At 44.6% G+C, this 60,948-nt stretch overlaps 2 protein-coding genes across 3 annotated transcripts in view; one reads left to right on the top strand and one right to left on the bottom strand.

Annotated features, from left to right (window-relative positions):
- The window catches only part of NEURL3 (neuralized E3 ubiquitin protein ligase 3), a gene marked incomplete at both ends in the record, with an annotated part of 5,401 nt that extends 3,751 nt beyond the window's left edge, over window positions 1-1,650 (top strand). Inside the window, 2 exons of the mRNA XM_084234804.1 lie at window positions 732-803; window positions 1,430-1,650. Coding sequence (XP_084090930.1) covers window positions 732-803; window positions 1,430-1,650 — 293 coding nt within the window. The remainder of the gene's footprint in view (window positions 1-731; window positions 804-1,429) is intronic.
- Window positions 1,651-28,055: 26,405 nt separating this feature from the next.
- On the bottom strand, window positions 28,056-60,687 carry NCAPH (non-SMC condensin I complex subunit H; the record flags this gene model as incomplete). Of its 2 annotated transcripts, XM_084234539.1 has the most annotated exons (18): window positions 28,056-28,115; window positions 30,512-30,587; window positions 30,943-31,025; window positions 32,703-32,816; window positions 33,499-33,681; window positions 34,521-34,631; window positions 37,156-37,278; window positions 37,624-37,727; window positions 38,296-38,444; window positions 42,063-42,280; window positions 43,079-43,170; window positions 44,110-44,299; window positions 51,012-51,136; window positions 51,600-51,738; window positions 53,118-53,210; window positions 54,351-54,441; window positions 54,594-54,774; window positions 60,669-60,687. In XM_084234539.1, the coding sequence occupies 18 exons, from the start codon at window positions 60,685-60,687 to the stop codon at window positions 28,056-28,058; spliced, it is 2,151 nt and encodes a 716-aa protein (XP_084090665.1). The 2 variants fall into 2 exon arrangements, with proteins under 2 accessions (XP_084090665.1, XP_084090666.1); XM_084234540.1 differs by lacking the exon at window positions 60,669-60,687 and having other exon boundaries at window positions 54,594-54,832.
- Window positions 60,688-60,948: the final 261 nt, after the last annotated feature.

Here is a 60,948-nt window from a genome sequence, read left to right on the forward strand (position 1 = left end):
TTGTCCCTAAAAAATGATAAGACATATGTCCAGCACCCTAGACATCCGTTAAATAGCAAATCACCTGTCACAAAGGGCCAGACTTTGCAATCTAGGTAATATTCACTGGAGACAGCAATAAGCCGAGGCTCAGAGGTGAGCGGGAAGACCACTGGTGGGGCAAAGTCCAGACATTCACTCAGTGACAGGGCAACAAGAGCCATCTAGCTGCCTGAAAGAGGAGGGATGTCAGGGGCTCACGTAGATAACGAGGCACCCACAAAAGTACTGGCACTGCCGTGCTGGTGATCAGTGACCTGCACAGGCAGCCCATTCGCCTCAAGCTCCTTTGTTTTTCAACTATCTTGTCACCACTGCTGGAGCCTCACCTCTGGCGCACCTAATTTGGTAGGTTTGGGGTGGGGCGCAAACAACTGTTTTCTCTGCCTCTGCAGGGAATTTAAGGCCTTGGGCTTGAGGTCCTGGGTGAGGCTGAGGTCCTGCTCTCAGGTGGCAGCAGGGCAAAAAGGAGCTGTCTGAAGAAGATCAGGAAAAAGAATCTGCAGTTCTATAAATTCTCTGCTGGCTTAAACTGGGAAAAGGAATGGCCATGACAGGGCCTTAAGATTAGTGGGGAGCACCATCATTGTACCCCAGAAAAGAAAGGAGATGGATCTTGTCTGAGGGGGCTAAGGGGATGGGAGCACCCTGGTTTTGCTTTCCCTGGGCCTGAGTTTCCCTCTCTGCCTTAGATCCCACAGCCGGTGCCCTCCCCACAGCCACGCCTAAGGCTTTCTGTGATGACTTTCTGCTAGAGCTTAAAGGTGAGTGGTTTCCCTGATGCCAGCACTGGGGAATCTGGGGGAGGCTGGGGACCCGGCAATTCAGTCAGTTCTTTCCAAGTCTTATCAAGTTTCCACAGGCTTTAGGCCAAAAGATTTGGCTCTGCCTACAGGAAACCTAAAAACCACTTAACAGCTCTGCCTTCTAGAACATCGGCTGACTTTACAATTACAAAAGCACATTCATATGCAGATAAGTTATTTTGCCCCTGCTTTAAAAAATGCAGTCCACATTCATAGTAAACGTTTTGCTCAATAGAAATAAAATAAACATTAAAGGATGAAGAAGGAAGTAAAAAGATTAAAAAAAAAACACCCATTGCCTGTTAAGTGGATTTCCTCCTGGTACTTTGTAGTCATATATGTATATGGGGAGTCGTTTGTGCTTTGTTTTCCTAAATTAGAATTTTATGGAATTCTGTATATGCCCAATTGTGGTTTTCTTCCTCATTTTTTCACTTGATTACATGGGGAGCATTTTCTCATGACATCATATTCTTCAGCGTACGACCGTATCGTCCTCTTCCCTGTGGTTACATCATGAATAGGTTGCCCACCTCTTTCCCTCATGTGCCTCTCGCCTGTATTGTCCCTTTTCACCACCACAGCAGGAGAGAAGTGTGCCATCTGCTACGACCAGACTGCCAACACTTGCCTCGTCCCCTGCGGCCACTCACGCTTCTGCCACTGTTGTGCCTGGCAAGTCCTCAGGGACACAGCCACGTGCCCACTGTGTCGCCATGAGATCAAGGCCATGGCCCAGGCGTGGGGCCCTCCTGCTCCGGGGACTACAGAGAACCTTGCAGCCTGGCTGGCAGATTGGACCTAGTTCTGAGTCAGCCCCTGCGAAGAGAGGAGGTACTACCCCACTCTGGAGAAGAATGGGAAAGACCAGTCAGTCACAGGTGTAGCAGAAAGAAGACAGCAAGAGGATACTGGTTTTTCCTCCCTCCCCAACGATGAGGGGCCTGCGGGGCGAGGAAGAGCCCTCCTTTCTGCCTTCTCCAGAACTACATCTCCGCAGGGTGCCTGGTCGCAGAAAGTGGTTCTGCAGCGGGCCAGCTAACAGTGGATCCATGGTCAGCTCCAGGTTCATGAGTGCCCAGAGCTTGCCAAGGCTTTTGTCTGACTGCCTGACACAGCTACCGTGGACTTTGCGAGATCTGGGACACAGAAATCCCAAGAACCCATGTGTGTTGGTGAGAAGACCCTTTGCTCAGAAAGGGGATGACCTCTGTTTTATAGCTAAGGAAGTTGAGGTATCTGCCCCAGGGTATTGAGGAGCCTGGGCTGATGCAGGGAGGCTTCTGTGCACAATATTGAGAGCCCTGTGTGGAAGCCGGGACACCTCTCACAAAGTCCTCTGCAACATGAATCTGCAGTTACTCACCCTGCCTGCCCGGGAGGGTGGTTGTACAGTCCCATTGAGATTGTGCATCAAAAGACGATTCAGTACATGAGAGAGCACTGTTGTCGTTGTGCTAATTTTCGTGCCAGTTTCTGAGATCAACATAAAGTGTGTCTTTTATGAATGATGTTGAAATGAGTTGAGTCAGTGGGAGTGTGTGGTGCTGTGGCCTGGCCAGGATCCTGTGGCATTTGGGGACCCTCCTTCCTGTCCTCACAGACATTCTGGGCATGCAGTGGGCTGGGTGGATTCGAGCTGTCAATTCTGTTCTGCTGAGCACATAAAGGGGAATAGTCATACACTCCCCACCCAGAAGTCACAACCAGGCTTCATTCTTGCCTCCCTTGATTTAGGGGGACCACCTGGAGACTCTGTCTCCTGATGAAAGGAAGGACTGGGAGCCCACCTCAGCAGGTGTTTGTTGAGGGGAATGGGGGCAAGCTGTTAGAGAAACAGTGAGGAGCAAACAACAAGCCAGTGGGGGACACTCATAGTGAAGGTAGACCTTTCCAGATTCCACCCCATCTCTAAACCAGAGATCTCAGGCTCTAAGCATTACAACTCCCGACATAAGCCTTCCTGAAAGTGGGGGGGTGCGGTGTGGGGGGGTGGGCTGCAAAGAACCAGAGGCAGAGCAGAATGGCCATGCTGCAGTTAAGGAAACTGAGTGTGTTTTGCTTTTCTGGCTTTTGCTTGCACCCTGATCTCCTCAGGCGGTGCTACCTGTGGGCCTCCCTTGTGCTCTCCTCCCTTTCTCACTCCCCTAGTAAATAAACCTTTTGAAAGTTTTTTCTGGTGTCTGATTTTGGGTCTTAAGATGCGGTCTGTGGGGCCTCCCCGGTGGCGCAGCGGTTGAGCGCTGGGTTGCGAAGCTGCCTGCGCCCGCGCCCGAGGCGCCGGTTCGATCCCCGGCTGCTCCCTGGCCACCGGAGGAGGGTCCCACATGGCGCGCAGACCTCTCCTGCCGCCCGCTGCTCCCCTCAGCAGTGTACTTCGGTCCTTCTGCCTGCTCTGCTCCCTGCTCTGGCTCTGGTGAATTCTCTCACCCTCCCATGCTTCTGACTGTACCCAGTGCTTGTATAAACAAACGAACAAATAAATAAATAAAGCATGCCTCTATACCTGCCCTTTAAAAAAAAAAAAAAAAAAAAGATGCGGTCTGTGGGTGAGGACTCACAACCTGGGTCACCCCGTTTTTCCCACCCCAGTTGCTCTGTCACAAGTCACACCTGTGCTTTGCTGTTGCTCTCTGCTTCATGACTAGTGGGGAGGTGTCTTCTGGAGGAGAGGATGAAAAAGGAGGTTCCAACCTATGGTGCTCCTCCACAGTGTACTGCCCACACTGTAGTCTGCAGAGGGTTGGGATGTTGGCTTTGAGGACACCAGAGCAACTCTCATTCAAGTGGAATCCCCTCGCCACTACCCAGAGGGTGCTTTGCTGAGGTAACTTTGCTGAGAAACTGTTTCTCTATCTGTAAATGGGAAATGAGATTTTTTTGTTATGCCGGCAAGTTGTGAGGTTGAGGAGGACTCTTGTAACTTAGGGGAAGTGCTCAAACTCAGCAGCTACCTTCCCCTGGAAAAGGATTGGGGGTGGGGCACGCAGCCAAGAGAGGCCTGGGTGAGGTGTCAGGGGCATGGGTGTGTGAGCTCTGGCAGCCCACTGACTTTTAACAGGGGTCCCCAGACCACCCCAATATTTTGGAATGATTCCTATGGATCCTAAAACAAAATTTTCATCTTTAAAATGCCTTAAGACACCCAAGCAAGCTGATCTTAGAAATGATCTCTCACCAGAGGTTGGACTTCTGAAATAGTGGAACAAGACTTGTGCAACTCCGTTCCTCCACAATGGCCACAAATATTGGCAAAATTATCTATGATAATTTATATAATAATAAATTTATAATTTACTGGCAAAATGATAACAATCAACTTTCCAGAACTCTGGAAACTAACCAAAGGCTACCAATAATCTGAAGAGAGTTTATCCAAGAGATATTACTCAACTTTGGAAAGAACACTGGGGTTTGTGGGGCTTGAATTTGGCCTAGTCCCCCCTCTTTGGTCCATGCTCCATAGTAACCTTGAAAACCAGCAGCCTTGCAGCCACCAAAGGGGACAGACTAGCTCAGAGACTCCTCAGAGAGCTCTGTCACATCTGGAAAAATTTCATTTAGAGTGTTGTTATTCTTTAATTTGGATTCTCTTTGTGGGAAAACCCCTACCCTCAAGGGATTATCTAATTCTATTCAGGCCTCAATGATAAACTCTTTATCCCCAAGCTGTAATTTTGACTAAGGGGGGGTGGGGGGCTGGGCAGCAAACAAGAGCCCAGCTAAAAGTTTTAAAGGAGCAGTTGAGAAATGAGATAATCATAGAGGACTTGGAAAAACTCTGAATGTGCATGGTCAGGAAAGACCTGAGAGGGCTCAAATGTCTCACTTCTGGCTGACCTTGTGGTCTTGTGCAAGAAGGAAGTGAAGGCTGAAACAATTATAAACTTTGTGAACATTAAAGACATACCTAAGCCGGCTGCACATAGCTCCTTGGCAAAGGGTGGAAGGGCTCAAGGCGTTTAAAGAAATCTCTGTCCACTCATTACCTAACCATTAAGCTAACTGAGAGAGACATTGGTGACTGCACAAGGAATATAGACTTTATGGAATCATTCCAGGCAAATCATTAAACAAACACAAGGCAGCAACACAAGCCCTGGCGGTGGTGGTGGGGTGAGGGAGGGGTTTCCATAGCATCTATCTAAAAGACCCAGTTAAAAAAAAAAATTATGACACCGGCAAAGAAACAGGAGAGGATGACCCAAGTGCAGGAAGAAATGAGTCACTAGAAACTGTCCTTGAGGCTGGCCAAATGTTGGACTTACTAGGTAGGCTTTAAATCACCTATTCTATAAATATGTTCAAAGTACTAAAGAAACCATGTATGTCATCAGTGTCTCACTAAATAGAGACTATCAGTAGAGAGAAATTATACAAATAACCAAAAAAAAAAAAATTCTGGAGTTGAAAAGCACCAAACTCAAATAGAAGATTTGAGCTTCAAGAGGAAAAATTAATAAACTTGAAGATAAATTAATAGTGATTAACTTGAAGATTAAGTGCTACTAAGATAGTAGGAGTACCTACTCTAGAAATCACTTCAGTGGATGGAATGGGAAATAAACTAATATTAACAAAATGAAGGGAGTGTATGACAGTGTGTGCAACGGTGCATAGAACTTGTGACAGAAGAAAACTTGGGAACATATCTTATACATCACCAGTAGGTAAATGGTTATATCAACCAAGGCTTGTTCTTGTGTGGAACACCACGCCATGGGTACAAAAAATAAAGTTATCACTGTATTTCTGACATGCAGAATGCAAAATATAATAAAACTTGTGTATGTAAAAAAATATAAAATATCCTGTGTGTGTGTGTGTGTGTGTTAGTGTTAGAGACACATCTCCATAAAGGGGAGCCATCATTTCCCCCACCCCCACTTATACACAGCTGCCTTGGATTACAAGTCCCAGCATGCTATGAAACAGATTTCTTGAGCAGGAGAGCTACTGGGACCTAGGGGCAGAGCAGAGCAGCATTTATAGAACAATAAAGGCAGGCGGGCCTGTCTCTCTCTGGCTTCTCTGACCCAACTTGCACCCTGGTACTGCTGGGAAGATGACTTTGAGGAGACACATGGAGAACAGACATGTAGGGACTTGGAAGAGATGTGGGTGAGAGACACACAGGGAGCTGTCCGTGGCAGAGATGATGGCAGCTGTGATGTTTATTTGTAATTTTGTGCCTCTCCTTCCATCCCAGACCTGCCTAGCCCCTTTCTTGTGGTTCCCCATCAGAAGGTGCCTTACTCTGTGGCAAGCTTTTAGGCCTCAGTGATCCTGCTTTGGGCCAACCCTGTTAGGCCAGGTATTTGCCTATGAGGGGATGGGTAATTTGGGGGGTTTTATTGGTAAACTATTATTAGGAAGATCCTCTATGCACATGAATTTTACTAAAGATCTTTCATATTAAGAGTCAGCTTCCTTTGCCTTTGTGCACATGGGTGACCAAATCTCTTTCTGAGTGTACACCCCTTAATAATTTGGGATCCCTGGGTACTTCTTGGTTGCCTGCTGACTTTGGTAAATGCGTAATAGAAGCTGGGAGAATAACAGGTCACACGGGGAAAAAGACCAGGATACAGTAAATGTGATTGAGCAAATTTAAACTTAACTGAAATGTTCGAGCTTTTGTTTTACAATGAGAGTGGGTTTCTACATTGGCAAAAAAGCCAAAAATATTTGATTTGGATAACAGTCTGATGGTTCCTCAGAAAGCGAAACATAGAGTTACCATATAACCCAGCAACTCCACTCCTAGGAATATACGCAAGAGAACTGAAAAAATCTCTATAAACACAAAAATCTATACATGAATGTTCATAGCAGAATTATTCATACTTGCCCCAAAGTGGAAAACAACCCAAACGTCCATTCACTGATGAATGGATAAACAAAATGTGGTATGTCCATATAATGAGGTGTTATTTTGCCATAAAAAAGCAATGAAGTACTGATTCATGCTACAACATGGATGAACTTTGAAAACATGTTAAGAGAAGAAAGTTAGTCATAAAAGAGCACATTCTGTGTGATTCCAGTCATATGAAATAACAGGAGCAGGGCCTCCCGTAGTGGCGCAGCAGTTGAGCGCTGGGCTGCGAACCTGCCCGCAGCCTCTGCAGCACCAGATTGATCCCCTGCTGCCGGCGAGGGTCCCACATGGTGCACAGACCTCTCCTGCCGCCCGCTGCTCCCCTCAGCAGTGTACTTGGGTCCTTCTGCCTGCTCTGCTCCCCGCTCTGGCTCTGGTGAATTCACTTACCCTCCCGCGCTTCTGACTGTACCCAGTGCTTGTATAAATAAATAAATATTTAAAAAAAGAAAGAAAGAACAGGAGCAGGAAAATCTGTCGAGATAAGAAGTGTATTCGTGGGTGCCAGGAGATGTGAGAGGGAGGAATGGAGAATGACAATCAAGGGGCATAGGGTGAGGAAAATGCTCTACAATTGATTGTGCTGATGGTTGCACAACTTTGTGAATATACTAAAGCCTATTAAACTGCACGCTTTAAGGGAATGGACTTTATGGGATATATAGTATTTCTCAACTTGAAAGTTATGCAAAAAAACCCCATCCCAAAATAGACAAAGACATGCCAGTAGGAGCAAAACAGAAAGGCAACATTAGGCCTGGGAGCAGGGAATGTGGGTCTTGTGAGGAGGGGAAAATCAGCCTTCCACATGGTGTGCAGGGCACACAAAAAGATAGAGCAGCGCAAGATGTGCTGGGGAGGGCGCGCGGGCTGAAATACAGGAGCCATGAAGGCGCCCAAATGGCAGGCTGGCCGTGGGGTGGCCACGGAAACCCTCACTGTCAAATTGGCCACTACCAGCTGACTTCTCCCCCACCCCCAGCCCTGCATGTAAGACAGATTAGTAGAGGAACAAGCTTTTATTAAGTTTCAGTTTCCTGGGCCTCCCCGGTGGCGCAGCGGTTGAGCGCTGGGTTGCGAAGCTGCCCGCAGCCTCTGCAGCGCCGGTTCGATCCCCGGCTGCTCCCCGGCCACCCGGAGGAGGGTCCCACATGGCGCGCAGACCTCTCCTGCCGCCCGCTGCTCCCCTCAGCAGTGTACTTCGGTCCTTCTGCCTGCTCTGCTCCCCGCTCTGGCTCTGGTGAATTCTCTCACCCTCCCGCACTTCTGACTGTACCCAGTGCATGTATAAAAACGAAACAAACAAACAGACCAGCAAACAAATAAATAAAGCATGCCTCTATACAAAAAAAAAAAAAAAAAAAAAATGTTCTAAGTTTCAGTTTCCTAGAAGTCCAAGATTTATAGGTTGCGGTGATGAAAGTTCACTGCATCAAAGCCAACAGGACGTGTATAATGAATCATTGTCACTAGAATAACATACAGAGTAAAAGGAAAGTAAAAGTGCAACCAGAAATGGTCAGTGATTACTGTGAGCAGGAAGCCAGCCTGCACTAAGTCCGGGGATTGATCTGGGGTTTTCCTGAAGACTAGAGAAATTCCCTTGTGCAGGTGACTTTCACATGAGACTTCCTGTCACACTGAGTATATAGTTCCACAGCTCAGTCTGGGGAATAACAAGCATTCCTCCTTCCCAGGGGCCAGGTACACTCACACACACACACACACACACACACACACACACACAGAGTTCAGCTGCTGTCTTCAGTGGGACCTCTACCATCATTATGGCTGAATAAAGCCCCCTATTCCCCCTGACTCCCACCCCCTGCTAGGCCCTGCATGCAGAGCCTGATGCCTCCTGACAAGCTGTTGAGGAAACTCCACTTGCAAGGAGTCTATAAGCAAAGGCTGGGGAAGGTGGTGGACTGTACAGTTCCTGAGCCTGATGACAGGGTGAAGAGAAGTATCCTCCAGGGACTTGTACTCCACATCAGTTCCACCTGCCAAATGTCCTGTTCCCCTCACTTCTTCCTTTGAAGGAGGAGGAGATGAGGTCCCCTCATGAGCCTGGACGTAGTGACTCTGATATTCTGATATCACCAGCCTATTCCCTGCGTATAGGTCTGCACGAAGTCAGTGGGCCACAGCAGATGGTAACATTCCCTTTTTATAGCAGTAATAGTGGGGCCCGGAGACTGTGTCTGACTTGCCCAGACCACTCAGTCATCATGATGTTGTCAGAACCAGACCCAGAATCCCTGTATCCCAGTCAAGGAACTCTTCTGCCTCCTGCTGCGTCATTTATGGTCAGAAATGGGTGGGGTCACCTATTTGATGTCACCTCTTCCCTCCTCCTGCCCCCAAAGTACCCAACAAAAAAAGGAGTCAGTTCGGCCATCAACCGTGATTAGGTGGAAGGAGAGCTCTTTCCAGTCTCCCACCCAGATCCCAGCCATCTTGTGGGGTTCCCTCCAGGGCCCTGCCCCACACCCACTGCTGCTGTTGAATCTTGGTGGCTAAAGAGAGTATCAAATGCCAAATACATTTTCATTCCTTGTCTGTTCCCTCAAAGTGTGTGTGGACCTGGAGTTGACACCCCCAAGGGCTTCTCCTAAAAGGAAGAACCTAAGTGTTAGAGTATAGAGAATAAAATGTTCCTTTCCTTCCTCCAACGGAGACTGAAAAGGACACTATCCTTTGCTAAAACAGGGAAATCATACCTTTGGGTGACTTGAGAGTGCAATCCTTTTTTAATACTTTCAAGGAAGAGGATCTTCATGCTTAGAGCCCCACCCTGGATTAGTGTAGGGCCTAAACCTAATGACTGTTATCCTCATAGCACAGAAGAGGACCATGTGAAGATGGTGTTCAAACCCATTAGTAACAGAAGAAGGCAAATTAAAAGAGCAGGGAGGCAATCACACTGACAGACTAGCAGACACTGGCTGGACAATGCTATCTTTGTTGGGCTTGTGGGGCTATAGGAACTCTCAGGCATTGCTGGGGTGGGCAGGGGGTATAGACAGTGCCATTCTGGAGACCACTTGGTAGCCCTTAGTCAATGTAAGTATATCCATACCATAAGGTCCAGCAATTCTTCTCTTAGTAACTATTGCAAAGATATTTTCAATCAGGTCCAGAGAAGACATGTAAGGATGCTCACTGCAGCCAGGGCAGGCTCTGGGAGCACAACCTCGACACAAGCACAAGGCCCTGGATTTGGCTGTGTCGGCTTGTGCTGCCATTTTGCATTTTGTTTTGCTCTGGGCCCTGCAAATTATGACGCTGGTGCTGACTATAGCATAATTGATGGCGGTTGGAAGTTGATAGAAAGCTGGGATCACACCCTGGAAGACTAATGGATAAAATGTGGTGGGGCAAACCAGGCAGTCCATTAGATCTGTCGCATACAGCAGGTTAGCTACACATAGAGCAACATAAATGGATCTTAAAAACATACTACTGCAGGCAAAAAATAAGAAGCAGCGTCAAATATTTAATGCAGCATTTTTTATATAAATTAAAAATCATGCACACAAAACACCTTGGCAAAAACAAATGCAAATGGATATACATTAAACACACTGGAGATGGGCCTCCCTGGTGGCGCAAGGGGTTAAGCACCACACTTCGAAGCAAACCGCAGCCTCTGCAGCACGTTTCAATCCCCAGCCAGCCAGGAAGCAACCCACATGGCGAAGCAGACCTCTCCTGTCTCGCCCACTGCTCCCCTTAGCAGTGTATTTTGGTCAGTCTGCCTGTTCTGTTCCCCACTCTGTCTCTGGTGAATCCTCTCACCCCCTGCATCTCTGGCCTGTACCCCAGCTCTTGTATGCATAAATAAATAAATCTTTTTAAAAAAATAAAGTAAAAAAAATAAAAACACTGGAGAGAATGGAAATGAGAGCTGAACAAATATTTTAATAAAATGGGATATAGTTTTCATGGAACCCACAGTGGTAAATCTAGCACTACATTTCTTTTTTTAATATTTTTATTGAAGTTGTACTGGCTTCTAACAATATGTATGTTTCCTGCATACGGCATTATAATTCAATCCCTATGTACTGTACATTGTGCTCACCACCAGAGGTCTAGTTTCTGTCCATCCCCATACAGTTTACCCACTTCACCCACCAGCCCCACTGTTCCCCAATCTGTTCTCTGTATCTGTTTCTGTTTTGTTTTGTTCATTTCCTTTGTTTTTATTGTGAGGGTTTTTTTTTTGTTTGTTTGCTTTGTTTCTTTATATTCTGCATGTGAGTAATATCATACATCCAACAAAGATGTTAATATCCAAAATACATAAAGAGCTCCTACAACTCAACCACAAGAAGAACAAACGATAATGATTTTAAACATGGGCAGAGAGATTCTGTGGTGGCTGCTGCACAGACCGGACGATACTTGCTCTCAAGACTTGCGTTGCTTCCTCTCAGCGGTGGCAGACAGATCTGATATGGCTGAGATTGCAAAATGCAATCAGCCAAACAGAGGAAGACAGAAAAACACAAGAGAAAAATTCACTGTGTCCAAGGAAACCACTTAGCAAGAAAAGCAAGCAGGCGAAACTTGCTGGGGCCATGTGCTGAGGCCTGGGCCTTCTTACATCACTTCTAGCTTTTTAAGTTTACAAGATGCAAAGAAGTTGGGACAAGCTCAATATGACTCCGCTGTCCCTTTTCACCTCAGAGTCGAGAACTACTGACAAAGGAGGCCACGCCTACCTCTCCTATCTGTCTGCCTGGCTGGCAGGAAAGAAAAAGAACTTCCAGGTCAGTAAAGAAGTGCAAGGGGTTAAGGCACTATCTGCAGCCACTGCAGCATGAGTTCGATCCCCAGACAGGGAGCTACTCACATGGCACAGCAGACCTCTCCTGACTTGCCCGCTCCTCCCCTTAGCAGTGTATTTCAGTCAATCTGCCTTTTCTGTTCCCCACTCTGTCTCTGGTGAATCCTCTCACCTCCCACACCTCTGGCCTGTACCCCAGTGCTTGTATGCATAAATAAATAAATCTTTAAAAAAAGAACAACAACAACAAAGAAGCTGGGATGACACGGAAACCTAGAGTAAAAACTAAGTTGATCCAAGGCTGCAAGTCTATAAAATGAAATTAATCAGAGTCCCATTTTTGTTGTTGTTGTTCAAACAATTCTAATTATTGGAATGCACCTTATTTGAGCTATGCAAATGAAGTTTTTAAACCTGAGGGGCGGAGGGGGGAATGGGCAGAGAAACAGAATAGACACTTCTCCAGACAAGAAGTAGAGGTGGTTAACAGGCACATGAAATGATGTTCACCATCACTGTTACTCAGGAAGTGCAAAGCAATAGGTTTCTTATATCTGTTATTAAATATAACCCTTATTTATAACCCAAAACTATCAATGTGTTTTACAATGTAGGTTTATTACAGGAATGCCACTGGCTAATATGTAATAATAGTTTAAATGTTTGTTATAGCTTGTAATGTTTATATCCCACTCATGACATGATCCAACCAATATAAAGACTGGGTACTATCTCCAGGAATAAGTAAAGTATTACTTCCTTGCAGATGTTCATGCAAATTTAAAAGATAAATCCTTCGTCCTAAAACAGTGCTAACACATTTCCAAGGACAGTGCCAAAGGTGGAGGACAGGTCACTGTCTGTGGGTTCTCATCCATGTGCTAACAATTGCAAGGCCACTCAGGCTCAGGGTGGAACTACAAGGTTTATTTAACAGGATATTGGGGAAACAAAAGTGTTTCTAAGGCCACAGGAGATGGCAGGCAGGGGCCAGGGAGGCTTGGCCTGGAGGCTCTGGTGTACCCTCTTGCCCTCCTTGCAGTCTGTAACTGCGAGGTTGCCTGGGACTGGGAGGCCACTGGGAGACTGTCCTCTGTACTGACCCCTACTGGTGAGTCACCCCCTTTCTCCTGTTGACCCAGAGGCTATTGAGAAGGTGCATCAATCAATAAAGAACATCTTTTGGCCTCCCCTGGTGGCACAGCGGGTTGAGTGCAGCACTGTGAAGCTGTCCGCAGCCTCTGCAGTGCTGGATCGATCCCCGCTGGCCAGCGAGGATCCCACATGGCACGGCAGACCTCTCCTGTCTTGCTCACTGCTCCCCTCAGCAGTGTATTTCAGTCAGTCTGCCTGTTCTGCTCCCTACTCTGTCTCTGGTGAATCCTCTCACCCTCCGCGTATCTGGTCTGTACCCCGGTTCTTGTATAAATAAATAAATAAATAAATAAATAAATAAATAAATAAATAAATAAATAAACGAACGATTGAATGAATTAATAGGTAAATAAATAAATACATAAATCTTTTAAAACTAAAGAGGTAATGGGGAATGCAGCTAGGGAACAGTTTCCTTCTCTTCAGGCAGTTGTAGCCAAGTAGCAGCCCAATTCAGTGTGACGAAGCTGAATTTTTTTCAGGAAGATGGTGCAAAATCACAGAAGGAAGCCCCTGAATGTCCCAAAGCCTCACCTAAAACTTTGAAAGCCAAAAAAGCAATGCCAAAAGGCATCCACCGCTACACACCAAATAGAAAATCCCCATGTCACTCACCTTCTGAAGATCCAGTGTTCTGGACTCCAAGGTCCCCTCTGCAGGTTCTGACACCATGTGAAAGACTTTAACAAGAAAGTAAGACAGTTGGCAAACAGACAAGCTTTATTAAACTTATGTTCCACCCAATGAGAACAGCATTGGAAAGGGAAAAAGAAGTTTCCATGCTGAATCTCAGGGGGAGTCCTAAGAGGCGGGGCTGTGGGGGTTGGGGTGAGAGGATTCACCAGAGACAGAGCGGGGAACAGAACAGGCAGACTGACTGAAACATTGTAGGGTAAGGAAAAATGTCAGGCTTTTCTGCCCTCCTGCCATCAGGATAGATGATGGATCCTGCGGTCCTGAATGCCTGCCTGATGGTGGCACCTGGAATAGAGTGTGGGCAGATGTAGATAAGGATTCACTTAGGCTAAGACTGTGCTTTTTCAAGGGCGGCGTCACAGGGACGCCAGTAGAAGCCAAAGCAGAAGCCAAAAGAGAAGCCAAGAAAGAAGCAGTAGAAGCCAAGAGAGAAGCAGAGAGCCCAGATAGAGTGAAGACCTGCTGGGGGCTGGGAGGCTGGGAGGCCCCCCAGCACCCCTGCCTGCCATATGCCTGGTGAACCCCAATAAAAGACCTGCAGAAAGCCACTGAGGACTCTGACTCCTCCTTCACCCGGTCTGCATGGGATCAGAAAACCTGCCCTGTGTCGTTCCTGCCTTTACAAACACACTGCTGAGGGGAGCAGCAGGGGAGACAGGAGAGGTCTGCTGGGCTATGTAGGTTGCTCCCTGGCTGGCCAGGGATTGAACTCATGCCGCAGAGGCTGCGGATTGCTTCATAGTGCGGTGCTTAACCCCTTGTGCCACCAGGGAGGCCCCTAAGAGGCTTTTTAAAAAGGGATCTTCCTAACAGATCGGGTCAGAGGGGAGTAATGTCCAACATGTCTTGGGTCAGGCTATACTAACGCATATGTGGAAGAGTTACATGCTTCTTCATATTTCTCCTGTTTCCTCATCATCTTAGGTCTCCACTGGGCTATGTATCCTAGATGCTATTAAGACCCCTGTCATTTCTGAGTCAGGGCCTTTGCTAACTGTGCATGTGGGCCTATAGCCACTCCCTCTTTCCAGGGCATGACAGACAATTAGTGCTAAAGCCCTGACTTTTGCAAGATATATGGTCAAAATCTTGCACCTGGATGGGGCATCATACGTCAAAATGTCTCAATTTGTTAATCTGGTGGGGCATGTCAGGGTTGTTAAAACAAAATGTTATATAGCCCATTTGTTTGAAGCTGGGTCCAAGAAAACTTCCCCTTCTTCTGCCAGCTGTGGCTTCAAAGCAAAAGGTCTGGTAACTCCTCTGGGTGTTAGAACAAATGCAGCTTCCTTAGGAGGGTTGTTAAAACAAAGGTGAGGCAGCTTCCTCCCAGTCCCACAATTTAATTAACCAGAGTATCTTTACTAAGACTATGCAGCTGGTTTCAAAAGCAGTCCAAATATTCTCGAAAGAGCACCCCCAGGAGAAATAAGCTTGACCACCATGCCCCCTCTGACCACTGAGTTAGCCATGAAGAAGACAGGAGACAACAACACACTCATGTTCATTGTGGATGTCAAGCCAACAGGCTCTAGCCCAAACAGTTGTGAAGAAGCTCTGTGACACTGGTGTGGCCAAGGTCAAGCCCCTGATCGGACCTGATAGAAAAAAGGCAAACATTTGACTCCTAACCAGGATGCTCTGGATGTTGCCAACAAAATTGGGATCTAAATTGAGTCAAGCTGACTAACCTAAATATAAAAATTTCACCATTAAAAAAACCAAAATCAAACAAACAAATAGAAGAAAAACATGGTGGAGACTCTATAGCCAGAACTGATCTGTGGGCCAAGAGGAGGCTCAGAGAGGCTCTCTGCCGTTGGTCCTTGGCCACAAAACCTTTACACAACAGATCTGGGACTTGAACCCAAATCTTCTCCCTCTCCACCCAAAATGGGATTCAACCAAGAGCAGGAGAAAATGCTCTTATTTGACACCTTTCCCCTTGAATGGTGTCCTTTGTCGTAAGTATGTAGGAAAGTTCTGATCCAATTCTCAATGAACAATTTCAGTAGAAATTTTAATAGAGGGCCTCCTCGGTGGCGCAGCGGTTGAGCGCTGGGTTACAAAGCTGCCCGCAGCCTCTACAGCGCCGGTTCGATCCCCAGCCGCCAAGCGAGGGTCCCACATGGCGCGCAGACCTCTCCTGCCGCCCGCTGCTCCCCTCAGCAGTGTACTTCGGTCCTTCTGCCTGCTCTGCTCCCCGCTCTGGCTCTGGTGAATTCTCTCACCCTCCCGCGCTTCTGACTATACCCAGTGCTTGTATAAATAAATAAATAAATAAATATTTAAAAAAAAAGAAATTTTAATAGAAACACTTTCCTTTGTTTAAGTTATCTAAGTGATATACAATCATAGTAAAAAAAAAAATAATCAAAAAGAATAGACAGACATAGAGTGAAAAGTACTATCCCCTGCTAGGCTTCTTCTTTCACTTAGGAAGAAAGAAATGCTGTGGAACTTGCCCTTGCCATAAGCAAACAGAAAATTGGACAAAACATATGAAATGACTGTTTTTTGGATGACAGACAGTGCAGTGGAGAAAGGATGCAAGTAAGGCGACTCTATGTGCCTAATTTTCTGCCTGAGAGAGAGCTGAAGGCCCCCTCCTGGCAGCCCTCCCAGCAGCTGAGGAACAAGTCCTTTGAAGGGGAGTCTGGGCAGTGTGTGGGAGTATCCACCACAGAGCCCGCCCTTGAGAGAGATGACTAAAACATGAAAATGAGTCTTTTATCTTGTACTTAATCAACTGAAATTACATTTTAACAGAGTGCCAGTTCTTTAGAAACACAGAATAAGTCAAGGAACTGTATGTATGTTAGCAATATCCTCTCAACGAAACTGTACACCAGCATGGCATGGTATTCGTGTTTTACTTGGGCAATGTTTTATCAATCTTCACCACAATCCCTTGATATTCAAAGAACTCTCTTTTAAAGCATCCATGCCACCTCCATCTCTTCCTCACTGCTTAATTTTCCTGACTCTAACAGATCTCATTTGTTGATTGCTTTGTGCTGGTTCAGACAGTCCTCTCACATCACTCTCCACGAGTTTCCAGCATCTTTTGCAGGATTTCCAATTTCATTTTGCAATTATTTGCATTATTTTTAATAGCATTCCAACATCCAATTACCAAGTCTGGCCATTAAAACATCAGGAACAAAGACTGCACAGAGACTTCTTTTGGGGTTCTCAGGAGAGGAGGATAGAGGAGTAGTTCCTCAGTGATTGGCTTGGGCCTGATGGCTGTTGCTGCCCACACATACTCATGACAGGAAGAACTGACCACCAGCACTGGGTTGGGGCACTGCTCACCCCTTTCACTGGGGAAACCAGTGTTTACCACATCCCATTATAGCACTGTTCTCAGCCTTGGCTGCACATTAAAAGGAACTTGGGAAACTTTCAAACCCTCCCTATGCCAGGGCCCCACCTGAGACATCTACTAACAATTGGTCTAGAGTTGAGCTCAGAGCATTCCAGATAATTCTAATGTACCACCAGTGTTGAGAATCACGGATGTTTCTGTATGTGCCTGTCCCTCTCACTGATAGGAGACCTTCAAGTAGGAAGCATCGCACCTCATCTTTGCTGTGCCCCCATTGCACCAGTATGTATCTCACTGAATACAATTGAATTGTGTGTCTTGCAAGCCAGAAGAAGGAGGGACGAGTCCTGGGTGCCAACAAGGTAACTATCTGAATAGTGTCACATGGAGATCAACATTTGGGCAAGCAGTGACCATCTTCATATCATCCACCTGTTGGCTGTCCAACAACTGGGAGACTGTATTTCTTTGCTTTGGCTTCCCCAGCTGGACATGTGACTTGACATAAGGGGTGGTATACATTTTGGAGAAAGAACAAAGCTGATGGCACTACACACTTCTTATTTCAAACTATATCATAAAGTGATGGTAATCAAAACAGTATGATGCTGCCATAAAGTACACTGGATAATATGTGAAATAGATAGATGATAGATAAATAGATAGGTAGATAGATACACAGACAGACAATTTATACACACAATGAAATATTCAATTATGAGAAAGAATGACAACACGATGGAACTTAAGGGCATTATGCTAAGTGAAATTTGTCAGAGAATGACAAATACAGTAAGATCTCTTGTATGTGAAATCTCAAAAAGCTAAACTTACAGAAACAGAGAGTAGAATGGCGGTTACCAGGGATGGAGAGGTGGAAGAAATGAGTTGTTGGTCAAAGAGCACAAACTTCCAGTTATAAGATGAATAATATATAGCATGGGGTTATGATTAGTAATACTGTATTGTACATTTGAAAGTCACTTAGAGAAGAAAAGAAATGGTAATTGTCACCACAAAAAAAGAAATGGTCATTATGTGGTGTGATACAGTAAGCTAATTCTAGAGTGGTAATCATTTTGCAATAAAAATGTATATCAAATCAACAATATACCTTAAAATTCCATAATGTTATACGTCATTTATCTCAATAAAGCTGGAGAAGGAAGACTGAAACCTCCAAAGGGGAAAACAAAAGAACTAATGAAAGCCTAGATGCAGTGGCAGATCAAGACTATTGTTTCTCATCACTCTCCATTAAATTGCCCATAAATTTATTGTTTTCTTATCCTTGGGTGAAACCTTATATTTTAACTTTAGCTATTTTGATCACTTTTTTTTTTTTAAATTGCAGGATTTTGGAACTCCCCAGTAGAACATAGAAGAACTGGGGTGTAGGCCAGAGGTGGGGGGGCTGGCGAGAGGATTCACCAGGACAGAATGGGGAGCAGAGCAGGTAGATTTACTGAAAGACACTGCTAAGGGGAGCAGCAGGCAATACAGGACAGGTCTGATGCACCATATGTAGGTTAGCTCCCTGGCTAGGGATCAAACTCAGGCCTTAGCAATAATAGTGCTGGAACTTAATCCCAGGAAGGCCCTATTTTGATCTTCTAGAAAATAAACAAATACAGTATTTCTGCAGAAAAGGAGCTCAATGATATTACCATCTATCATTGATATAAAAATAGTACAACTTCCACTTCTTGGAAATATGGATTATCTGGTGGCCAGGGAACTTGGACTTGGCCTCAATGACATGCTTCTTGTTCTGCAGCTTGGTGGGGATAGATGTGATGATGTGGCCAATGTGGATTCCACCTGGGAGCATAGGCCATTTGATATGTGAAGAAATTGAAACTCAGAGAGGAGAGGTACTTGCCTAATGACTGAAATATGTTCTCTTCTCTACATTGACAAATATCTTTCATCCAACCTGGAAGGTCAGGTCAATTCTAAACTTCTTGGATTCCTTGGATTTCTGGATGGAATCTGGTGGGGCTGACTTCTCAGTGTGGAGGAGCAAGCTGGCCCCAGCCCTTGACCATGGCCCACCCCCTGCTCCATCCTGCACCACCAACACCACGTGACCACCCAGCTGGCTCGTTAAGCAGCAGCCACCCTGCAGACAGTGGCCTTTGGCACAGAGACATGTCCTTTGGCAGTGCTGTCCGCTAGAGGATGGATGCTGAGCAGAGGTCCTCAAGGACATGGAAGAAGGCACGGGGCTCTGGAACATGAGCATTCAGGGCAGTGGGGCCAGGACCAGAGGAACATATCCCCTGTCCCTCAGAGAGGCTGGCAGAGGCAGAGCTCTGAGACTAAGGTTCTTGGTTTGGGGTGGTGCTACAGCTGCAAAGTGGACTGGGTGCCCACCTACATCATCTAGCGTCCAGGCATGTTCTGTGCATCTGCCCCTGGTATCCAGTCATGGTGACTGAGGGGCCCTAACTCGTCTAATGTGAAATTATCTTTGAATTTCTGGGATAAATCAAACTTGATATATGTCTTTGTCTGCTCAGGCTGCTATAACAAAATACCACAGGGCCTTCCTGGTGGCTCAGGGGTTAAAGTCACAGCGCTATCACGTTATAGCAGCCACTGCAGCGTGAGTTCGATTCCCCTGGCCAGCCAGCGAGCTAACTCACATGGCACAGCAGAACTCTCCTCTCTCGCCCGCTGCTCCCCTCAGCAGTCAGTCTGCCTGTTCTGCTCCCCACTCCATCTCTAGCGAATGCTTTCTCTCTCTCTCTCTCTCTCTCACACACACACACACACACACACACACACACACACACAAGCGCGCATGCACACAACCCACCATACACCTCTGGCCTACACTGCACACCTCTTGCATGCATACATAAATAAATCTTTTAAAAAAATACCATAGAGGGCCTCCCCGGTGGCGCAGCGGTTGAGTGCTGGGTTGCGAAGCTGCCCGCGGCCTCTGCAGTGCCGGTTCGATCCCCGGCTGCTCCCCGGCCACCAGAGGAGGGTCCCACATGGCGCGCAGACCTCTCCTGCCGCCCGCTGCTCCCCTCGGCAGTGTATTTCGGTCCTTCTGCCTGCTCTGCTCCCCGCTCTGGCTCTGGTGAATTCTCTCACCCTCCCTTGCCTCTGACTGTACCCAGTGCATGTATAAACAAAAACAAAAACAAAACAAATAAATAAATAAATAAATAAAAACATGCCTCTATAAAAAAAAAAAAATACCATAGACTGGATGACTTAAACCACAGCCTTTTTTTTTTTTTTCTACAGTTCTAGAGGCTGGAAGTCTGACTTTGGGGTGCCCATATGATCAGTGTCTGGTGTAGACCACTTCCTGGCCTGCAGGCTCAGCACTTGCAGATGTACAGTGTCCTCACATGACAAAGGGAGAGAGAGAGAGACAGAGAGAGATTTTTCTCTTTCTTCTCTTATAAAGCATAGTACTATAAGATTAGGATCCAACCCTTATGGTCTTATTTCACCTTTATTGCCTCTTAACAACCCTGCTTCCAAATACAGTCACATTGGGGTTTAGGGCTTCAACAGATTAATTTGGGAGAGATTCAATTCAGTCTATAGCTATAAATGTATATCTGAAAACTTATTTTAGAATTTGGAATATTTTGGATCTTAGAAAAGAAAAATAGTGAATATACCAAATATTTCTTAATACCCAAGTCTAGGAAAGGGAAGAGGCCCATAATCAAACAACATGAAATTTCAGCCACGAATTTGAATATCACACCAAGTGTGATAAATAAGGACTAGAAGTAGCCTCTCCTAATTCAGGTTCTGCCTCCAATGACTTGGTTCTCAAATTTTTTAATTTTAATTTATTATTTATTACTTATGAAGATTTTTTCTGCATTATTTCTTTTTCTTACATTTTTCTTAATATTTGGACAGTATTTGATTTCTCCCCTCAGGTATTCTGAACATACCTTTTAGATTTCAGAATCTTGGATAACAGATTGTGAATCTGTGTTTTATTTAGAACTTAATACCTAAAGATTATTATTTTATTATGTTCAACAGTGAGATAGGCCTGTCATTTTCTATTCTCATAATGTCCTTATCTGCTTTTAGGATCTAGGTAATAATCATCTTCTAAGATGTATACAAAAGTGTTACTTCCTTTTCTGCTGTGACCGCAGTTTTAAATTCACCAACAGCTAAAGATGTGCAGTGTTATGGGGAACCTCTTGGTCTTACCCTGTACTACAAACTGTATGTTAGAAACCTGTCCAGAGTAGAGATGAGATGAATAGAAAAGAAACAGTAGGGAGGTAGATTTACACCCGACCACAAAAGTCACATTAAATGCCTTAGTCTTAAAATCCCAATTAAAAGCCAGAGATTCCCATATTGAATAAAAAAGCAAGACTCAACTATATGCTGCCTATGAGAAATTCACCTTAATATAAAGGTCCAAATAGGTGAAGAGCAAAAGCATGGGAAAATATGCCATATTAAAACAAATCAAGGCCATCCATGGTGGCGCAAAGGGTTAAGTCTCAACACCAGCCCCCTCACACCAGCCCAGTCTCAACACTCACCCCCAGGAGTTAACCCACAAGACACCGCAGACCTTTCCTGTCTCGCCCTCTGCTCCCTTCAACAGTGTATTTCAGTAGATAAGCCTGTTCTGCTCCCCACTGTGTCTCTGGTGAATCTTCTCACACACATACACCCTCCCCCACACCTCTGGCCTAGACCCCAGTTCTTATATGCATAGATAAATAAAAAGAAAATCTTTTTTAAATTAATTAATTAATTAAAACTAATCAAAAGAAAGCTGGAATGGATATATTAATATCACATAAAATAGATTACAGAGCAAATAATATTACCAGGAGCAGTTATTTTGTAACTTTTTGAACAGTTATTTTAAAAACATAATAATTCTAGACATTTAGGCACCGAACCACAATGCTTTCAAAATACATAAAGCAAAAACTACTAGAATTGAAAGGAGAAATAGGCAAACCTATAATTATAGTGGGCATTTTCATACCCCTCTCTTGATAACTGATAGAAGTAGGCAGAAAATAGGATGTAAAAGACTTGAATAAAACTATCAAACCAACTTTACCTGTTTGACATTTATAGAGTACTCACATTTTTGTCAAACATATATAGGTGCAAATTAAACTTTATCAACATTACGAACTTCTGCTCTTTAAAAGACTTTATGAAAAAACAAGCTACAGACCAGAAGAAATTGTCTACATATCACATTACTGATAAAGACCCATGTCCAGAAGATATAAAGGACTCCCAAGGCTCAATAAGAAAACCAACAACTCAATTTTTTTAAATGAGCAAAAGACTGAACATTACCAAAGAGACATGTAGATATCAGAAGATACACATGAAAAGCTGCTCAACGCTAGTCATTTTTGAGAATGACAGATTAAAACCACAATATACCGCTGTGGATTAGAATGCCTAAAGTTCAAAACACTTAACACGCCAAGTATTGGTGAGTATGTGGGAGAGCTGGTGGTGAGAATGCATCCACTTAGTAAAACACGTTGGCAGTTTCTCAAAAAGTTAGACATAGGGCCTCCTTGGTGGCACAAGGGGTTAAAGCACGGCACTATGAAGCAATCCGCAGCCCTGGCAGCACAAGTTCGATCCCCAGCCGGCCAGGGAGCAACCCACATGGCGCAGCAGACCTCTCCTGACTCGCCCGCTGCTCCCCTCAGCAGTGTACTTCAGTCAATCTGCCTGTTCTGTTTCCCACTCTGTCTCTGGCGGATCCTCTCACCCCCCACATCTCTGGCCTGTACCCCAGCTCTTGTATGCATAAATAAATAAATCTTTAAAAAAAAAAAAGTTAGAGATACACCTACCCGCCACTCCACCCTGTTACTTACTCAAAGGCAGGAAAGTAGATGCCCACAAGAAGATTTGCACACAAACGTTCACAGCAGCTTTATTTGGAACTGCCCCCAACTGGAAATAACCCAAATGTTCATCACAGGGGTGGACAAATTGTGGTACCTCCAGAAGTGGACCTGTACTGGGCAATGAAAAGGAAAAAACTATTATAAAAACAACATGGATGAATCTTGAAATAGTTGTGGTAAGTGAAAGAAGACGAAAGACAAAAATGTCCAGAAAATGCAACAAATCTGCTGGGAGTGGAAGTGGCAGGAGGAGCCTGGGAATGATTACTCTGTTCATAATCTTGATTGTGGTAATAATTTCACAGGTGTATACATATATCAAAATTTGTCAAATTGTACAATTTAAACATGCATATTTAATTGTACGTTAATTATACCTCAAAGCTATTTTAAAAAATCAGCGAGTGGGTTTCCTCATCTGTCCCCGCCAGGCACAGAAGTAGAGTACCGGGTAGGTTGTGGAGCCTCCCAGGAGGCCATTGCCTGCGCTGCACTGCCACCCTCTGGCCGAGGCCGCCTCTCTGAGCTGGGCAGGCAGAGGCAGGCCCTGCCCCAGAGTTGCCTTCCCAAGGATTTTAGCTGTTGCTACTCCCACTGCGGCCCAGGAGCAGCAGCTCTCGGACACCACAAAGGCTGATGGGCTGTGCAGCTGAGTGAGGGTGTCAGGAGAGCAACTGAGATGTGGGGCAGGAGGATGATGGGGGCTATGGGAAGGGTCACAGCCACTGCTCAGCTGCCCAGAGGGAGGGGCCGTCTGGGTTAGCTGGAGAGCAGTGCTCCTGCTTTGGAAGGCCTGTGGGCAGGGCCCCAAGGGCAGGGCCTGCTTGGTAGGGCCCAGACAAAGATGGCTGCATTGTATGCAGGAAAGCAGACAAGGGACCGTCATTGCAGACTTATGTGTCCCGTGATAACTAGTGACAGCTTGAGTCTGTTCAGCCAACGTGTGGGTGCTGATGGTAGAGCTGTGACATGCGTGTCCCTGGACTGCTCTGGGGAGCTGGTCCCTTAGCTGAATGTCTGAGGCAGTAAAGCCATATTGTTGCCTGGCTGGAACAGAGGGGCCATTGTTTTCAACAAATGAAAAACTTGCCAGCTGGAAGAGGCCCATTCAACCCAATGTTTACACATGAGGAACCAAGGGCTAGAGGGATAGGAAGTGACTTGCCCATGTCCTAGAAGGAACTGGTGGCAGAGCCACGGCGTTCAGTGGATCTCAGCTCAGAGTCCCAAGCAGTTCCCTCCACTCTGGGTCAAAGTAATTTTCAGCGTGGTTGACCAAATGGGACTCTGGGATTGCTTCCACCTCTGGCTACTGTGGATGATGCTGCAGTGAACAGATGTACAAACACATCTTCAAGACCCTGCTTTCAATTTCTGGGTAGATACCCAGAAGTGGAATTGCTGGATCATATAGTAATTCTGCCTTTAGTTCTTTAAAGATCTGCCATATTGTCTTCATAGCCACCACACCATTTTACATTCCTGCCAGTAGTGCAGAGTTCCCGTTTCTCTACAGCCTCCCCAACACTGTTATTTTCTGGGTTTGTTGGATTTTTTTGCTTTTTTTTTTTTATTAAGATTTACTTATTTATGCATACAAGAGCTGGGGTACAGGCCAGAGGTGTGGGGGGTGATTCACCAGAGACAGAGTGGGGGAACAGGCAGACCCACGAAATACACTGCTGAGGGGAGCAGCGGGTGAGACAGGAGAGGTCTGCTGCGCCATGTATGTTGCTCCCTGGCGGGGGATTGAACTCATGCTGCAGAGGCTGTGGATAGCTTCATAGGTTGCGTCTTAACCCCCTGCACCACCAGGGAGGCCCTTCTGGGGCTTTTTTGTTTTGTTTTTGATAGTAGCCATCCTAATAGGTATGTACTAGGTCCCTTTTTATAAAGACACCAATCATTTTGGATTTGTACCCACCCCTGAAACCAAACCTAACTGGCTAAATTACTTCGACCCTAAGAACAAAAAAGGCCTCCCCGGTGGCGCAGCGGTTGAGCGCTGGGTTGCGAAGCTGCCCGCAGCCTCTGCAGCACCGGTTCGATCCCCGGCTGCTCCCCGGCCACGGAGGAGGGTCCCACATGGCATGCAGACCTCTCCTGCCGCCCGCTGCTCCCCTCAGCAGTGTACTTAGTCAGTCTGCCTGTTCTGCTCCCCGCTCTGGCTCTGGTGAATTCTCTCACCCTCCCACGCTTCTGACTGTACCCAGTGCTTCTATAAATAAATAAAAATAAATATTTAAAAAATAATAATAGTTATAAAAAAAAGAGGAAAGCGTTATATAAACTTTTCTGAGTCATGTTTTTACAGACACAGCAAAGGCTGAAGACTTGTCAACTACCCTTGAGCTGAGGTCCAAGGCCAGCTGGAGGCCTAGGTCACACAGAGGAGGGGTTACCCAGAGGTGGGGCGCTCCAACAGAAACTCAAAACTCCAGATACCTGAAGAAAAGCTTCCTCTATGAAGAGTCCTGCGACTAGTCAGTGAGCTTCAACCACATCCACATTTCTTTGTCCCTAACCTGCTTTTAAGCCAATAAAATTTAGCTCCTTTGTTCTCAATCTTGGGCCCCAAAACCTATGTAACCCCATTTTCTTTCCTAATTGGGGAGGCATATTTGAGATTTTTTTCCCTCCCGTTTCCTTGCTTGTTGACTGGCGGTAAGCCTATCTGCTTGAAACACTGATGTCTTAGGGATTTTCATCCTAACTGGGCATCAGGGACACGGCTCTGACTTTGTAGAGGTCAGGATCACCCTAATGACCTCATCTTAACATGGTCATCTGCAAAGATGCTATTTTCACATAAGGTCACAATAACAGGATAGGACTTCAACATTTTTTTAAGAGACACAATTGAACCCATAACATTTACACATTCATATGCATTATGTGTACACATGTGTGTGTGTGTGTGTAAACATAGTTTATATTTGGGTTTTTACATATAGCCTACTTTTTAAAACTTGGGGTTCTTTTGTTGTTTTCTTCCACGTAATTGTTTGTAGACCATTATCAAGTTGATGGTGTTTTCCCTCCAGGGATGTCTGCATCCAAATTTCCCTGTTTTTTATAAGGGCACCACTCATACTGACTGGATTAGGGCCCTCATTAAGAATTCCATTTTAACTTTAAAAATCTTCAAAGATCCTATTTCTTTTTTTTTTTTTTAAGATTTATTTATTCATGCATACAAGAGCTGGGGTGTAAGCCCGAAGCAGGAGGTGAGAGGATTCACCGGAGACAGAATGGGGAACAGAACAGGAAGATGGACTGAAACATACTGCTGAGGGGAGCAGTGGGCAAGACAGCAGAAGTCCGCTGCACCCACCATGTGGGTTGCTCCCTGGCTGGCTGGGGACTGAACTCGTGGTGTAGAGGCTGGCAGTAGCTTGATAGTGCTGTCTTTAACCCCTGCGCCACCAGGGAGGCCCCAAAGATCCTGTTTCTAAATACAGTCATATTCTGGGATTCTGGGGGTTAGACCTGGAAATAATCAAATCAGGGAAGCATAATTCAGTCCATAACACCCTTCATCCAATACCTGCTCTTTAATCCGTCTACCTCTATGTTTAACCATCTGTACTGAGTTTAATAGTGTCCTCCAGATTTCGTGTCTACCTAGGAACTTTGAATGTGACTTTATTTAGAAATGGGCCTTTGCAGATGTAATTAAGGGTCAAGATAAGATCATACTAGGTAAGGATGCTCCCTAAATGCACATGCGAGAGGAAGGTCCTAGGACAAGGACAGGATGGGACTCAAGGAAAATACTTTGCTGTCCCCACAGACTGGTAAGCAAGAGGTTAAGCAAACCTGATGACTCTAGGCCTAGACACCTACTATCATAAATTTCCTTGACCTGTTGTTTTTTATTACTAATTTTTCCCCAGCATGGGCATTCCTGCGTTATCTCTTTGCAGCTTATCAAGTTGGCTGCTATGAAAGAAAAAAAGAGACCTTGAGATCAGACTGGTTTACCCTGGAGCTGTGGGCATGCAGCCTCAAACTTCACTTGAGCATGGTCATAAGCCTGCATGACCACCGAGCTGCAGCTGATCGGTGCCCACAATGAGCAACAATAAATGCTCTGTAGCCTAGTCCCCCCTCCTTGCCTTCTCAGCCAAGAGTTTAATTCTTTTTAGAAAACCCTAAATAAGGGACCAGGAAAAAGACTAATTATAGTAAAGTAAAAATCAAAATCAACAAGCAACTATAAACCAGAGACACACTAGAGGGAGGAGGGAGTAGGATCAAAACCAGGGTGGTGGGAATTGTATGGGGACTATAACCAAGATGAAAATGGACACATTGTGCAAAAATAAAAAATGATGTAAAAAATATATAAAATTTAAAAAATAAATATAATTTAAAAAAGTTTAATTCTTTTGTTCTCAAATCCATCCCAGTCCTAAAGCCTTTATAGATCCCTATAGGCATGGAGAGTCTCTCATATCCAAAGAGGTTTCCTCAGAGCTTTCTTGCTCTTTCCATAAACAAGACACTGATGCCTTGCCAGCCTTCACTGGTATTGTGGAACCCTCTTTTCATTCTTGATCAGAGGGTCTCAAGAGCCCTTTCCCTGTCTAGGCAGCAGGACATGCTACCCTCTGGTGTCTCCAGCCCCTTGCATCACTGCTCCTCCTCCCCTCTTCCACCTGCCCACTTCCCTGCTTCCACAAAGAGCTCATCTACAAAATGGGCATGGCCACCGAATGCTGCACAGAGATGCGGAGAAGGCTAAATGAAGTAATCCACAGGCTAAATGAAGTAATCCACAGAAGTACTCAGCCACTTAAATGTTAGCAATTTTTACTACCATCATCCTCCAGCAGAATTCATAGGCCCAATGGACCCAGTCTCAAAAGCTGATTCTCTAGTCAGTGATTTCTCTCTCCTCCATTCTGCTAAAAGCAAATCACCTTAGCACTAAAGCATTTCCTACCTTACACTGACAGGTGGGTATCATGTCTAGCTAATAAGGCTGCATCCCCTTTGAAGGTAAGGACCAGATTAATACTTATATAGAGGGTACTCAAATATTTTGCCAGCAGATTATTCAGAATGATTTTATTTTTAAGCATTATATATACATTTATAAACGCACATATACGTATGTACATAGATTTGGTAGCTGCTTAAGGACAAAATGTCTACTAGGAAATGGTTTTCTACAAGAGTCAAATATGGAAAATAACACAGATCAACTTAGGAGGCCAAACTATACATGAACACAAAGAAAGGCTATTGGTTTTCATATCAAGAACAGCCCCTCACCCTGACCTCCATTTCTAGATGGTCACCACAGGCCAAACACTTGAATCAAGAACAGCATTTCACGGTGCTGCTTCCCAGCTGTGAGGGACTGCATCAAAGCACCCAAAGTGGAACCATGTTGGTCACCAATGAAGTGATGAGCTCCCAGCTGCCCACCTCAGGGAATTTAATCCCCTTGCCTCACAAGGACATCAGAAAGATCCTCAGTTCCTTCCAGCTTGAGATTCTGAAAAAGATTAAACACGTGAACTTGAGAATACGAGGGTCATAAAACAAATCCTAATGCAGGTAACAAGGTAGTGATTACAAATAAAGGCTAAACCATGATGGTAAGTAAAGTTATGTCACAGCAGACATAATTTGTATGATAAAGCTGGTTCCAAATCATAAGGACAAAGGATGCCAATCACAAGGCCAAAATGCCAAAGGCAGCCATCTCTGGCTCTGATTCCTGCAGCAATCATCCTCTGCAGAGGGTCCAACAGGAAAGCTATTTGCCCTGGAAGGAGCTGAGCAAGGGGATGGAGAGGCCACCAGGAGCTGCAACACACACTTATTAATTCCTTCCGCCAAGGCCGTCTCCCTCCCATCTCTACCCAGAACTTTCCCCTACCTCTCAACTCTTCCCACACCTAGCACTGCTGCCCCATGAATTCTCCACCAATCTCAGGCAATTGCTCTCTCAAGACTAACAATAGTCAGAAGCCTTTCTGCCCCTCCCCTCACCTGGCCCTGGAAGTGGGTGTGTTTACCAACCCCATCCATTGACTCTGGGGTTGCACTGCCACTTGGGCAACTGAGTGAGATCAGTAGTAATAGTTTAACTTTGGATTCAAGAGACTGATTGTTGGGTGTACCCTACCCTTTAGGAGAACACACCCAGCGGAAGAACCCACAGTACCTACGCCCATAAAGATTCCCCATAACAGCTCAACAGTGAGATTTCCACGTGTCAAATGGGTGGCTTTCATGATGCCCCCCTCCCTTGCCCCCAGTGAGGTATCCTCTTCAGAGCCAAATTTGTAGATATTTTGTCAGGATGATTGTACATGTCCTTTTATCAATTATTTTCTCTTCCACAAACACGGGCAGGGGCTGCATGCCCCAGCCTCGCCTCATGACTCCTGAAAAGCACACATCTTCTCTCCAGTCTGCCTTCCAGCCAGCAGCCACGGAAGTTCAGTGTTCTTGGGCCGGAAACCATTCACAATGGCTCTGACACACAGACACTCAGTCTTGGGAGCAAAGCTGGGTATTCTGTTCGGGCCTCAGGTGTGACCTCCCAGACTCGTGGCTAAAGACGACTGTGGCACCACAGTCGGAAACACGCAGCACTTGCCTGGGCTCAGTGGTTCGTCTGTATCTGTTCCCCACCCAAAATCAAAACCAGCTTCAGCCAGATGGACAGTTTCCTCTTCACTGAGGTCACGAGCCTAGAAACTGGCAAGAGAAAAGGTGGTCCCTGCTCCCAGCAGCAGGCCCACTGGACAGGCCGGCAACTGTGTACCCAGGCCATTCTGTCAGGGAGCCTCTTCTCCTTTGAGCCTGACGGCCATTCAAAGCCAAGCCAAGCCTGGGACACGAAGCCAGTCGCCTCTGCTGCTGGCTGCGTTATGAGGCCAGAGGTCAGGAAATAACATGTAGGAAACACTGGGCACTTCTACCAGCACCCATTTTTTCTACCATTTCATTCCAATCTTATCTAATCTTATCTCTAATCAATCTTATCTTATCTCTCAAGCCATACTTCAGGGTTCAGGAAGTATCAGTTATCACTCTCACACCCACCTCTCCCCTCTGGGGCAGCACACCTGCCCTGGAGGAGGTGTAACTCTAAGTGGTGGTGTACAGTGGCAGCTAGGCGGCCTGAGGCATATGGAAGCTCGAGGTCTAAACTAAAGCCTAGGCACAGTCCTCAACTTCAAGTGCCAAAGTCTGCAGCAGGGACCAGCTGCCTGGAGACACTAAAGGACATCAGGTCCCTGGCAGTGCAAACATACGGGCTTGTGGCTGGCTGCCCCGGGGTGCCTCCCAGGTAGCACCAATAGGCTCCTGAGAAGGTGGGTCTCCAATGGCTCTTTCAATATCTGCCCCACACTCCCTTGGCTCTGCTGATAGGCACAGTACAAGGAGCCTGGCATACCTTCACCATAGGCAACTCCACTGTCTCCCTCCTGTGATACATCTCTCTACTCCCAAGGCTCTCTTCACTGCTCTTGGTGGCCACTGCCTCCATATTTTACTAGCTATTCTCTCCCCCCACACCTTCCTCCCTTTCATCCTTATCTCTTTTCTCTGCTGTAGCCACATGTCGTGACTTCTGCAGTAGCAGAATTTGCCCTTTAGAGCACTGACATCCAAGGATATCAAAATGACTTTCTCAAGTTGGGAACTGCCATCACAATTTCAACATCTAAAATCTTCCCATTTGGGCCCGCATTATTTTCATTGCTAATCACAACTGACAGCCTTTTACTAAGTTGCTTCTCAAGGCCTGCTTAATCCTCTGGGCTGAGGGCAGTGCATTGTCACTATATTTAAGAGGTTTCCCATGACAGGTCTAACAAAATGTTCAAAGAGGCTGACACAGAGAACACTCCTTTGCTTACCAGCTTTACCTACCTTTTCATTGGCTAAGTGTAGGAGACAGGCGAAGGCCAGAGGAATAGAAAGGTTTTCAGCCATGAGGGGAGGCAGGCTGTGAAACAAAGAGGCAAGCACTTAGCTGGGATACTGTGCTTCTAGGGAAAAATGCTCTTTCAAGTATAAGTATACATATCCAGTGAACAACCTAATAAGAAACTGAGAAATATTTCAGATGCATCTTATAAGCTGGCTTCTCATCTGGAGATAAAGTATCTCGTGTTCCATTTCAGGTACTGGAGCAGAACAATGCCTTTTTAAAGTTGGTCTATAGTAACTCATTTATCGATGCCAAAAAGAAACAAAAAACTGCAATTATCTGTGCAGTGATCTGTCCCACTAAGGGCTGGGGCCACAGCATGCTCCACTGGGCTCCGGGGGAACATGAGCAGGCGCTGACGGGCACGCACCTCTTCCGCAGGTCCTTCGTGAGCCCGCTGAACATCTTCTCATCAGCCACCTCTTCTGGGGCCCCTTCTTTTCGGTGATTTGCCTAACAGAAGACATTTGCAGAGTAGACAATTAAGGCCAGTTCAATTTTGAGAGAGCAACATAAACTTACAAAATTATATCTCCAAAAAGAAACATCTACATCCGAATGAATCAAACAATTTACAATATTTGGGGGGTAAGGATCAATAAGGGGACCCAGTGCCTTGGCCTTGGGTGATGACACGGACATTTACTGAGTTACAGTAATCACAGGTATCAATGCTGGTATCATTACAGGCAGCACAGACTCCATAACTCTAAGTAACACACTTTCCACTTAAAATACAGACACTCATAGGGACTGCCTTGTTGCTAAACAATTATGAGACTCAAAATGCACTTATGGGGAGTGGGGAGAAGGACAGGACTGGGTGACAGTACAGCCAAAACACTGGTAAAATGGGTACTCATTATACTATTCTTTTTCCTCTTTAATTTTATGTTTGAATATTTTTGTTTTATAAGTTTAGAAGAAAAAAAAAGGATACCTTTAATTAACCAGAATCCCTAGAGGACAGGCTATCATTAAAAGCCATTTAAATTTGGGCCTCCCCAGGGGCGCAGCGGTTGAGCGCTGGGTTGCGAAGCTGCCCGCAGCCTCTGCAGCGCCGGTTCAATCCCCAGCTGCTCCCCGGCCACCGGAGGAAGGTCCCGCATGGCGCGCAGACCTCTCCTGCCACCCGCTGCTCCCCTCAGCAGTGTACTTCGGTCCTTCTGCCTGCTCTGCTCCCCGCTCTGGCTCTGGTGAATCCTCTCACCTTCCCGCGCTTCTGATGTACCCAGTGCTTGTATAAATAAATAAATCTTAAAAAAAAAAACAACTTAGAAAATTAAAAAAAAAAGCCATTTAAATTCTAAGACAATCAGAAACCTCTTCCTACTTCTAGATGCACATTTTCCTTACATTTGTATCCCATTCTGTTTTAGTTGATAAAGTCTTATGAATGGACTGAAGCTTTATCTGATATCCAAAACAACACAGCCTAGGGTTCTCAATCAAATCATGAATTTTCCCTTCTCAGTGAGCAGGTGAGATAATGGGGTGAGCTTGGAGAGTTCAGAACACTCCCTGAACCTAAGAGGTTCAGAAGACGAACGAGATGGAAGGATTCTATTTAGCTAAGAGCTCCATTTACTTGGCACGAGTGAAACAAGGTCTTACCTTGCTCTGATGAAGAAAGAGACAATGTGACAGCATAATTTCTTTTTTACTATTTCTGACTTAGAATACATTTCCCAAATCAGAATTATTAAATCAAAATTCTTAAACATTTTATGGTACCTGAGATGTTAGAACTTGCTTTCTGAAGGAAAATTATCAACTTAAATTGCATCAGCAGTGAATAAGTACTCCAATTTTTCTTCAACTCCATACAGGAAAACATTGTCTGATAGTTAAAAATTGTTATTTTAAAGCAGCATAAAAAGCATTCTTTGTATTTTTTCGTTATCGGAAAGGCTGAATAATGTCCCATGCACTAGAGTTACTGTCTGTATCACCTTTTGTATGTCACCTCTTGTGTGACTGGTCTGTTCATACACTTGAATCATTTCTCTTTCAGAGATGTGACAACACTCTTCCTTTTATTTCTGAATGAATGCGTTCTGCATTAGTGCAGATGACTATGGAGCTGTAGACATCAGCCACTTTCTTCTCACTGTAAGTGGAACACATTACCTCTGTGTCTGTTTGCTTGGAAAATTCTGTCAGCAAACTCCACATGTTCTGCTTCAACTTCTTCATGTCCATCTTTTTGGCAGTCTTAGCATAATGAATTTCAATTTTATTTACCTGTAATAGGTACATGACAAAATAAAACTAAGCAGAAGAAAGAACATTTGCTCTCAACTCACTGGAAAATCAAAAGCCAGAATCAAGTTAAAACCAAGGCATTATAGAACTTTCTTTGGATACACGATAATAGAGTCCCTCATTTCAATCTAATTCCTAGTGCAATCTACATTAAGGCTAACCTGGACTTCCAGTGTAAAAGAGGTAAGTGTTTCAAGTATGTATGAAAGCACCAGGTCTGTTACCTGATATGGAATAAACAGATGTTTAAGGCATAACAATTTAACTGGAAGTTAATCTGGACAGATTTTTGAGGGCGAAAATGCCAGCGTCATCCAATCAGCATCAAACCTGCATTCTCTGCCTGCAGCCCTCATCACGTACTTGACTAGTGTAACTGATATGCCCCAGTCATATGGTTTATGACTAGTTCCTTTGGAGAGATGGTTAGTAACATACAAACCTAATTCACGTCAGCTCATTTCCTATACACCTATATACCTATTTGAGAATCAGCCATTTGGAGACCAATGGATTAAAATCAAAATGAAAAAAAACAAAAAAAAAAACAAACAAAAAAAAAAAAACACAAGCATTCAGACCAACTTGACGGTCATATGGAGGTAAATCAATTTGATCTCAGGCAAACTATATAAAATATAATTCTTGGCTTCATCCCTACCTTTTGAGGTTCAGTTACCAGATTTGACTCCCCGTAAGTGGTGATGTCTAATCCCTGGACTCCAGGTGTATCATCATCCTCTTGTGTTGTCTTAGATGGATGGCAAGAATTAGATGTAAGGTCAAAGTTCCCAACTGGTCCCACGAATAAGTCATCCGATTCTTCATAATCACTGTCAGCAGCCTGAGCAAGGAAATAGCTTTTCAAGTTTGGCAGAAGCTGTCTGATAGGTTTAAGAATACCATTGAAACAGACTGCTTATTTTCACACCAAGAGCAAAGCACCTGAGAGTTCATTACATGGGTCAAATCTAGGAGGGACTTGTAGGTGTCTCTAGTAATCTTCCTATTATAACTATTGGGGGAGGATCTGTTAACAAAGACTTCTGCAGTGAGAGGTAAAAGGAATTCATAATCATAGTTGCTATAGTATCTCTTTTGGCTTTTCCTTCTTCTATTACTTGTGTTTGTCACCTCATTATTACTAATTACTCACAGAAGGGATATTAAAATTAGTATAAACCAAGATCTAAATGTGGGAAATGACTTATACAAATTCACAGTGAGGACCAAAATCAGAAATACAAACCTGGCACCCGAAGGGCCACCCCAGAGACTGTTCCCCTCCATATGATCATGCCATCTTCACATGCCTAAGTGTTTTGTTTCCCCAACCAAAATATGAGCTCCAAGAGCAAGAACAGTATTCCTTTTCCTTTGAAATGCCAAAATAGCTAAGATGCTAAGATAAGTGCTTTGCACAGCCTAAAGACTCCATCCACACAATGACTGGTTTATTAGAATGCATCCCTTTGCTTCTTGCTTGAGGTAAGGTGGGCCAAAGTTTTGGCTGTTTCCTCAACTCTGCTCAGTTCCCTAATGTCTAGGGCAAGTGAGCATCCACAAAACCCCACCTGATTCAGAATTTCCTACAGGTTTCAGCCATATAGGCAAGGGGGAGATGGGAAGCAAGAAAGAAACTCTCTTCTTAGAAGGGAAGACAAAGCTCTTCTCTCCACTTACCTGCAGTCCAGGGCAAAAGTTAGAGGTATCGTTAGGGTTGTTGTAATCATAGTCTTCAATTTCTTCATAATGCTCAGTGCTTGCCCCCTGGCCTTGGGACATCCCACGTAACTAGAATGAAGGAAAGAACAAGTGCAGGAAAGCAATTTCTAGAAAATTAGTCACTAAGTTGGAGAAGTCATCTAAGTTCTTATTATAGAATTTAGGAGTCTATAAACTATATATTATAGTTCTAGAATTATAGAACTTTAGAGTTATAAGGGCCCTGCGAAGTCATTTCATCTAACCAATTTTCAACTGCGCAACTCTGTCCTAGAGCAAGCACAGGGCAGCGGTCTCCATCCATTCCAAAGAAACCAGAGAGGCTGATTAACAATTAGGTCTACACACATTATTATTTGAAAAAGGGTTGCTTCACCAAAACCAAAACTACCTATAATGATCTGAAGAAAAGTCAATTTGTTGCTGCAAGAACATTCTGAGATAAAACTCACCCACTACTTTAATTTCTAGGCAGCCTGTCCCACTGCTGAGGCTATCACTCTCATCTATACAGCCACAGGAAGAAATATCTCTTCTTCCTGTCATGACAGCCAGAGTCCTTCCAGCATCTCACAGAACAAGGCTGCCTCCTCTTTAGGGACTGCCTGTAACCACAGTCATTTGGCTATTTGTTGTCCCACACACCAGTGATTTTTACCTGAGGTATGTGTCTTTGGGGTGAAAGACATGGGGTTGACGGTGTGTACAGTTTACAAAAGGATACTGAATATTTCAATACAACTATGAACTCCAAAAGTGGTCAAAAAGAACTCACAATGTTTTTGTAATGCAAATCCAGAAGTAATATTAAACAACTGATACTTATTGAATTAAGACACACCCACTTTCTTCCACTGTTTCTGATATGCCACAATTTTCAAGTCCCTATTCATTCAGGATACTCTCCGTCAGGCACATGCAAAATTGTCCATAGTCTACAAGAAATATTTCCGGAGTGGATGTGCCCCCCTTGTGTAATAACTAATTAATTCATACTAGAAATACTGACATTCAACTGGACGGGTTGGTGCTCTCTATAGTCCCTACACAAATAGTGTGCAACGCTCCAGTTTTTAATTTCCGATGTTGGATAGTCATTTTCCCAATGAACCCTGTTGCCTGACTGCCTTATGGGTCACAGGGAAATATGTTCCTGAGGATAGTCACAAGTTCCTTCCTCTGTAAGAAATAATTACAACAGGGCCTCCCCGGTGGCGCAGTGGTTGAGCGCTGGGTTGCGAAGCCGCCCGCAGCCTCTGCAGCGCTGGTTCGATCCCCGGTTGCTCCCTGGCCACCGGAGGAAGGTCCGACATGGCGCACAGACCCCTCCTGCCGCCCGCTGCTCCCCTCAGCAGTGTACTTCGGTCCTTCTGCCTGCTCTGCTCCCCACTCTGGCTCCGGTGAATTCTCTCACCCTCCCGCGCATCTGACTGTACCCAGTGCTTGTATAAATAAATAAATAAATCTTTTAAAAATAAATAAATAAATAAATACAACAAAGAGCAAAGAAACAACAATCCCTGGAGTGTAGTGAACAAATTATTTTGTTCTACCACCTGAACATGCAAATCACTACTTAGGTTACATTCTCCAAATGATCAAAATAAGGGCTTAAGGGACGGAAGGGTGACTCGTGACAGAAAGGACATGGAGGCCATGCAAGGCTTGATGAAGTGTCTGATCATGTTCCTGGTTCTGCTCCCTCTGCCCCACAAGGCTCTATTTTCTGATTAGAGCAAGGTTGGTATCGCAAATAGTTACTACTATGGCTGCAACTTCGTTTCTCTTTCTGCATTTTTGAGAGTATTTCTATTAAGTAAACCGTATTGATTAGAAAACTTAGTTGTTAGAAATATTCAGTTGGTTTATAAAAACAGAATACAATATAGGCAAAACAAGGAAGAGGAAAGCGTAGGCTGTATACACTTGATACCAGAGACTAGAACCACAAGGAATGCAAATAAGTAGAAGGTCCAGATAAAATGGAACTTAGCATCAATCACTGCCTGGTTACCCTGGCAACAGGGATGGTCACTTGCTACCAGCATCAAAGAAAAGTCACAGGGAAATGAACAGTGATTGAGGTGTAGCAGCAGGTGGTCTAGAGAACTTAACAGTCCTAGAAGGAGTCTAGGAAGACCAGAACTGGGGAGCTTTCCGAGGGCTCTACAGTCAGACCTTCCATTACCCTATGCATCACTGCGGGATCACATTTACATCTTGCTCAGGAGGGAGGCAATGTGGGCTGGAGAACGCATCTGGCTAATAAACCCACAATTTCAACTGGAACGTGAGAAAATCAAGAAATACCTATCATTTTTGTAAATACCTCAACAAAAGATTGTTTCTCTCCTAGCATTTCAGCATGCAGGCCCCAGTGTCCAGCGTTCTAACCAAGTGAGTTGTTTTTGAGTCCTTAGTGACCATCTATTCTGTAAGCTTTAGCTCGGCTTTCCTCTTTTCATCTCCCAGTAATTTCCATGACTATCACACACTCCTCAAGCGCACTGTCTGACAGTCATGCTACCAGCCACTGGATAGCTCCCAGGCTACAGACAGGTTCAACAGCAGCAGCCTTGAGGAACAGCCTTACCCTGGTGCCTGGTTTGAGATGCAGCTGGACAAGATTATCAGTCTCATAGTGGAAATCCGTGGGAAGAGTAGTGGCTCGCCAGTTCTGGTTCTCCAGAGTAGACTTGGTCAGAATAGTGGCAGCCTATTAATTTTTAAAAAGAGAAGTTTTTTAGGTATCTTTAACAAGAAAGCTCTTTTTTTTTTTTTTTTTTGGGAAGGTGCTTGGGGTTTGAACAGCAGCAAAGATCAGAGTTCCCAGTTCTGTGTAAAAGAGTGATTTTGCTAGTCACTGTTCATATTCTAAAATCTCTCTTCCACTTAGTCTGGGACTATTTCTCAATTCCTTTAGGGATTGATGGAAAACAAAAGCCATTCATTTACTCTAAAAGTTAAATTTATAATGAAATTTAAAAATCTCTCATCTGAAAGGGAGAAAGGAATATAAAAAGTAGCTGAAGAAAGCATGTGTCAATAAATCTGTACAAACCTTTGTTTTTCGAAAGTATACATCAAAGTCAATATCATCATCAAAGTCAATTTCAAAATCTTTCTTTGTGCTCTTCTTTCTGTTCTCTGATTGTGAGGCAGCTTCTGCAGAAATGAAAACAGATGTCAACATTGTTTCACCTCTCTGGCCAAAGTTATTTATGCCTCTCACAAGATCCAGGGCAGCCTTAGCCACAAGGCAGCATGTTTGAGAATCATAACAGCACTAGGAAATGCAAATCATACATTTCATCCTTATTTTTTGTATGCTATCAAAATACACGATAATTCCTTATTTTCAAAGACCAAATGCAAAACCTGGAAGGGCACAGTCCTTTCAGAGTGCAGCCTCTTGCACTAACTCACGTGGGACCCTCCAGAGAGCATGGTCATTCCCACCAATGGCCACTGTTTGAAGTCATATGGATACTAGCAAGTAGTACAAGGTCATGGGCCCAATTTCCTTGACTCCAAGTACTCTTTCCACTCAGAGCCCTCAAACTTAACTGACCCCTTAACTCAGGCCAGGCCAACTGGAGGCCAGCTTATCTGTACGCTTCTTTAGCTTATCAGGAGACACAACAGGACAACGACTGGAATTTCCCTTCCTTAGCTAAACTGCTGAGTGACTTGTCATCTACACTCTTTTAAAGTTTCATCAAGAAGTACATACGTTTGTGTCGGGGTCTAAAGCGCCAGTGATCAGGGCCAGCCCACATCGACATGGTACGGGGACTAAAGTAGGAATATTCTCCAGGTTTCATGGATAGAAGGGGGCACATGGTCCTGATATCTCCATCTCCAAGGGGAATCATTTCTTCTCTGTAACACATGTGAAATCATGTTTTTACGTATATGTGAAGACTCTACCTAACCACTTCAACACAACTGAGACACATTTCTAAGTCCAATAATTCCTTAGTTTTTACTTAGTACTTTGCATTTAGTTTTGTATGATCATATTTATACAAGTACATCTGATATCTCAAAGTACTTCAAAAAACACAAGTTTGCCCATTTGATAGCTAAGAAAACAGTGGTAGAGAGAAAATAAGTTTTTGCATAAGACTACACAGCTAGCAAATTGCCAAAGCTGAAGGTCAGCTCCACGATTTTTGCACACAAGGCTTTCTGCCACACAAGATGACTACACATCCATTCTTCACCATCCTTCCATAAATGAAGGCTCCAACGTACACTGCTATGGTTCCTACCAAAACTGGAAAATATGTCATTCTAATTTATGTCCCCCAGATGACTGGGGGGCCCTCCATATAATCTGTCTGTGAAGCTATCCAGCTTTATTCTTTGTGGCGTGTGAAATGTCTAACTGGTCAGTCCAGTGTGGCAGATTTGGTTTGGTCGTTTAGCCTTTCTCCAAGGTACTAGACTATGTGAGGTAGCTTTCTCCTACAGGCCTCTGACACATCTGAAAGTGCTGTTATACTGCCCTCTAAAGGGAAATGTAACAGGAAACTTCAGACAACCAAGGGATTTTGGCCTGTATTGAGCAATGTATATAAATTCCATTCACATCAATCCCTATGGAATAAGCAAAAAAAAAAAAAAAAAAAAGCTTTAAAAGAGGACTTTGCCTTTACCTGCAGCAGAATCTTTAAAAAAAAAGGAAATTATATTTGTATATTGTGTAACTGAAACTTAAATTTAAAAATTAAAATACACTAAAAAAATGACATTCCTAGTTTGTAAGACCTAGTGCAGTAACAGAACCTGACACTAGTCTATGCTAAGTAGCACATGTCCTGCATTGTAAAGTCCAGAGGGAGAGAGAAGGCAGCTTCAACAGCATCTCTACTCAGTTCACATAAATCTTCCTCAGCTGAAGTTTTATTAATAGGGCTGGGAATTGATTGGGAACTTATAGGCCAAGTTACAAAGAGTTGGTTCCCAATCCCGGAGTGTCTGTGGGCCAAAAGGTTTGAATGCTAGTTATTTAGCAATTATTTCAAACACTATGCTACGTGGCAGATGCCCTACTGATCCCGACTCCCCCACCCACCCCAGCAACTAATTTAATCTGCAGTCTCCCTTTTCAAGTCCTGCCTCTTCCAAAACTTCTCTAATCCCCTCTGCAGGAACTCTATTTCTTTTACTCTGTCCCAATTCAGGGCCCCTACAGCTCAGCACTGGTTCAGTCACACTGTACTAATACCTGCAGGTAAAAGCTGGCTGGGAGCAGTGTGCAGGCTGACTCTTCATTGCATACACGGAGCAGGCTGTGGTCTGTGCCTGAACCACAGGTTAGGTCTTTAACCACAGTAAGCACCTTACAAAGAAAGGCACGTCTGCACACCAGACAAATCCACTAGATAACATATAGCCTCTGCTACAGGAAGAGGAGGTATACCCAAGCTGCTCTCAGACATACTTTCTCAGACGTGTCCTTGCTAATGTCTGATGTGCACAGATGTTGAAGTGTTGCCATGTGGGGACGAATACGTGGGAATCCTATACAAAACTGGAGTCTATAATTCGGCACTGCCCCTACCTACCCTGAGCTAGACAAGCCCTCAAAGACCTTTCAGCAGAGTGCAGTGTTTTCAAGCCTAGGTGCATAGTACAATTATCTATGGAAATTCTGGGGAAAGTGACACAACACCTGGTCTTAGAGACTCAGTTGAGTGGTCTGGGGTGGAGTATGTCATTCATAGCTCATCATACACAGCCAGGATTGGTCAAGACGCTGGGTGACTCCTAGCTCCACCCCATAACTTACTGTGTGACATATTTGAGTCTGCTTCCTTAGCTGTAAAATGGATGTAACAGGCTCAGAATTGTTGCAAGGATAAAGTAATGAACAGGATTGTTGCAAGGATAAGGTAATGAACCTGTCATGGTGTCTCACACCAAGCCAGAATAAAAGCTCAATAAACACCAGATACTACTATTATCATCTAGTTCTGGTCCTTTGTTTTATGGCTGAGAAAGCTAAGACACCAAAAGGTGATGCCACGTGCCCCATATTTCAGATATCCATGGGGAGGTCAGATCTAGTTCAGTCCACTTATTGAGCTCCTGGGGAAAGCCACCACCATGCCAACGGTTAAGTAGAGTGTTTCAAGAAGGACAAAAACTCTAGTCTAGAGTTAGCTCAGGTTCTAGACTCTGGATTCCTGGATTCTAAGATTTTGTTCTATTTGGGACTAGAAAAAGAAATGGAGACATTTGTTAAATATAACCACCTTCCAAAAATAGAATGGAAAGAAAAACAGAAAACAAAAATGAAATGGAAATGACTAAAGCCCTCTGCTACCATCAGTTCCTCAGATGTCATCTTACCGTTTAGGAGAAGCGATAGTGCCTCTTACACTTTGAAAATATGAGATCTCATCCCACCAGCCTGGTCACTATTACTCACTTAGAACACAGCCTGAGAAGGGGGACAAAATCACTGTGTTTACAGTGGAAGTCAGGAGAGGAGGGCGCCACAGGGCCTAAATGGTAAAATTTGTCTTCAGGTGCCAACTGGTTAGCCCTTCGATTTCTACTCAGATTTGAAGAGACGTTTTCAGTCTGACATTTCCCACATGGGCAAGGTGAGTTCCAGAAAGCAATCTACTATCCCGGGGACATCCAAGCAATGCTCTTGAAGGGATTTTGGCCTTGGTGGGAAATTACAATGGCAACTTCTGAGCTGTTTCACCTGTACTAATCCAGCTCAGCTATCCCCAGTCCCAGGTTGGCCAAACTGCAGTGGCAGAAGCAGGAGTTATCAGAGGGTCTGTTCTAATCTCGTGGAATCACCTAGAGGCCCATGCAAGACCTTGAGAGGCCCTCACACTAAAGGGTTATGGAACCCCACTCCTAAATCATAAATTCAAAATTAAAACAGTACTAACCTATTAAGTACATTAAGTTACGATTTTCTTTTTATGATGTTTACTAATCAAGACGGTATTACTACAGGCTAATTCTACCACCTCTCCAAACCCAGTCCAATATGCTCAATTTTTTTGCTTCTTTCATTCTCCAATTTTGCTCAGTACTGACTTAACTTTCTGGCAACCCAACACTGCCCCGTTCCCTCTTTGCTTGACCCTTTAGGCAGGGGAGTTCCTTATGCCCATAAACGATATGGAATGATTTAGCCAAAAGCCAGACACAGGCAGTGCACAGAGGGAGCGTCCTCCATGGTACCGAAAGGCAAGTGGTAATAAGGAGCTATCATATCTCAGGCACTTCTTTTCAGCACCTCATATAATTTAGTTCTATCCTTATAAGCTCCTGCAGTGTCAGTTTTATACTCAATAATTGGCTGAGCCAACATTCCACCATGAGTCAGAATGGCCCGGTCAGTGCGGACAACACTGCACAGCGGTCCAGCCAATTCAGAGATGAAATGAGACTGTCCCGGCAGGGACTCTTAAGAACTGGTGGGACACTCCCAAGGGACACCTTCTGTGGTCCAGAGAGCCTTACTGGTAACTTTCAACGTGGCGGGACTGCTCCCAGCTCCCGATCTCTGTCTGATCTCCAGCTACAGTGTGATTGGGCTCATCGCTGGCATCATCGTTGGCATCGAAGTCGTCCTCCAGGGGCCCATTTGGGAAGTCCCCGCAGTCATTCTCCTCTGCCTCTGCACTGATGTCAAACACCTGATCATTCTTCTTAAACTTGTCCACCAAGGCCGATACAGACTGGAGGGGACAAAGAGAGGATCAATTTCCCCTATTCCTACAACCACCCAGTTAGGAGGAACAGTCTTACTAGATGTGCCTTCTTGCCTCAAAATTACAGTTTCCAGCCTTCTTTCCGCTCCTTCCCCCAGAGTAAATGTTCTCATGATAGTAAAGCGCTGAGGAAGTTTATATTGTGCAGCACAGGATGAAGCTGTTTTGTCGCTAGGCACACTTTGTAAAACAGGAATCTGTGTCCATTAACTACATGTTTAGAGAAAACAGTTTTCCATGGAGACCATTTATTTTGGAAACTGTAGTAAGTAGGCTAAAGGGGGCCATGCTAAAAATAAACAGAGGAAAGCTCTACACATGACAATTTCTCAGAAAACTCTGTGCCAAGGGACTCAACCCTGAAGAGCAGGAAATTCCTCGAGCTTGACAGCAGTCTGAAAAACCAGCGGCCACTGAGAGATCCGTGTTCAAGAGTAAATTTGGTTAAAAAGGTACACCCAGGAATGGCAGAGCTGCCTTACCGTAGGGAAGCAAAGAAGAGGGACAGAAATCTGATCCCAGAATTCCTTTAGCTGTCTAATGTTCCTGCTGGAGTTCACAGTCACACTCCCACAGTCCCCCTCCCCCTGAGGTTTTGGTCCCTAGAGAAGGGCCAAAGGAAATATTTTCTGTACTCCTGGCTAAATAAAAATGATGCCACAGTTTTGGTTCCCACTGGGCAGAACTAATTTGAGGCCATCGCACTGAAACCATGAGCTATTGGAGAAATGCCCAAGCCCTCAGAAGTCCAAAAGTTGACCACACCTCATTATGTGTTTCACTGTCCCATTTAGTGAACTGGAACCCAGCCAGGGAAGGGCAGATCTGGCGATCTTCCACACACTGCTGCAAGGGTGCTGGAGAGGACAGGAAGAACATGAAGAGGGCTTAGAGGTGGGCGGAGCACAGTCCTCAGAGGCACTGGTCTCACAGGCTGCTCTCCCAGGAGAGGGCAGACGCTCAGACACACAACCACACTGGAAGTAGTCTCCACCCTGGCATCTAAAGAATTAGTAAAAACACTAGAGCAGAAACCTGAAACATCCACTGAGTCTGAAATGGGCTCCATCCCCTGTGCTATAGTTAAGAAATCAAAATCCCTCCCTCAAAGTGTAGTAAGTGACAAGCAATAATGCAATGTTACTTATTTTAGTCCCAATTAAACCAGCTACAGATTACCCACCTCAACACTAGAACCCCAGTTTGAGAGCATAAACTTGGTGGCTGGCCTTCATGCCCACTTGGGCCTGTCATAAAATCATCAGGTGGAGGCTCCCTGGGGGCAGGAGTGGAGGGGTAAGATGGGAGGGGTATTGAAAACCCTTGCCAAGTCAGTACGAAGGAGTGGCAACAGAAAGGGTCCATTCTCAGGTCACCACAGGGGAGTCTGAAAAACTCACAACATGCTCTTTCTTCTCTTTGGGAGCCCCGGGCAAATAAAAATAAGGTCTCTCTGGTTTGACAAAAGTCTCTTTAAAGCCCCCTTCCCTGAGTCCAAACTCTGATACTCCAGGGTGAGCCCGGGACTCTAGGACTCTAAGAGGTGCTGTGAGAACTGTAGCTAATGGAGATACTTGAGGAATTAGCTACTATTAGTATTTATTATTTTAAGACTCCAGAAAGTGGGAAAAGTTAGTTTCTCCTGAAAAGATACCTAATTTGGTGATACAGAAGCACCTTTTGGGCAATTTAAATAAGCAACATAGAACATGATGGGCTTATTTACACCCCATGGTAATACGGAACCACCGCAATCACTGAAATGCTCTGGGGTAAAAGGCACTGCATGTACTTACCTTTTAAATCTGTCATTTCTACCCAACCTAAATCTGGCAACTCAAGAGATTCTCCAGTGGAGAGTATCTGGACATCAGAAGGAAAAAGCAGCTCACTCCTGTAGTCACTGCAATGGAGGGTAGAGAGAAATACTCCTGCAGTGCTACACTCATCAAATGCGGCTGCAGTCTTCTGAAACATGGGATCAATCTGAGTACAGGAATAAAAAGGAAGGAAGAATGATAATATGTAAACAGAAAAATGCATAAAGTTTCACTCATTGGATCCTGCTCATTCACACCTTCATATATTAGATGAAGTTTCTCTGCACATTATCAAGAACAGCAATGAGGAAGAGGCTTTCTAAATGATTAGGTAAAATCCCATCCCAGTAGATACCAGTTCAAAAGAAAGGGAGCATGTGGCCAGATGATTAAATGCATTCACATCAAGCACACAGCACATGGTCACAGGCTTATACCATGCCAATTTGTTTGTTCACAATATACCTGAACAGATATCTTTCTGCTGTTCCCTTTCTAAGGTCACAGTTTTCAAATGGCCATCTCCAGTGGAATGCAATCCCAACATCTATTATTTTTCTTTTGTTTTGTAAAGATTTATTTATTTATGTATACAAGAGCTGGGGTACAGGACAGAGGTGCAGGGCGGTGAGAGGATTCACCAGAGACAGAGTGGGGAACAGAATAGGCAAACAGACCGAAATACACTGCTGAGGGGAGCACAGAGTGAGGCAGGAAAGGTCTGCTGCACCATGTGGGTCACCAGCCTGGCCAGCTGGGGGTGGAACTCGCGTTGCAGTGGCTGTGGATAGCTTCATAGTGCCGAGACTTAACCTCTTGCGCCACCAGGGAGGCCCTATTATTTTTCTAAACAGAAATATTTTCGGGCCTCCCTGGTGGCGCAAGGGGTTAAGGAGCAACTTATGAAGCTGTTAGTAGCCACTGCAGCATGAGTTCAATCCCCAGCCAGGAAGCTACCCATGTAGCGCAGCAGACCTCTCCTGACTTGCCTGCTGCTCCCCTCAGCAGTGTATTTCAGTCATTCCTCCTGTCTGTTCCCCACTCTGTCTCTGGTGAATCCTCTCACCCCCCCACCTCTGGCCTATACCCTGGTTCTTGTATGCATAGATGAATAAATCTTAAAAATAAATAATAAACAGAAATATTTTCAAAGATTTGGAGAACACTATTAAGAAATCCAGACAAAGTACATGTACAGTTGTGTGGGTAAAACATGAGAGAAGTTGTAAGAAGGTTCCCCAAACTGGGTCAAAGCTGAGTGGCATTTCTAGGTATCACCAAGCCCAAAGGCACAACAGGGCACCAAGCATAAGAACAAGGACCGGGCAAGGCACATGCACATGTAGCAAGAGGGTAGAAGTCATGGACAGGTGGTCCTAAGACAGGAAATAATTGGGTACTGGAATCATAAATCTTCCTGATGCCTCAGGCTACTATGGGGAGAGGAATGTGCATATAACATGTGGTTCCTTGACTCCCTTGGAACTAAGCCTAACTCATTGGACTGAGACTCTCCTCTCACCTCCCCAAGCCACCTCATTGTCTGCTGGTCCCAAGTAACAGATATAGCCCTTCATGTCCTCCCAACCTCCTTATCCCTCATCCAGTTAGCAACATGGCCTAGTGAGTTGAGTTTTCCTCCCAGTGTCTCTACCACATCACTTCCTTTCCAACTTCATTATCACCATCACAACCCTTACCTGCATTAACCTCATGTTGGTCTCTCCCACTTGCTATCTTAAAAACACCAGTGCTGGCACTTTCCCCTTTCCTCCAGTGCCAATCAGAGCAATGGTCTCCCAGGGGAGTCGACACCCCTAAAGGATCTTGAGTAGGCAGTGAATGAAACTCAGCATTTCAAAGAGTCAACACGGAAATTGTATACTCACCCACATTAAAGCTGAAAACACTAAGATAAATTTCCTTACTTTTGTCTAAAACTCTATCTGCCAGTGTGAGAAATGGTTCTTCCATGTAAATTAGATGTTACTGGCATCTTTGAGTAAATTGATGGGAAAATGAATTACTGTTAACTGCATAGTTTGGATAGATGAATCCCTTGAAACAGGGATCCAGAGCAAGGAAGAATACCCGTAATAGAAGGTCTTGGTAAAGAGGCCACATGTTAAAGTTCAGGGTCATTTCAATTTACAATTAAATTCTCAGTTCTAGCCAAGCTTGTACAATGTCCCGATTCCTGCTGCTCTGTGGCCTTTACTTATGTCTGTTTTTCTAAGGCGATTGCCTCTGCCTTCTTGTCAATGTCCACTTGACAAATACCTGCCCTTCCTTCAAGGTGCACTTCAAATCTCACCTCTTCCAGAAACCCTCACCTCCACCCACTCTCTCTCCCATAGTATGTGCCTTGACCTTCCTTGAATTGTGTCTATTTATGTGATCACGGTACAAAGAACTGGAGCATGACCAGGTTGAAAACCACCCCTACAATAGCAAGCATTTTGCACAGAGTAGACAGATGTGTCCAAAACACAAACAAGCGCTCGCCACTGATCTAGACTCAGCCAAGACAGCGTTTGCTTTCTAATCTCCTCTCCATCTCAAGGGAAGACAAGTTCAATAAACAGTTGAAACTTTAAATTTTAAGTTTGTGTAATCACTCCCGTTTTCATCTTCTGTACTTTTGGCTACAAGTCTACAGCAGATTACAGAGCCAAAAAAAGCTTTCCAGGGCTGGGATACTTGGTGTTTCTCCACGACTCTGCTGATTTCACTTGGCAGAAATACACCACAGCCTAAGAATTGCAGGCCCAGAGGGAGCAGCGCTGCTTGCTGTCTAGTCTTTATAACAATAGGAGAGGCTAATGCAGCCTCGTCAGGCTCAGAGAAATGGATCTACCTGGCAAGAAAAAAAATTGGAAAACAGAATTTCTAGCCATACTGTTGTTAACAATTCCTGACTGTATTCATTTCACTGTAGAACCAGAAGGAAACTAAGAATGATAGTAAAATAAATATTCGGATTACCCAAGAAGGGAAAAAACAAGAAGTAGGACAAGCAAGGGAAGGAAAGAGGATTTAACTCCTCTTTGGATGTGTACAACATATTAATTACATGGCTCTGTAATCTGCTGTAAACTTTACAGATGGTGTAAAGCACCTTGACAAAAACTGATTCACTAATACAACCCACATGTGAGTTACCTGCTTTCATAGATTAACAAAGTAAGATTCAGAATCTAGCCCCAGGCCATATAGCTAAAACAGTAGAACCGGAATATAAACTTTAAAAACTTAAAGGCTCCAAAGCTGGCACACCTGAGGTCAATGTGCCACGCTTGCCTCAGGATCATCCAACACTGTCCTCACTGGTTAGAGCCACGAGGCAGTCCAGAGTAGAAATGCCTGCCCTGGCTCAGCCCCATCACTGAGTGATCACAGGGCCCTCTAGACTCAGTCATCAGCAAAATTTTCTGTATTGCCACCTCTTCCCTAACGGTTCTCACCACCTACTTGCTCTGACCTGGTCATTCTCAATGAGGGCAATATCACTCTCAAAGGGTGAACGTTCCAGAGGAAAAGTGAAGAAAATCTCAGAAATTACAGGTTTCTCCAAACTTGAACCCTACCTGACAAAATCACATTCCTTTGTAATTAATTTCAAGGAGGAAAGGTGGGAACAAAGCATCTAAAAAGGCTCTAGAGGGCAGGGGGAGGGAGACAATAGTAAAAGACTGAGCAGCATTGTTCTAATGGAGCCCAGTGTCCACGCAGGGATGCTGCTTGCCCTGTGGACTTCTCCAGTGGCGCTGCCTCCTCTTCCGCAGCCAGCAAACCACATGGGTTACACGATTTCCTTGCAGCTCACTGCTGCTTCCAGACTATGCTACTTTCTAATTCCTAAAACCCTCAGGTTTGAACACAACAAACTTTACCACTCTCCATCTATCTATATCACAATCATCACCAATGCCCAGGTCACAGCCCTAACTACCCCTTTCTTTTTTTTTTTTTTTAATAGAGGCATGTTTTATTTATTTGTTTGTTTTGTTTATACATGCACTGGGTACAGTCAGAAGCACAGGAGGGTGAGAGAATTCACCAGAGCCAGAGCAGGGAGCAGAGCAGGCTGAAGGACCGAAGTACACTGCTGAGGGGAGCAGCGGGCGGCAGGAGAGGTCTGCGCGCCATGTGGGACCCTCCTCCGGTGGCCGGGGAGCAGCTGGGGATCGAACCGGCGCCGCAGAGGCCGCGGGCAGCTTCGCAACCCAGCGCTCAACCGCTGCGCCACCGGGGTGGCCCCCTAACTACCCCTTTCTTAATTGGCTTAGTACTAGTCGTCTTTAACTACTGCTACAGTTTTTGAAAATTTCAATATCCATATGTTGATCCTTCCAATACTCTGGCCTCCCACTTTCCTGAAATCCTCTCATTGGGTGAGAGGATCCTGCCTTGGGTGGTACCTTAAAACCCCAGGACTCTCATATGATCCCCACAGTGTCTCAGTTTTTCACTCCCTTGTCTCGTCTCTGAATTGAACCATTAACCATGACTGCAACTTTTCCATATGCTCAAGCCCAAGTGCCCTCCCTGACAACCACCTCCTGCCTTTCCAGCCTACACCTTCTTGTCTCCAACACCAGTAAGTCTTTGGCTCCACCAGGCCCTGCAATCTACAGATTATATGGCCTTACACTGTGGCTCCTTTCCCAGCTAAAACTCCATAAAATTCCATACAACCACTCCTTTGCAGATGCTTTTAACTCCAGTGCCCCTTTCTAGTTGTGTCTCACTCACTCAGCTAAACACAATCCAGCTTTCTGCCTTCTCCTTGCATGTATTCACACATCGAATCATGTTGAAGAAAGGCAAAAATCATGCAAACTGACCTCACTTTCCATCCCTCTGCTGCTGCCATCAAGCAGACCCTAAGTGTTGTCTGGCAAGTTACAGTTCCCTTATCCACTCACCTGCCTACCCTCTCAGTGACTCCTTTTCTCTCTTCAAACCTCCAACACTCTCTGTCAATTGAAAATCTAGCTTCCTATTTAATTGACGAGGGGATGAAGGGGACACCCAGAAAAAAATATCAAGAACTCCCATGAGCACACACTAAACCCCATCTCCCATCAGCCACACGCTCCTTAGTCAAGTCCATCTATGCCGTGCATTCCTTTCCCATCCTACCTGCTCACAGATACTGCTCTAGTTAGTTCTCTTTCCTGTATCATCATCAACTCCTTCTTCACTAGATTGATGCTATCAACAAGTAAAAATGCCATTAATTCTCCCATTTGAAAAACAAGAGTGGACCTTATTTGTCCATCCACTTGTCATCCTATCATGATGCTCTAGTTTGTATCAAAACTTCAGAAGAACTGCCTATCAGTGTCTTCACTCCTCTCCTCCCATTTGTTCCCCCTTCCCAACATATTAAACCTACAAGAGTGGTGAAGTAGTAATATGAGCCTCTGCAGAACTTTTATTTAGATTCTCCAATGAATAACATTTTGCAGATTTGCTTTCTCTCTCTCCCTCAACTCTCAAAAGATCCTTTAGGAAAATAGATATTACAACATTTGTCTCTCCACCAGTTATTGAGCTATTTATTGCCTCTCAGCTCCAAACCTACTCTTCCATCCTCTGCTGCGATGCTGGGTTTGGGACTACATTTAGTTTTGCCAGCAGCTCCACGCTGCGCTCCACCAATAGGGGGCACTAAAAGGAGTTTGCAGGGCTAGACGAAGGGCCTTACTTTTTTCTGTAGGCTTCCAGTTCTTATGAGTGTCACCAGCAGTGCTTCTTCACTCCAGCTATAGCAGGGCCTATCTGGCAGCAGCTGAGTGCAATTTGCACTTTTCCCTCACACTCATAGAAACAACCCCGTTGTGTGCCTCTTAGGGACCCCACCAGCAAGCAGCATGCCCTCCTCAGAGGTCGGACCCTTCACCTACAAGTCCCGAGAAATATTGTCTTTCATGGTAAAATTAAGAAAACATTGTAGTTAACACCTATTTGCTTTAAATTAACTGTGCTATTTATAAGCGAGGCCTTCAGTACCATTTCTTTAAACAAATTCCTTAGAATTTGCTAGATCATATATGATCATTTAGTACAAGGACTCTGGAGCCAGTCAGTCCACTTAGTTTCAAATCCTAGCTTGTTAACTAGGTATGTCATATTTGTAAGTTACCTAACAGACTTGCACCTCAATCAGCTCTTCAGAAATTAACAAAGACATGGGGATTAAATAAGTTAGCACAGGTCGCCATCTGTGTGGCATCTTAGGGCGGCTCAGGGCGTCCAGTAAACACATAATAAATGTCAGTTTTTGTCACCACTGCCATATGTACCAAGAAAGGAAATTAAATGTTTCAATCAATCAGATTTCTCAGTAATTTGTCATCTTTTCCTACCCAATCATTCTGAAATACTAAGGGGATTTACCCTTTCAAACCTCACTGTAAAGCTAAAAGATGATAATGCAGATACCAGCTGAATACTCCTTTGAGGCCTAAACAAGCACATACCGGGCCTCCCCGGTGGCGCAGCGGTTGAGCTCTGGGTTGCGAAGCTGTCCGCAGCCTCTGCAGCGCCGGTTCGATACCCCGCTGCTCCCCGGCCACCGGAGGAGGGTCCCACATGGCTCGCAGACCTCTCCTGCCACCCGCTGCTCCCCTCAGCAGTGTACTTCGTCATTCTGCCTGCTCTGCTCCCTGCTCTGGCTCTGGTGAATTCTCTCACCCTCCCGCGCTTCTGACTGGACCCAGTGCTTGTATGTATGTATGTATGTATAAATAAATAAATCTTAAAAAAAAAAAAAACAAGCACATACCAGCAAGGCAGGCTTAGCCCCTCCATATTTCAATCCCTCGTGCTCTGAATTAGCCAAAGACCACAATGCGCACACAGTTCCTCACCTCACACTTTCGATCTGCTTCAGAGACATTGAGGTTATTTATATTCTGCTCAATGGTTTTGTATGACTGCTTCTTCTTAGGCTTTGGAACCTTTCTGGTTGTTCCCATTTCAGTAGCATTTCCATCTAAAAGAGAAATAAGACTGTTTATGCAAGGATTGTTTTTGGAGAACTAACTTACTAATTCAAACTCCTCAAAACTCTAAAGAGTAATCGCAATTTAAATGCATGCCACCCTCTCACAACAATCTAACTGGCAGTTGATGGAACAACCACACTAGTAGATTAAGTTTTTAGTTTATAAGACAAATTAATTTCTGAAAACCACTAAATCAGAACCTCCCTACTTGATATTTACTCAATCTTGCCTAAATAAAATCCAAAAGCTCCCATAAGCTCCTTCTCTTTTTTGAAGAAAAGCAATTCTAACATTTGACTCTGTTTTGTATACTGTACAATGTACAAACTTGGAAAACATCCAAGTTTTTAGTAGCAGTAAATATTCTTATGGCTTCATCCCAATATGTTGCTCAAATAATATGCCACACGCTTTTAAAAGCCCATTAAATCTAGATCCCAATCCATGTACCTTCACCATGGCTCTCTCCTTCTTCTGGAGATGGTGCATCTTTGCCCAGTCCCCCCAAGACTCTGTAAACATCAGCGTGGACCGCATCAACGCGCACCGCATAGATCTTGGTGCTAGCATCCAGAGTGCCCGCAGCCACCTAGCCACACAAGCAGAACTGTATTCACGAGCATGCATGAAAAGGGGCTTCTTAACAGGCAAAACACAGCAAGCTTCAGAAAATATTTACGTTCCCTTAAGAAACAAATGTCAGGCCTCCCTGGTGGCACAAGGGGTTAAGATGCAGCCTATAGGGCCTCCCCGGTGGCGCAGTGGTTGAGCGCTGGGTTGCCAAGCTGCCCGCAGCCTCTGCAGCGCCGGTTCGATCCCCGGCTGCTCCGCGGCCACCAGAGGAGGGTCCCACATGGCGTGCAGACCTCTCCTGCTGTCCACTGCTCCCCTCAGCAGTGTACTTCGGTCCTTCTGCCTGCTCTACTCCCCGCTCTGGCGAATTCTCTCACCCTCCCGCGCTTCTGACTATACCCAATGCTTGCATAAATAAAAATAAATAAATAAATAAATCTTTAAATATATATATATATATATATATATATAAATATATATATATATAAGAAGAGACTGAGGAAGGAAGCAGGATGGAGCCAGAAGGAGACCTGGAGGAGGATCATGGAGCCTAGAGACACGTGAAGAAACTGTGCTTGTCTTTTGGTCGTGGACTGGGTGACACAGATGTGGGTGAGACCCGTGGGGAGGTGACCATGGCAGCTTTTATCTTGATGTTGATTTTGCTCTTTTCCTTCCGGGCTTGTCCGGTTGTTTGTGACCCTTTTCTGTGGGTCCCCACTGGAAGATGCTTTAGACTTGTAGCAGGCTTTGGGGCCTTGTTCTGGGCCGATCCCATTTGGATGGAGTTTTACCCACGAGGGGATGGGTAACTTTGGGTGCTTCATTTAGAAACTAGACTCTTTGCCTTACCTGTATTATTTCCTAGTTTTATTAAAGTTCCTTCCCATTAAAAAAAAAATATATATATATATATAAAAATATATAAAAAAAAATATAAGATGCAGCCTATAAAGCAATCTGCAGCCACTGCAGCATGAATTTGATCCCCGGCCAGGGAGCTACCCACATGGTGCAGCAGACCTCTCCTGACTCACCTACTGCTCCCCTCAGCAGTGTATTTCAGTCAGTCTGCCTGTTCTGTCCCCCACTCTGTCTCTGGTGAATCCTCTCACCCCCCACACTTCTGGCCTGTGCCCCAGTTCTTGTATGCATAAATAAATAAATCTTTAAAGAAAAAAAGAAAGAAAGAAAGAAATGGCAAAGATTCCCCTAAGACGCAACAGAAAAATATCTTTTCTACATTTCATCAGTTTAGGAAAGAAAAGTGATGTAGTTAATAAAATGTCTTAAACAAGAAAGGCTCTCCTCATGTATTTGTAAAATTAAATAGTATACTATGGTAAGTGTTAGAAATAATCAACTTGGATACAAAAGAAAGTGGATTTTTCTTACTTTAAAGTTGGTCGGTTCGGTGTCTTTCTGTTTAAGAATCTCTAACATAAAATCAATCAAGTGTAAGCCAAAAGCATTCTTGGTAGTGATTTTCTGAAAACAGAAAATTGCACAAAGATTTGTTACTTATAGCCTAGGTTCATGTAAATACTGCTACCCCGATAGAGAACATCAAGTTTTTATTACATCGGAACATCCCACATTTCACCATAGATACCAATTTCCACAAACACCTAGTGACATTGTTAGGGGGAACAGGATGTCCTAAAGCTAATTTCACACAGGCTTTGTGGACTCTACCCCCACCCCAGGCCAAAGCCAAAGACACTGGGAACTCTAAATCCCATCACCACCAAAGGGAAGGTGGCTGGGACCTGAGGGTGGGGTTAAGCAGCCAGGTTGATATAAAGGCAGACACGTGGGCTTTGGGGGTTCCCCCATTTTGGCTCTCCGCCAGCTAGCAGCGTCCGGCCAGCTCTGAGAGTTACTTTGGGTTTCCAGGTCAGCGGATCGGGCAGGACGCATTAAAGACTTTATCCCTATGTACATTTTCCTTATTTCCTTTTCCCTTGTAAATAAACCTTTTATTAACCTTTTGTGTGTGCCTGTAGTGGAGTATTAATAAGTCCCTTGAAAGCGTGCAGGTGAGGACCCACAGCCAGGAACCCATTCAATATCGGGGCTGCTCTATCTATAACAACATCACTAAATCCACAAGTGCAGTTTTTCATATTTAAGGTGTACAAAGACAGTACACAACTCTTTAGTGTTCACTGTGCACAAAGGGACTCAGTCACCCTCAAAATGACCATGAGGCAGGTACTCTTCTCATTCTCATTTTACAGAGGACCCTGCAGCAGAGTGGTTAGGGACTTGCCAAGGTCACAGAGCTTTAAGTGGCAGGATTACAACACAGTCCAGCTCTAGAATTCAACAATTAGCTCACCACCCTACTAATCTGTCTATTTACTCTCTAGTTCTAAAACTCACAAGTAACCCTTAAGTCGTGCTGCCTCTCTGCATTCATTGCAGGGAACAGACAATCTGTCAGAAGGAGCACCAAAGGTGTGTAAGAAACAGTGAAACCATACTGAAAAAAAGTAGCTTTAAGAGTTACTGGAGAATAAAAGCACACAATTATTACAATCATGCACTCTTTACAGAATCAATAAGGCTAGATTTCCACTGCAATCAGGTTGTCAAATCTTCAATATTTAACCAGCAGATACTCACATTTTCAGTGGACAGTTTGATACAGGTGGAGTAATGTTCTGTGATCTGTGTGTTTGTAAACTTCGGAGTTGTAGATGAAACGTCAACATTCCTAAATGAAAAACAAAAAACTCTGCAAAGATCCATAATAATGTAACTTTTCAAAGTTCAGACCCAGAATCCACAAGGTATTATGGAACTATGAGACCCATGTAATCCACATCAAGGAGGCCGCCCCAGGGCGGCAGCTCAGAAAACACTCACCTGCTGGAGGGGGAGGCTAGCAAATGAGGTGAGTCTGTGTTGAACTGCAAGTCAAAGACCCTGGAGCGCCTGCGTTGCAGCCGCTCCTTTTCATCATCATTCTGAGGAAAGTCTTCAAGAACCGGGGTGCCAGGAGTACTGAGAGGGGCCTTCCTGGGCAGGGCCATCGAGAACACCCTTTCTGCAGGTGAGGAGGCACCAGAGGGATGTCCACGGGTCTCTGAAGAAGAGTTTTTCATTGTAGCTAACAGAGATGGAACAGAACCCTTGCTCAAGAAACTGGCAACAGAACATTTCCTGTATCTCAAGGAGTATTGGGGGCCTGTCACAAAGGGAAAATTCACTGCATATTGCCCACCAAGATCTTTTTCAACTCTAATATTCTATAGCTAGAACCTCTATAGTTTGGGTTCTGGGGCAGGGATAGATGGAGGAGGGGCAGGGAGGCAGCTCTCAGTGATGGATGCTTCTGGCCCAATCAGGGACAAATACCCACCATGTACACTGTGAACCTAACACACTGCATGGAATATAAAGGTGGGTAAGTTAAGGTTGCTGCCCTGATGAGCACACAAACTAAGAGAACACACACAGCCATAAAGACATCCAAGAAAGAGATAAGATGCTGAGCCAAGGGTGAAGTAAGGGGCACCAAGTCAGACAGGATAGTTCTTATCCCTGGGGGGAGACAGATAACAGGTGTAACTATATAAAAATAAATAGAATGCTCCAAAGAATCACCCACAATTACTTGCTAAATACAAAGGGAAAATCATCTTTCACAACAAAGTAGTTATCACTATGTTAACCGAGCAAGCAAATATAGCCTTGGTAAATGTCGGACAATTTGAAACTTCGTCATCTCCTGAAAGGATGAAATATGAAATTCACAGCATCATCCATATTTTTGCCAAAGATAGAAGTTTATCCAAATTTAACTCAGACTTTAGATCTAACTACCAGTTTATAAGAAATACAAGGACCAGAAGAACAATAAATAATATTACACACAAGGAAACATTCAGACAAATCCAAACGTGGGGCAGTTTATAAGACAACTGGCTTAGTCTCTTTAAAAAAGCCAATGTCAAAAAAATGTTTTAAAGTAGGGAGATCTTCTTGATTAAAAGAAACAGAAATCGGGCGGGAGGGGAGGGATTGGGGTCAGAATGGGGGGGCTGCAATTGCATGGGGAATATAACAATAAAATTTATTATTAAAAAAAAAAAAAAAGAAGCAGAAATCATATAAACCAAAAACACTGCCTGAACATTCAGTCAACCCTTGACCAAACAAAAAGAAAATCATCCATAAACAGCATTTTGGGGATAACTAGGGAAATACAGAATATAGTCTTGATATTAGATAACATTACGGAATTGATTTTTATTTCCCTAGGTGTGACAATGATATTATGGTAGGCAGCATGAGGAACAACTAAGGATAATACGACACGTGCAAATTTCCACTGGATCAGTCAAAAATATACGTGAGGACTAAGAAAGTAAATACAGCAAAATGCTAACAACTGCTAGATCTAGGGAGTGGGTATAAGGGTGGTTATTGTCTTAGATTTTCAATTTCCCTATATGTTTGAACATTTTCATACGAAGCCAGAAAATACATGGCAAGTTAGATGGAGATAAAAGCTATCGAGAAAAGTAAATCACAGAAGGAAAATGAGGGCTGGGGAATGGAGGTGGGAGGTCTTTTAAATCTATTGGTCAGAGAAGACGCTACCAAGAAGGTAATATCAGAATCAAGACCAATGTAGATATCAGAGGGAAACAAGGGAAATACCAAGTGCAGAGGTGGGAAAACACACCTGGTATGGGTGAGGAGACCAGTGCAGCTAAAGTAGGATAATCCAAGGGTAGTAGAACAAAAGTGAAGAGGTAATAGGGTGTCAGACTTCCCAGGGTCTAATAGAGCAGAAATACCAGTTAGTAAGAATAAGGAAAGACAACTGGAAAGGGTATATGAACCTTACGTATGGGCCGCTGCAAAAACCTCTGGCTTTCATGTGGAAAGAGAAGAGAGGTGATTAGAGGGAGGTGAGGAGAAGAGTAAAGTGAGCTAATTTATGTTTCAAGAAGAACCCTCTGGCTGTTACGCTGAAAACAGACTGAAAAAAGCAAGAATTAACAAGCAGGCTTTGGAAAACTGTATTATTTAACCTAGCCTGTTTTCTTTTTTTTTTTTTAATTTTCTAGAGGCATGTCTTATTTATTTATTTGTTTGTTTGTTTGTTTAGTTTATACATGCACTGGGCACAGTCAGAAGCGTGGGAGGGTGAGAGAATTCACCAGAGCCAGAGCGGGGAGCAGAGCAGGCAGAAGGACCGAAGTACACTGCTGAGGGGAGCAGCGGGCGGCAGGAGAGGTCTGCGCGCCATGTGGGACCCTCCTCTGGTGGCCGGGGAGCAGCCGGGGATCGAACCGGCATCGCAGTGGCCGCGGGCAGCTTCGCAACCCAGCGCTCAACCGCTGCGCCACCGGGGAGGCCCAACCTAGCCTGTTTTCAAATTTAAAGTTGCCAGTAGACCTTCGAGTAATTTTAATCTCTTCCCCCAACAGGAACTTGCAGTTTTAACATTCAGAGAGTCAGAAACTGCCAGCTTTTTCTACTCAACTAGAGAAATGTTAACATGCTCTTTAAGCATCACTGTCAAGCATAGCCCTCCTCCCCCAAAACACAACGGACCAGTTTGCAGAAAACAGGGTAAACAAAGCTATAAGAAAAAGTCTAAGCTGCTGTTCCTGATTCCTACAAGGACGCCCCAAGTCAGCATTGCTGAAGTATTGGGAAGTTCTTATTTGTTCTGCTCTCTAGACAGCTCCACACAGAAAAATGCCACTGCTCAATAGGGACCTTGAATAATTGATAATTTTGGTCTTGTTTGTTAAGAGGGCCAGAGGAAAAATAAAAGAGTGACATCTCTCCTGTTTTGAATATTCTTTGAGAGCTCAAACTAGTGCCTGCTTGGGTAAGTAAACAAGTAGTTGTATCAGCTTTGTTCTTTAGAACAGTGGTAAGAAACTACAGAATACTGAAACCAAAAGCATTAAAGCTCAGATGCACTACCTCCACTTTTTGGGTTCAAGCTACAGATGATCCATGTTTGATTAAAATGTTATTAAAAAGTAATCACATTTCAAATTATTTCAGTTGTCCCTGTTAAGTGAAACCACCATGAGAATTCGCCCATTCTGAGTGCATGCTAACAGTGAGGAAGCCAGAGCAAAAGGAGACATAGGTTCTTTGAAGATATGTCAAATGTTAAACATCTTCCAAATCTAACCACCAGTCTTCCCACTTCCCACAGGAAGTTTGAAATACATTATTTTTGTGGGAGAATTACGGAAAGATCACAGAACACTTTAGACCATACATGTAGCAGTTCACAATTTATCTTTGTGTGTTTAGATGTGTGTGGAATACCTGTCTCCGTTAGTGGAAGTTAATTACTGTAATGGCAGGGGGGAAAAGCAACATGACTGCATATGGACCTTTCACCACCAATGTCCCATCAAGTATTCTTCCTACTACCTAAACCTATCCATGTAGCTAACTTTTAATATGTACATTTTCACATTATATAAATGCCTTTTTTACATTATGGAAACTCCTAATCAGCCTATCTTGTTTAGATTATATACATCATTATATCTGATATTCTTGTAACTACTCTGTGATCAGTAAGAATCCTGTAAGAAATTCTGCTTTTTATAAAAATGAAAATGCCATGCCAAAAGGGGTGACTTACCCCACATTAGAGGGCAGTCACTTTATTTATAAGATCTTTAAAACAAGTACCTTCTTAACAATGTGAATAAAAGCACAATTAAAAATTGTCAAAAAAAATGAGATGGAGGGATGGGTGGTATTGAAAAGTGAGGTGCTTAAGGTTGAGGCGACAGAGTGGTGCAGCTATTGATGACAAGGTCTAGGGTGTGTTTATGGTAGTGAAGGGCTATGGCCTATTGTAGTAAGACAAGAAACAAAATCATTGGAAGAGAGATGATGAAGGAACTGAAAAACCTTGGAGAAAATTTTCCAGATTTAAGAATCAGAAGGTTTGACTTCAAACCCCAACTTCATCACTTACTAGCTGGAGAAATTTTAAGCACGTACATGCTCTACGCATTTGTTTCTTCAACTTCCAAATGGGTATGAAAATGTGTATCTCAACTGACTCAAAATTGGTTATAAAAAAGAATGCACAACACCTATTTTATAGGAACATATTTTTTAAAAAAACAATATAGAATAAACACTAAATGGTTGCCCATGTGAAGAAAGAGACTAGAGATGAATAGGGTTAACAATAAACATAAGAACGTCACATGTTTCCCTGATAGATTCCCACAAGCTGAAGAGTATGACTAACATAACTCTCAGCTGAGATCAAAACAAAAGAAAAAATAAAAATAGAAAGGAAGGCAGCAAGAGACATTTCTAGAGATTGAACCTTGAGGACTTTGAGTATTTTGGATGTGGAGACTGCGAAGTAAGGAAGCGAGCCGGATCTTGAGAGAAGAAACCTTAACAGAAACAGAAGTTGAAGGAGGAAGCTGTCTAAGACAGGAGCTCAGGAGAGAATTAGAGGCATGTTTCAGTTCTCAGAGTATTCTTTACTGATTTCTCTCCTTGCCTGTGACATTATTTTTAGATCCTTTGCCTGGTAACAACATTATGCACCTGTTTATTCAATAGATGTTTACTGAGCTCAAAAACACTTTGTGCATTCACCACTTCACCTCCCACTCCTTTTTCAATCCACTCTGGCTTTTCAGGTCCCATCTGTCTCACGATTGACCAGCATTTGAATAACTGACAATCCTCCTGCAAACATTCTTTGCTTCTAGGACAGCACTCTTCTAAGTTTTTCTAAGCTCTTCTTTATCCAGCTACTAAAATGTTAGTCCTGAGTATTTTCTCTACAAGATCTTCCAAGTTTTCTCACCTGTTCCCCTGATTTTACCATCTATATGATGGTGATACGCAAATTTACTTCTCAGTTCAGGGGCCACTCTACTTACAAGACCTACAAAGGCTGTCTATCTGTCTGACCTCATTCATGAATTTCAACCACAATGTTCTGGTCCTAGTCCATGCCAGGCCTTCCTGCTTGCCTCTTTTACACTTGCTCCTGACTGGAACACGGTCCCCAGACTCTGCTTAAAGATCTTTCCTGAGTCCTTAGTACAAAAGTTCTCCTCCAGGGCCTCCCTGGTGGCGCAAGGGGTTAAGGCGCAGCCTATGAAGCTAGTCACAACCACTGCGGCACGAGTTCGATCCCCAGCCAGGGACATGGCTCGCCCCTCTCCTGGCTTGCCCGCTGCTCCCCTCAGCAGTGTATTTCAGTCAGTCTGCCTGTTCTGTACCCTGCTCTGTCTCTGGTGAATCCTCTCACCCCCGCGCCTCTGGCCTGTACCCCAGTTTATATATGCATAAATAAATAAATAACAAAAGTTCTCCAAACGCTCTGCTATTCTCTATCACAACAGTCGACTCATCTATTATTATTTCGGCGATTGTCTGTCTCCCCAACTACAACACAAGCTTCAAGAGGCTGGGATCTTATCTGTTTCTTTCTATATCTCTGCACCTGACAGAGAGTCTGGCCCAAAATGTGTGCTCCATACTTGTTAAATGAACGTAAAAATAAATTCAAGCTCATTAAGCATACAGCAGTCATCACAACGCTTCCATGACCCCGAAACGAACGTGCATTCCTGGAAAAACTCTTTTCAATAAAGAGACACCGGGTACGGAGCACGAGCCCAGGAGAGAGGGCACCCCGCACCCCAAACAAGAACCTGAGAGCCGGACTCCGCGCGCCGGCTCGGACCCCAGCGAAGCCGAGTTCTGATTGGCGGCGCGCACCCCGCCCGCCCCCTCCGGGCCTCCCCTCCCCCCCGCCCGCCTCTCCCGCGCCCGCGGAGATCCCCGCCCGCAGCGAGGCCGGGCACATCCGCGCTCCCCGGTCGGGGCGGCTCGCCGGCCCAGTCCACCCGCAGCACCGCTTCGTGCCGGGCCCTTCCCCCTGCGCCCCTGGCCCCCCCAAGTCACCTGGACCGGGCGGTCCCATCCTGCCCTCCGTGTCGCCGGAGTTGGTTTTAAATTGCGCGCCGAGATGGCCGGGCGCCGTAACGGCCGCGATGACGTCCATGCCTGCGTGGGCGTGGCCTGAAGTGCGCCTGCGCAGACTGCCACGCCTACGCGCGAAATTGCTCTGGGCAGAGGGTTCTAGACTGGGGCGCTCGCTGTTCTGGTTCTGTGGGTAGATTGGAAAGGGTCCCTGTGAGCAACCCCGATATTAAAACGGGTTCCTGGCTGTGGGTCCTCACCC

The sequence above is a fragment of the Talpa europaea genome (assembly GCF_964194135.1).
Source record: "Talpa europaea genome assembly, chromosome: 6".
NCBI lineage: Eukaryota > Metazoa > Chordata > Mammalia > Eulipotyphla > Talpidae > Talpa > Talpa europaea.